Source organism: Hylobates moloch, unplaced genomic scaffold, assembly GCF_009828535.3.
Source record: "Hylobates moloch isolate HMO894 unplaced genomic scaffold, HMol_V3 SCAFFOLD_15, whole genome shotgun sequence".
Taxonomy (NCBI): Eukaryota; Metazoa; Chordata; class Mammalia; order Primates; family Hylobatidae; genus Hylobates; species Hylobates moloch.
The window spans coordinates 92,565,574-92,619,961 of record NW_026652290.1 but is presented as its reverse complement, the minus strand read 5'-3'; the positions used below and the strand labels follow the sequence as shown (position 1 = coordinate 92,619,961).

At 52.2% G+C, this 54,388-nt stretch overlaps 4 protein-coding genes across 8 annotated transcripts in view; 2 read left to right on the top strand and 2 right to left on the bottom strand.

Annotated features, from left to right (window-relative positions):
* Positions 1–1,428, top strand: part of FBXO46 (F-box protein 46) — a 22,974-nt gene extending 21,546 nt beyond the window's left edge. For all 3 annotated transcript variants that reach the window (XM_058428860.1, XM_032176716.2, XM_032176717.2), the window contains exon 2: positions 1–1,428. This exon is cut by the window's left edge and continues 1,506 nt beyond it. In XM_058428860.1, coding sequence (XP_058284843.1) covers positions 1–384 — 384 coding nt within the window. In that variant the 3' untranslated portion in view covers positions 385–1,428.
* Positions 1,429–6,656: 5,228 nt separating this feature from the next.
* Positions 6,657–21,803, bottom strand: QPCTL (glutaminyl-peptide cyclotransferase like). Of its 2 annotated transcripts, XM_032176714.2 has the most exons (7): positions 20,955–21,802; positions 20,311–20,454; positions 18,157–18,438; positions 15,242–15,394; positions 15,041–15,140; positions 12,048–12,164; positions 6,657–11,059 (listed from the first exon to the last, which is right to left on the bottom strand). In XM_032176714.2, exons 1-7 carry the CDS (start codon positions 21,159–21,161, stop codon positions 10,914–10,916), a joined length of 1,149 nt encoding a protein of 382 aa, XP_032032605.1. In that variant the 5' UTR covers positions 21,162–21,802; the 3' UTR covers positions 6,657–10,913. The 2 variants fall into 2 exon arrangements, with proteins under 2 accessions (XP_032032605.1, XP_032032606.1); XM_032176715.2 differs by lacking the exon at positions 18,157–18,438 and having other exon boundaries at positions 20,955–21,803.
* A 59-nt stretch (positions 21,804–21,862) lies between these two features.
* On the top strand, positions 21,863–26,084 carry SNRPD2 (small nuclear ribonucleoprotein D2 polypeptide). Its single transcript, XM_032176712.2, has 3 exons — positions 21,863–21,978; positions 24,974–25,153; positions 25,814–26,084. Coding segments are annotated over exons 1-3 (357 nt in total). The 5' UTR covers positions 21,863–21,976; the 3' UTR covers positions 25,989–26,084.
* Positions 26,085–31,872: 5,788 nt separating this feature from the next.
* GIPR (gastric inhibitory polypeptide receptor) lies at positions 31,873–47,319 on the bottom strand. Of its 2 annotated transcripts, XM_032176710.2 has the most exons (13): positions 47,248–47,319; positions 46,084–46,183; positions 45,471–45,578; positions 43,934–44,037; positions 42,423–42,526; positions 41,770–41,914; positions 39,199–39,358; positions 38,924–38,984; positions 38,528–38,597; positions 38,313–38,401; positions 38,081–38,219; positions 32,163–32,204; positions 31,873–32,079 (listed from the first exon to the last, which is right to left on the bottom strand). In XM_032176710.2, the coding sequence occupies exons 1-13, from the start codon at positions 47,317–47,319 to the stop codon at positions 31,873–31,875; spliced, it is 1,401 nt and encodes a 466-aa protein (XP_032032601.1). The 2 variants fall into 2 exon arrangements, with proteins under 2 accessions (XP_032032601.1, XP_032032602.1); XM_032176711.2 differs by lacking the exon at positions 45,471–45,578.
* Positions 47,320–54,388: the final 7,069 nt, after the last annotated feature.

Here is a 54,388-nt window from a genome sequence, read left to right as displayed (position 1 = left end):
CCCGAGCACGTGCTGGTCAAGATCTTCAGCTTCCTGCCCACGCGCGCGCTGGCCGCCCTCAAGTGCACCTGCCACCACTTCAAGGGCATCATCGAGGCGTTTGGCGTGCGGGCCACAGACTCGCGCTGGAGCCGAGACCCGCTCTACCGCGATGACCCGTGCAAACAGTGCCGCAAGAGATACGAGAAGGGCGATGTGTCGCTCTGCCGCTGGCACCCCAAGCCCTACCACCATGACCTGCCTTACGGACGTTCCTACTGGATGTGCTGCCGCCGAGCCGACCGCGAGACGCCCGGCTGCCGCCTGGGCCTCCACGATAACAACTGGGTGCTGCCCTGCAATGGGCCGGGCGGGGGCCGGACCGGCCGGGAGGAGGGGAGGTGAAGCCGGGGGAGGGGAGGGGAGAGCCCACCACGCTCACCCCTCCCCTCTCCCCCAGGAGCCGAGGGTCCGGACTGGGCCGCCTGCCCATTCCCCTACTCTAGGCAGCATTGATCCCTCACCAGAACTGCGCTGGGGTTCAGCAGGGGTGACCCAGGAAAGCACTCTGCTTGATCCTGTTGATTTTCTACTCTTCAGAACCAGGGCCGTGGACCCTCTGAGAAGGGTGTTTTTTTTATCAGCATCTCACTTTCTTCTCCATTCAGCCCCAACCCCCTCCCTGCCATGCTCTCCACCCCAAGGACCCACCAGCAGGGAGCAGACGGCAGCTAATTTTGGTACCACTTAAGGGTCCCCCCATTCTGGCCCCCATCCTCTCCCTCGCCCCAATTCTTTCTCGCTGGAGCTGTTATTTCCCAAGAGGCTGCATCGCCCAAGGTTGGCACCTCTCCTAACCTGCCACACCACAGCTCTCACCTCTCTAGGAATTGGGGGCTGTCAGGTCACAGGTAGGATCTGGCATTTTTTCATGACAGTCCGCCATTTCTAGATGGTTTGCCTATTAAAGAAGTGGGGGTAAAATACTGTTTTCTCCTTAACCTCAAGCTACCAGTCTCTCCTCTTCCCCGTAGAGGAAGAGGAGGGCAGAAAACAAAAAAGCTGAAGTATAAAAATCCTCCTCACGTTATTATTTAAGCTACTGCCATCAACCCCACCCCCATAAAGCTGTGAAGCCCTTTGCCTCGCTTTTGACAGCGTGGGGGGGCCCTGTGGGCAGGGACTTCGGATTTGCATTTCTGGGTTATTTTTCCTTCCACTCTGGGCTCTCGTTCAGGCATTGGGGTCTCCTCACCCCAGCCACATGTTTCTTTAAGAATCCTTTGGTCAACCAGGACCTTGATTTTTCAGGCATTTTGGTCTGGGGTATTTTTGTTTGTTCTCTCTGTTTTCTTTTTTTTCTTTCCATCATTGTGGTTCTGGAAGCTTCTAGCGTGTGGCATCTGACCAATTTTGAATTGGTCCTTTCTATAAAATCAATATTTATAAGGCTGTGTGCAGACCGGTTTGTGTGTTGTGAAGGGAGGGTTTGGGAAGAGAGGGGAGTTGTAGGCCTGTGCATGGGGGATGGAAAAAGTGGAGAGAGAAGGGATCCCTAGCCAAGTCCCTTAGCCTGAGATTATTTTTTACTCTTCTCATCTGTGTCAATTTGGATTTGAAAAATCTCAAAATAGTAGCTTAAACAAGATTTTTTTTTTTTTTCCCCTTAGAGACAGGGTCTCTCTCTGTCACCCAGGCTGGAGTGCAGTGGTATGATCACAGCTCACTGCAGCAACCTCCTGGGGTCAAGGAAACCTCCCACCTCATCCTGCCAAGCAGCTGGGTTTTCTACAGGTGTACGGCACATACCCAGCTAATTTTTTAATATTTTTGGTACAGATGGGGTCACTGAGTTGCCCAGGTTGGTCTCAAACTCATGGGCGCAAGCAATCCTCCTTCCTCAGCCTCCCAAAGTGCTGGGATTACAGGAGTGAGCCGCCGTGCCCAGCCAAGATTATATTGCTTTTACTATCACCATTTTGCCGGAACGGAGGCCCCCTTCCTCCCAGAAGCACTACACTATGCTTCTATATACATCTCACCCGTCAGACTTAGCCACAGAAGGGCTGCACGAGAGTCTAGGAAGTGCAGTCTTTTAGCTGGGTGCAATATGCCCAACAAAACACTCTTTACTAAAAATCCCTGTAATTAAAAGTTTTTAAATAGCCACTTAATTTTTTTTTTTATTTATTTGAGACAGTCTCGATCTGTTGCCCAGGCTAGGGTGCAGTGGTGTGATCTTGGCTCACTGCAACCTCTGCCTCCTGGGCTCAAATGATTCTCCTGCCTCAGCCTCCTGAGTAGCTGGGATTACAGGTACTCGCCACCACACCTGGCTAATTTTTGTATTTTAGTAGAGATGGGGTTTCACCACGTTGTCTAGGCTGCTCTCGAACTCCTGGCCTCCAGTAATCCACCCACCTCAGTTTCCCAAAGTGCTGGGATTACAGGGGTGAGCCACCATGCCCAGCCGGATATCTTAAATTTTCAGTTTAAAGAAAGGGAAAAATGGATATTGAGAGGCAGCTAAGTCTCTGACATTCTTCTCCGGAAATCAGAATTTCCAGAGGACTAGGATACATTATGGTAGTGATTCAATGCTTAGATTTTAGAATAAAAAAGACCTGGATTTGAATCTTGTGGGGAGGGTGAGTTAGATTATTCGGACCTTCCTGTTGAGAACAACTGAAAAAAAAATGTCCTTCAAAGGATCAAATAGCCAATAAAATACAGTAAGAACCCACCACGCCAAATAGTTAAGAGAATGATACGTGGGGGCCAGGCGCGGTGGCTCACTCTTGTAATCCCAGCACTTTGGGAGGCCAAGGCGGGCGGATCGAGACCATCCTGGCTAACACAGTGAAACCCCATCTCTACTAAAAATACAAAAAATCAGCTGGGCGTGGTGGCGGGCGCCTACAGTCCCAGCTACTCCCGAGGCTGAGGCAGGGGAATGGCGTGAACCCAGGGGGCGGAGATTGCAGTGAGCCGTGATCGCTTCACTGCACTCCAGGCTGGGAGACAGAGCAAGAATCCGCCTCAAAAAAAAAAAAAAAAAGAATGATATGTGGGGCTGTGAAGGCACAGTCGCTCTCAGGGCGTTTGCTGGTGTGGACACACTGGGGTTTCCTACTTGGCAGCCTTACTGGAAGAAGCAGGCAAAAGTCGAGGCCAGACAGAGCCAGCCCACGGTGAGCAACTGCAGGAACTGGGATTCCAGAGAGCTACAAGCTCGGGTAAGGATAACCTGGAAGACTGAAGAGGTATTCAAGATGCAGAAATCAAATGAAAAAACGAAAGCTCCTGAGAATTTGTGGTCACAGACTGGCCCTTGGCACAGGTTCGCAGCCAGGTTCACGTCCTCTGTGTGATACAGGGTACTTCTAGCTGACATGTCTGGCAGAAACAAACACAAGTGCACCTGTGGAAGGAACTGTCATCCAGAAGCCCCACAGATATTTTTGTTTGTTTGTTTTGGGACGCAGTTTTGCTCTTGTTGCCCAGGCTGGAGCGCAGTGGCGCGATCTCGGCACACTGCAACCTCTGCTTCCTGGGTTCAAGTGATTCTCCTGCTTCACCTGCCAAGTAGCTGGAACTACAGGTGCATGCCACCACACCCAGCTAATTTTTTTGTATTTTTAGTCGAGACAAGGTTTCACCATGTTGGCCAGTCTGGTCTCGAACTCCTGACCCACCTTGGCCTCCCAAAGTGCTGGGATTACAGGTATGAGCCACCACGCCTGGCTTTTTTTTTTTTTTTTTTGATATGGAGTCTCACTGTCGCCTAGGCTATAGTGCAGTGGCACAATCTCAGCTCACTGCAACCACTGCCTCCCCGGTTCAAGCGATTTCTACTGCCTAGGCTTCCCAAGTAGCTGGGATTACAGGTACCCACCACCACGCCCAGCAATTTTTTTTTTTTTTGGTAGAGATGGGGTTTCACCATGGTTGGCCAGGCTGGTCTTGAACTCTTGACCTCAAGTGGCCCGCCCGCCTTGGTCTCCCAAAGTGTTGAGATTACAGGCGTGAGCCATCGCACCCAGCCCACCACAAATAATTTTTCAGATAATGAGTAGTACACAAATAACCAAACACAAATGGAAATAATATGAACAAGAACCAGCAGAAACAACAAAAACACCACATAAGCTTCACATGATGAAACTGTCAATCACAGATTATAATACAAAATTTATTTTAAACTATGTTAAAAAATTTAAAAAGCTTGGAATTATCAGCAAGGAAGCCAAAACTAAAAAAAAAAAAAAGATCAAAATGGCCTAGTAGGTAGAAAAGGGAAAAACAAAACCACTGACATAACTTTTACAAATGAAAAATGCAAGGCCGGGCAGAGTGGCTCACGCCTGTAATCTCAGCACTTCGGGAGGCCGAGGCAGTGGATTGTGACATTAGAAATTTCAGACCAGCCTGGCCAATATGGTGAAACCCTGTCTCTACTAAAAATACAAAAATTAGCTGGGCGTGGTGGTGTGCGGCTATAGTCCCAGCTACTCGGGAGGCTGAGGCAGAAGAATCCCTTGAGCCCGGGAGCCGGAGGTTGCACTGAACCGAGGTCGTGCCACTGCACTCCAGCCTGAACGACAGAGCGAGACTCTGTCTCAAAAAAAGAAAAAAGCATACATCAGTGTTGTGTAGGGGGAAAAAAAAAAGAAAAATGCAATAATCAATAGTAACCCAATGGCTGTGTTAAATAGCAAAAATTGATCTAACATTTATACAAGTGGTTTTTTTAAAGGAAAAAAATGGTAACACATTTAACTGGCATTCCAGAATCAGAAGAAAGAATAAGTACAAAGACAATATTTATTTATTTATTTATTTATATTTTTTGAGACAGAGTCTGTCGCCCAGGCTGGCGTGCATCCGCTCACTGCAAGCTCCACCTCCTGGGTTCACATCATTTTGCCTGAGCCTCCCAAGTAGCTGGGAATACAGGCACCCGCCACCACGCCCAGCTAATTTTTTGTATTTTTAGTAGAGATGGGGTTTCACTGTGTTAGCCAAGATGGTCTTGATCTCCTGACCTCATGATCCGCCTGCTTCAGCCTCCCAAAGTACTGGGATTACAGGCGTGAGCCACCGCGCCTGGCCCAAAGACACTATTTAAAGACATGATAGTTGGAAAATTAAAAACTGATAAAAGACACCAATAGCATTAAAAAAAAAAAAGGTCAAGCATGGTGGCTCATACCTGTGCTCCCTGTACTTTGGGAGGTCGAGGCAAGAGGATCACTTGAGGCCAGGAGTTCAACACCAGCCTGGGCAACATAGCAAGACCTCATCTCTACAAAAAAACTAATTTAGACCAGGCACAGTGGCTCACACCTGTAATCCCAGCACTTTGGGAGTCCAAGGAGGGCGGATCACCTGAGGTCAGGAGTTCGAGACCAGCCTGGCCAACATGGTGAAACCCCATCTCTACTAAAAATACAAAAAATTAGCTGGGCGTGATGGTGCGCACCTGAATCCCAGCTACTCAGGAGGCTGAGGCAGGAGAATCACTTGAACCTGGGAGGCTGGAGGTTGCAGTGAGCTGAGATCAGGCCACTGCACTCCAGCCTGGGCCACAGAGAGAGACTCAAAAAAACAAACAGGCCAGGCGCAGTGGCTCACACGTGTAATCCCAACACTTTGGGAAGCCGAGGTGGGCGCATCACCTGAGGTCAGGAGTTTGAGACTAGCCTGGCTAACATGGCGAAACCCTATTTCTACTAAAAATACAAAAAATTAGCCAGGCGTGGTGGCATGCACCTGTAATCTCAGCTACTCGAGAGCCTAAGGCAGGAGAATCGCTTGAACCCAGGAGGCAGAGGTTGCGGTGAGCCAAGATCATGCCATTGCACTCCAGCTTGGGCAACAAGAGCGAAACTCCGTCTCAGAGAAAAAAAAAAAAAAACTAATTAAAAAAAAATGCATACCTAGTCCGGGCGCGGTGGTTCATGCTTGTAATCCCAGCACTTTGGGAGGCTGAGGCGGGCGGATCACGAGGTCGGGAGATCGAGACCATCCTGGCTACGGTGAAACCCCATCTCTACTAAAAATACAAAACATTAGCTGGGCGTGGTGGTGGGCTCCTGTAGTCCCAGCTACTCGGGAGGCTGAGGCAGGAGAATGGCGTGAACCCGGGAGGCAGAGCTTGCAGTGAGCCGAGATCACGCCATTGCACTCCAGCCTGGGTGACAGAGCAAGACTCTGTCTCAAAAAAAAAAAAAAAGCATACCTAGATACACTGAGGTGAAGGTGCCCAGCTATGTGGTCTTGAGCAATTGATTTATCTGAAGCTCAATTTCTTAAACTGAAAAAAAAAAGCATGCTAACCGTTCCTCAAAAGACTGGTAGGGCCTGTAATCCCAGCACTTTGGGAGGCTGAGGCAGGCAGATCGCTTGAGGTCAGGAGTTCAAGACCAGCCTGGACAATATGGCGCAACTTTATCTCTACTAAAAAATACAAAAATTAGCTGGGCATGGTGGCGTGCCTGTAATCTCAGCTACTTGGGAGGCTGAGGCACGAGAATTGCTTAAACCTGGGAGGTGGAGGTAGCAGTGAGCAGAGATTGAGATCCTGCCACTGCACTCCAGCCTGGGTGACAGAGCGAGACTTTGTCTAAAAAAAAAAAAAAAAAAAAGAAAAAAAGATAAAGGGTTTGCTGGCTGTGGGACCTTGCCAGGCACCAGCAGCCTCTTCTGTACAACAGGGCTAACAGTTCTTACCCCAGATTCAAGCCAAAAATCTGCATAAAGCAGATTAAAGTTAAAATTCTCTGGATACTTTTTCTTAACAAATTTCATCTGGCACAAGTGTATTTTATTTTTGGTAGTGGTGGGGGTGGATTTGGGGTGTTTTTATTTTTATTTTTTTGAGACAGGGTCTCATTCTGTCACCCAGGCCAGAGTGCAGTTGACACAATCATAGCTGACTGTAACCTCAAACTCCTGGGCTCAGGAGATCCTCCTACCTCAGCCTCCCAAGTAGCTGGGACCACAGGCACCATACTAGCTAATTTTAATTTTTTTTTGTAGAGACAGGGTCTTTGTTGCCCAGGCTGGTCAGGAACTTCTGGGCTCAAACAGTCCTCCTGCCTCAACCTTCCAAAGGACTGGGATTACAGGGCTGAGTGACCACACCCAGCCACAGGTACTTTTTGGTAGGTAGGACATGGGGGTTGCGAGCACAGCTGTGAGTGAAAATCTGGCACACCATACACAACTGGTTTGTAATTCTCAGTCTCAGCCACCTCACCTGCAAAATGAGAACTGAAATTGTACCTATTTCAGGATTTGTAGTCAGGGAGACTGCATAGTTTGATATATGTAAAAAAAAGTTCTCATGGGCTGGGCACAGTGGCTCACGCCTGTAATTCAGCACTTTGGGAGGCCAAGGCGGGTGGACACCTGAGGTCAGGAGTCCAAGACCAGCCTGGCCAACATGGCAAAACTCGTCTCTACTAAATATGCAAAAATTGGCCAGGCGCGGTGGCTCAATGCCTGTAATCTCAGCACTTTGGGAGGCCGAGGCGGGTGGATCACCTGAGGTTAGGAGTTCAAGACCAGCCTGGCCAACATGGTCCCATCTCTACTAAAAAATACAAAAATTAGCAGGGCATGGTGGCAGGCGCCTGTATTCCCAGCTACTTGGGAGATTGAGGCAGGAGAATCGCTTGAACCCAGGAGGCGGAGTTTGCAGTGAGCTGAGATCTCGCCATTGCACTCCAGCCTGGGCGACAGAGTAAGACTCTCTCCCCGCAACCAAAAAATTACAAAAATTAGCTGGGTGTGGTGGCACGTGCCTGTAATCAGCTACTCCAGAGGCTGATGGAGAATCGCTTGAACCCAGGAGGTGGAGGTTGCAGTGAGCCGAGATTGTGCCACTGCAACTCCAGCCTGCGTGACAAGAGCGAAACTCCACCTAAAAAAAAAAAAAGTTATCATGATGCCTGCACATAGTAGATGCTTAATAAATGTTAGCGAATGTGGAAGAACCTAAATTGAGGACCTATGTTTATCCTCTCATTTGATACCCCGAGTTTCAGCCCTGGAGTTGATTTGGAGGGCAGACGCTCACCTACACTCTGTACTAATCCTCCACCTTGGCTTGGCATCCGTGCTCACTGCTAAGTCTCCATCAAAGTCATAATAAACCCACAGGGTCATAAACCCACAGGCACAGAGCGCAGCGTAGGACTGCTTCCAGGTGCCATTTGTCTCAGGTTTTTCTTTTGAGTCCGTTTGCTGAGCAGCTATGTATGCACCAAAGTGTATCCTTAAGGACAGCATGGGCCAGGCACCGTGGCTCACGCCTGTAATCCCAGCATTTTGGGAGACCGAGGCAGGCGGATCACGAGGTCAGGAGATCGAGACCATCCTGGCTAACACGGTGAAACCCCGTCTCTACTAAAAATACAAAAATTAGCCAGACGTGGTGGCACGCACCTGTAGTCCTAGCTATTTGGGAGACTGAGGCAGGAGAATCGCTTGTACTCGGGAGGCGGAGGTTGCAGTGAGCCAACATTGCACCACTGCACTCCAGCCTGGGTGACAGAGCGAGATTCCACCTCAAAAAGAAAAACCTCCTGGGCTCAAGTGATCCTCCCACTTCAACCTCTCAAAATGCTGAGATTGCAGGCATGAGCCACCGCACCCAGTCTGCATTTTTTAATGAGCACCCCAGCTGAGTCTGAAAATCAGGTAGGGTTGGGAAATACTTGCTCACTGGAGTTTGCAGTTACACCGCCATCTCACACTGCTGTACCAACAGCTGAAGAGGAGTGTGCCCTAACTAGTCTGCAGTAAATCTAGATCTGTCTTACCCATTCCTCTCATAGATGCTCTCAGACTTTCAAAACCCCATGTTTTCCAAAGTACCTTCTGAGGTATCCTAGTTTTTTGTTGTTGTTGTATTTTGTTTGTTTGTTTGTTGAGACAGCCCCGCTCTATCGCCCAGGCTGGAGTGCAGTGGCGTGATTTTGGCTCACTGTAGCCTCTGCCACCGGGATCCAGCGATTCTCCTGTTTCAGCCTCCCAAGTAGCTGGGATTACAGGCTCATGCCACCACACCTGGCTAATTTTTGTATTTTTAGTAGAGATGGGGTTTCATCATGTTGTCCTGGCTGGTCTCGAACTCCTGAGCTCAGCTGAACTGCTGGCCTCGGCCTCCCAAAGTGCTGGGATTTCAGGTGTAAGCCACCATGCTGGGCCGAAGTATCCTAGTTCTATGAAGTGCTTCCCAATAAAAAGGGTTCCATAGTGAAATACTTTGGGAGCCTCTGGGTTCTGTCTTAAAAATTCACATGGTGCAGTGAGGAAACTCATTTTATGTTGTCTCACCCTGCTTCTTGGATTTCAGATCCCCTTTGTCATGCAATGTCTATTTACATGAGTTCTACAGAATGGCATTTGTTGTTGTTGTTGTTTTGAGACAGGGTGTCACTGTGTTGCCCGGGCTGGTCTTGAACTCTTGGGTTCATGGGATTCTCTCACCTCAGCCTCCTGAGTAGCTGAGACTACAGGTGTGCACCACCACACCTGGCTTATGCAGGCAGTATTTTGCAGAAACACTGGTTACGCTTTTTTTGTTTTTCTTTTTTCTGGAGAATGGGGTCACGCTCTGTTGCCCAGGCTGGTCTCAAACTCTTGAGCTCAAGCTATCCCTCTGCCTCTGCCTCTGCCTCCCAAAGAGCTGGGATTACAGGTGTGAACCACCATGCCCAGCCAGAAACAATGGCTTATTACCCACTGGGTCTGGAAGAATCTGGACTTCCAAAATATCAGCTTCTGTCTCCTTTGTGCCTGGTTATGAGCACATCCTCTGTGTGCCCCATATGGGAGTTAGGTTAGGACTGGTGCAGTAGCAAGGCTGCCATTCTGGAGAATGAACTGACACAAAACAAGCCACAGAGAATTCATCTAGTTGGGTGGCATCACTGGGCCAGACCAGTAATAGTCTTTTAGTCTTTTACTCTTTTTAAAAAATATTTATTTATTTATTTATTTATTTATTTATTTATTTATTGAGATAGAGTCTCGCTTCTGTTGCCCAGGCTGGAGGGCAGTGGTGTGATCTCGGCTCACTGCAACCTCCGCCTCCCGGGTGCAAGTGGTTCTCCTGCCTCAGCCTCCCAAGCAGCTGAGATTACAGGCGCCCACCACCATGCCCAGCTAATTATTTTATTTTTAGTAGAGACAGGGTTTCGCCATGTTGGCCAGGCTGGTCTCAAACTCCTGACCTCTGGTGATCCTCCCCCCTCAACATCTCAAAGTGTTGGGATTACAAGTGTGAGCCACCACACCCGGCAGTCTTTTACCCTTTCAGTTCGCTGACTCGAAGAACAGCATTTTGCCGGGAGCAGAGGCTTATGCCTGTAATCCCAGCACTTTGGGAGGCCGAGGCGGGTGGATCACGAGGTCAGGAGATCGAGACCATCCTGGCTAACACAGTGAAACCCCGTCTCTACTAAAAATACAAAAAATTAGCCGGCGTGGTGGCGGGCGCCTGTAGTCCCAGCTACTCGGGAGGCTGAGGCAGGAGAATGGCGTGAACTCAGGAGGCAGAGCTTGCAGTGAGCCAAGATCACGCCACTGCACTCCAGCCTGGACAATACAGTGAGACTCCGTCTCAAAAAAAAAGAACAGCATTTGGCCCCTGCAAACCTTTGGACCAAGTGTGTTTACCTCTGGGGAGGGACCAAGTTCTTATTCCTCTGGCTGTCACCCCACAGTGGTCTCTTCCCTGTCCTTGAAGAGTGGCAGCTTGAGACAATCAAAAGAAAGAAGGTCTTCCAGTTGTAGCACAATTAGGAGACAAAGGTGTGAAAAGGACAAGCCAGCACACCCTAGGCAGATCCCGCCTGAGCTTCACTGGCCCCCGCTGGGACCTTCTCCCTCACAGTCCTCTCCACAGGCATTGGCTGAGTGCGCTAGAGCCCCAGGTATTCAGCCAGGAACACAGCGAGAATGCGGCTCAAGTTGTGTACCGTGGGTGGGTGGAGATTGGCCTCGGTGTCTGCAGGGGTGTGCCAGACAGCAGGGAAGGGCGTGGAGATGAGATGGAGCACGGGGACCCCTGAAGTGACAGAGGAGACTTTTGTCAGGTCCGCTGCAGCCCACCACGACCCAGGAGCCCAAGCCCAACCTCTAGGTAACCTTGCCTTGCCACCACACACTAGTGAAAGACACTATGTGCTGGCACTTTTTTTTTTTTTTTTTTTTTGAGACAGAGTCTCACTCTGTCGCCCAGGCTGGAGTGCAGTGGCGCGATCTTGGCTCATTGCAGCCTCTGCCTCTGGGATTCCAGCGATTCTACTGTCTCAGCCTCCCGGGTAGCTGGGATTATAGGCAGGCACCACGACACCTGTCTAATTTTTGTATTTTTAGTAGAGAAGGGGTTTCATCATGTTGGCCAGGCTGGTCTCAAACTCCTGACCTCAGGTGATCTGCCCACCTCAGCCTCCCAAAGTGCTAGGATTACAGGCGTGAGCCACCACGCCCAGCCCTGGCACTTTTTTTTTTTTTTTTTGAGATATCATCTCCCTCTGTTGTCCAGGCTAGAGTGCAGTGGCTCAGTCAAGGCTCACTGCAGCCTTGACTTCCCAGGCCCAGATGACCCTCCCGCTTTAGCCTCTCGAGTAGCTGGGACTATGGGTGCGAACCACCATGCCCGGCTAATTTTTTGTATTTTTAGTAAAGACAAGATTTATGCCATGTTGCCCAGGCTGGTTTCAAACTCCTGGGCTCAAGGATCCCCCCGCTCAGCCTCCCAAAGTGCTGGGATTACAGGTGTGAACCACCGTGCCCAGCTGCAAACATTTCTGGAATGCTTTCTATGTGCTGGGTGCTGGTCCAAGTAAGGTCTTTACCAGTGTTAGCACGTTCAATCCCCTCAACAATACTCTAAGATAGGGAGTATTATCCCTATTTTACAGATGAATAAATCAAAGCGCTAAGAGGTAGGCCACTTAGCCCCATTCCCCAGCCCTGGGAAGGGGCCTTGGCCAGTTCCAATGTGTGGCTTCCTTGGACACCCACCCTCCATCCCTCCTTGCAGCAGGTACCTCTGCGGAGGAAGGGGATGTGGTCGTCTTCCACAGAGCCAAAGGGTTCCCCGGGTTGGAAGTACATCACTTCCTGGGGATGAGACTGCAGCAGGTTCAAACGGTGCAGACGCTTCTCTGGAGGTGGGGGCAATTAGAGAGGAAGCGTTAGTCCTTAGTAGTCAAAGGTCCCCAGTCCACAAATCAGAGGAGAGCAGAGCACCCAGAGACAAAGCCCTGGTCATCCCAACAAGAATGAATGCCAGTTACTCCTTCCTGTGGGCTCACTATGTTCCTGGTCTCATTCAATCCCTCCGAGTCTAAGACACAGACATTCTTTTTTTTGAGACAAGATCTTGTGGCCTGGTGCGGTGGCTCACGCCTGTAATCCCAGCACTTAGGGAGGCCAAGGCCGGTGGATGACCTGAGGTCAGGAGTTCGAAACCAGCTTGGCCAACATGGTGAAACCCTGTCTCTACTAAAAATACAAAAATTAGCTGGGTGTGGTGGTAGGCGCCTGTAATCCCAGCTACTTGGGAGGCTGAGGCACAAGAATTGCATGAACCTGGGAGGAGGTGTAGGTTGCAGTGAGCTGAGATTGCACTACTGCACTCCAGCCTGGGTGACAGAGAAAGATTCTGTCTCAAAAAAAAAAAAAAAGAACTTGCTCTCTCACCCACACTGGAGTGCAGTGGGGGCAATCCCAGCTCAGTGCAGCCTTAATCTTGCTGGCCTAAGTGATCTTTCAGTCTCAGCCTCCCAAATAGCTAGGACTTCAGGCACATGCCCCCATGCCTGGGTAATTGTGTGTATGTGTGTATAGAAATGGGACCTTCCTATGTTGCCCGGGCTGGCCTCAAACTTCTAGGTTCATGTGATCTTCCTGCCTTGGCCTCTCAAATTGCTGAGACTGCAGGCATGAGCCACTATGTCTGGGCCCTCCGGCCTTTATTTTTTATTTTTTTAAGACAGAGTCTTGCTCTGTTGCCAGGCTGGAGTGCAGTAGCACAATCTTGGCTCACTGCAACCTCCGCCTCCCGGGTTCAAGCAATTCTCCTGCCTCAGCCTCCTGAGTAGCTGGGAGTATAGGCACCTGCCATCACACCCAGGTAATTTTTGTATTATTAGTAGAGATGGGGTTTCACCATATTGGCCAGGCTGGTCTCGAACTCCTGACCTTGTGATTCGCCCACCTCGGCCTCCCAAAGTGCTGGGATTACAGGCATGAGCCACCAGGCCCGGCCCCAAGTGGCCATTTTACAGATAGGAAACTGAGGCCCAGAGAAATTAAGCCACTTGTCCAAGTTCACTCACCTGGTAAGACTGGAAACCACGGCTGTCTCACCTTAGAGTCCCTGTCTGGTAATCACTATTACTAATCTCTAGTTCCTTAGAAAGACCAGGGAGATAGAGGAAAGGCTGGATGAGCCCTTATTTTATTTATTTATTTATTTATTTATTTATTTATTTATTTATTTTGTGACAGAGCAAGACCCAGGCTGGAATGCAGTGGCACAATTTCAGCTCACTGCAACCTGTGCCTCCTGGGTACAAGCGATTCTTCTGCCTGAGCCTCCGGAGTAGCTGGGACTACAGGCACACGCTACCACACCCGGCTAATTTTTGTATTTTTAGTAGAGATAGGGTTTTACCATATTCGCCAGGCTGGTCTCGAACTCCTGACCCTGTGATCCACCTGCCTCAGCCTCCCAAAGTATTGGGATTAGAGGCGTGAGCCATTGCGCCTAGCCGAGGCTTTATTTTTAAAAACAATTTTTAATTTTTTTAATTTTAATTTTTATTATTACTTTTTTTTTGAGACAGAGTCTCACTCTGTCCCCAGGCTGGAGTGCAGTGGTGAGATCAAAGTTTACTGCAGCCTCGACCTCCCAGACTCAAGTGATCCTACCACTTCAGCCTCCCAAGTCACGGGGACTACAGGCAGGTGCCACCATGCCTGGCTAATTTTTTTTTTTTTTTTTTTTTTGAGATGGAGTCTCGCTCTGTTGGCCAGGCTGAAGTGCAGTGGCGTGATCTCGGCTCACTGCAACCTCTGCCTCCCAGGTTCAAGCGATTCTCCTGCCTCAGCCTCCCGAATAGCTAGGATTACAGGCACATGTCACCATGCCCAGCTAACTTTCTGTATTTTTAGTAGAGATGGGGTTTCGCCCTGTTGGCCAGGCTGGTCTCAAACTCCTAACCTCAGGTGATCCACCTGCTTTGGCCTCCCAAAGTGCTGGGATTACAGGCGTGAGCCATTGCACCTGGCCTAATTTTTGTTTTTATTTTGTAGAGACGGGGTTTTGCCATGTTGCCCAGGCTGGTCTGAAACTCCTGAGCTCAAGTGATCCACCTGCCTCAGCCTCTCAAAGTGCTGGGATTACAGGTGTGAGCCACCAAGCCCAGCTTTTTTTTTTTTTTTTTTTTGAGACAGGATCTCATTCTGTTGCCCAGGCTGGAGTGCAGTGGCGCAATCTTGGCTCACTACAGCCTTGACCTCCCAGGCTCTAAGGATACTCCCCAGTAGCTGGGATGACTGGTGCATGCCACTGCACCCAGCTACTTTTTTTTTAAGAGATGGGGTCGCCAGGCACGGTGGCTCACGCCTGTAATTCCAGCACTTTGGGAGGCTGAAGTGGACAGATCGTGAGGTCGGGAGTTCGAGACCAGCTTGGCCAACATAGTGAAACTCTGTCTCTACTAAAATACAAAAATTAGCTGGGTGTGGTGGCGGGCGCCTGTAGTCCCAGCTACTCAGGAGGCTGAGGCAGAAGAATGGCTTGAACCTGGGAGGTGAAGGTTGCACTGAGCCAAGATCGCGCCATTGCACTCCAGCCTGGGTGACAGAGTGAGACTCCATCTCAAAAAAAAAAAAAAAAAAAAGATAGGGTCTCCCTATGTGGCCCAGACTAGTGGATGAGCCTTTAGAGGGTAGGTGCCTGTCCTACCCCAGCCCGCCGCCCTGTACCCCATACCCCAGGTGGGCTGGGGCCCACCTCTGCATTCACCCTTACCAATGCTCCTCAGCCGATGGAACCAGCGGACCGTGCGAGGGAAGTGGCTGTAGAAGGTGGGATTGGGGGCTCCCAGGAGATCAAGAAGCATAAAGAGCTCCTAAGGAGAAAGGCTAGGACTGGAGGGGCCCGTGCAGGATGACGCCAGCCCCGCTTCACCTTCTCCCTCCCTCGCCAGAAGCCAGGGGACCCTGGTCTTACAATAGCCTGGATCCTGGTGGGGCCAGGACTGTGAGGTATAGACTCCAGGAGCTGGGCCAGGTGCCGGGAACCGTAAAGGGAGTCCTTGGGTCCCCACTCCTTCAGCGCCTCTTCACCGTCCAAGAAGAGCAGTTGCAGGGTCACTGGGGCTGCCTGTGGGAGTAGCGGGGGCGGTGGCCAGAGCCAGCTCAGGACTAGCCCTCAGCCTCAACACACCCACCCTTGCCCGCTTGCATGGCTTAACAGAACACATGAGGTGTCCTCACTCATAGAACATGGTAGCCAAGAGCACAGATTCCGAGTCAGTTGTCTGGGATCAAATCCGTACTTGGCTGCTTCATAACAAAGCAGGCATGGGGAAGTTACTAACTTCTGGAAGGATCAGTTTCTTCATCTATAATTTAGAATAAGTCTTGCTCTGTCACCCAGGCTGGAGTGGAATGACGCAATCTTGACTCACTGCAACCTCTACCCTCTACCTCCCAGGTTCAAAAGATTCTCCTGCCTCAGCCTCCCATATAGCTGTGACCACAGGTGCCCGCTATCACGCCTGGCTAATTTTTGTATTTTTAGTAGAGACAAGGTTTCACCATGTTGGCCAGGCAGGTCTCGAACTCCTGACCTCAAATGATCCACCTGCCTCAGCCTCTCAAAGTGCTGGGATTACAGATGTGAGCCACCGCGTCCGGCAATAACAGTTCTTTTCAAAGGGTAAGGTTTGAATCCGGGTCTTAGAACAGTGCCTGGCATATAACTAAATAAGGGTTATCTCTGATTATTATTCCTCAAGCTCAGTTTGGTGAAACAGATAGATCCACAAATGAATAATTATACAAACAGTAAAATGCAGTTGAGACAAATGTTTCTAAGAACTATAGAGTCCTGAGAGGGCATAGGAAGGAGGCTGGGGGATGACCCTGCCTGGAGAGGGCATTGGGTCTTTTGGGAAGGGATGTTTACCTTGAGAGTGGGTAGGAACTGGCCTGGCAAAATGGAGCAGGAGGAAGAGTATTCCCAGCCAAGGGAGCAACACAGGGCAAGGCCGTGGCCAGGGAAGGGGTCCCAGAGGTTTGAGAGGAGTCCGGAAGGTTTAGCAAGGGCCAAGGAGTGTGGGCTTTGTTATAGGGACACTGGGGAGGCACAGAGGGGGGTTGAGCAGGGCAGGAGCATGATGAAATCTGTGTTTTTCTTTTCTTTTCTTTTTTTTTTTTTTTGAGACAGAGTCTCGCTGTATCGCCCAGGCTGGAGTGCAGTGGCGCGATCTCAGCTCACTGCAAGCTCTGCCTCCCGAGTTCACGCCATTCTCCTGCCTCAGCCTCCTGAGTAGCTGGGACTACAGGCGCCCGCCACCTCGCCCGGCTAACTTTTTGTATTTTTAGTAGAGATGGGGTTTCACCATGTTAGCCAGGAAGGTCTCAATCTCCTGACCTCGTGATCCACCTGCCTCGGCCTCCCAAAGTGCTGAGATTACAGGTGTGAGCCACCGCATCCGGCCTGTGTTTTTCTTTTCTGTTTGTTTGTTTTGAGACAGAGTCTCACTCTTGTCGTCCAGGCTGGAGTGCAGTGGTGCGATCTCGGCTCACTGCAACCTCTGCCTCTCGGTTTCAAGTGATCCTCCTGTCTCAACCTCCCAAGTAGCTGGGATTACAGGTGTGCATCACCATACCCAGCTAATTTTTGTATTTTTAGTAGAGATGGGGTTTCCCCGTTGGCCAAGCTGGGCTCGAACTTCTGACCTCAAGTGATCTGCCTGCCTCGGCCTCCCAAAGTGCTGGGATTACAGGTGCGAGTTACCACACCCAGCCGGGAAGGCCTCTTTGAAGAGGTGACATTGGAGTGGACACCTGAGTGAAGAGTGGGAGCCAGCCCGGAAGATATCTATGAAAAGCATATTCTTTTTTTTTTTTTTTAAGAGACAAGGTCTCGTGCCACCCAGTGGCAAGATCATGGCTCACTGCAATCTCAAACTCCTAGACTCAAGCCGTCCTCCCCTCTCAGCCTTCCAAGTAGCATGCCACTATGCCCAGATAATTTTTTTTTTTTGAGATGGGGTCTCGCTCTGTTGCCCAGGCTGGAGTGCAGTGGTGCAACTTTGGCTCACTGCAACCTCCGCCTCCCGGGTTCAAGCAATTCTCTGCTTCAGCCTCCCGAGTAGCTGGGGTTACAGGTGTGCACCACCAAGCCTGGCTAATTTTTGTATTTTTGGTAGAGATAGGGTTTCACCATGTTGGCCAGGCTGGTCTTGAACTCCTGACCTTTTGATCCACCCACCTCAACCTCCCAAAGTGCTGGGATTCCAAGCGTGAGCCACCGAGCCTGGCCAGAAAAGCACAATCTATCCAAAGCAAACAGCAAGTGCAGATGCCCTGAGGCGGCAGCAAGCTCTGTGGGTTTGAGGAACCCAGAGGAGGTGGGGGTGGCTACAGCAGAGTGAGCAAGAGGTGAGGGGTGGGAGATGAGGCTGGAGAGGTAACAGGGCACAGCTTCCGGGCCAATATAAGGACTCTGGATTATGCCTGGAATAAGGCTGGAGCCCTGGGAGGGTTTGGGGGAGAGGAAAGAGAATCTGACATCTAGAAGGTAAAAAGATCCCTGTGATGGCCAGGCACGGTGGCTCACGCCTGTAATCCCAGCACTTTAGGAGGCCGAGGTGGGCAGATCACCTGAGGTTGGGAGAAGAATTGCTTGAACCCAGTAGGCAGAGGTTGTGGTGAGCCAAGATCTTGCCATGTGCACTCCAGCCTGGGGAACAACAGCGAAAGTCCGTCTCAAAAAAAAAAAAAAAAGGATCCCTGTGGCTCTGTGCATGGAGTAGAGTGGGAAGACGAGAGGGATGACAAATGTCCAGGCAAGGGAGGGTGGGGGCTTGGGAAGGTGGAGGTGGCCCACTACCCTTCCCAGCTCCTGCTCCTCACCTGTTCTTTGGCTCTGCTCAGCTCCAGGTCAAGTGCCTGGGCCAGCTCCAGCAGCAGGGCACAGGGCACAGCCGAATCCGTGGCCCCGACAAAGGGGGTCGATCCGGGTGGGAAGAGCTTCGAGTCATAATGGCAGGCAAGGGTGAGGTGACGGGCAGCCCTCGGGTCCAGTGTGGCCACCACATTGCCAAAGTCCACTGGCCCCAGGGGCGTTGAGGCTGTGAAGGGATCCAGCTCCACGTGCCAACCTGCTGTCAGGGACCGCAGCGTGGCCTCCAGGAACTAGCGGCAAGAGAGAGGTGGGAGGGTGGACGGGGACTGGGGAGGAGGCGGGGAGAAGGGCCACGTGACCTGAGCCATGCAGAGCAGATGGGTTGACTCTAAAGTCCCACTCTGATTTAATGGATTTCTTTCTTTCTTTTTTTTTTTTTTGAGGTGGAGTCTTGGTCTGTCACCCAGGCTGGAGTGCAGTGGCTTGATCTTGGCTCACTGCAACCTCCGCCTCCTGGCTTCAAGTGATTCTCCTGACTCAGCCTCCCGAGTAGCTGGGGTTACAGGCGCCCTCCACAACGCCTGGCTATTTTTTGTATTTTTAGTAGAGATGGGGTTTCACAATGTTGGCCAGCCTAGTATCAAACTCCTGACCTCAAGTGATCTGCCTGCCTCAGCCTCCCAAAGTGTTGGGATTACAGATGTGAGCCACGTGCCCAGTCCCCCACTCTGATTAAAATCATTCCTTTGACAGTCCTGGTGAGTACCTACTGGGTGCCAGATGTTGGGGAGACCCCACCTCTTGGAGCCAACAAGACTCATCACAGCTTACCCTTAAATAGCTCTCACTGTGTGCTAAGCTCTCTTCTAGGAACCATATAGGGGAGGGACTGCAATACATGACCTCATTTTGCAGATGAGGAAATGGGCTCAGAGAGGTTAAGAAACTAGTCCAGGCCAGGCACGGTGGCTCACGCCTGTAATCCCAGCACTTTGGGAGGCTGAGGTGGGTGGATCATAAGGTCAGGAGTTTGAGACCAGCCTGGCCAATATGGTAAAACCCCGTCTCACTAAAAATACAAAAAATTAGCCAGGCATGGTGGTGCACACCTGTAATCCCAGCTACTCAGGAGGCTGAGGCAGGAGATTTGCTTGAACCTGGGAGGTGGAGGTTAAAGTGAGTGGAGATCGCGCTACTGCACTCCAACCCAGGTGACAGTGTGAGACTCCATCTCAAAAAAAAAAAAAAGGAAAAGAAAAAAGAAAACAGTCTAAGGTCACAGTCTAAGTGGATGAGGTAGCATTGGGACTTAGGCAGTATTTAAATGACTTATTTTTTTTGAGATGGAGTCTCGCTCTGTCACCCATGCTGGGGTGCAGTGGCGTAATCTCAGCTCACTGCAGCCTCCGCCTCCCGGGTTCAAGTGATTCTCCTGCCTCAGCCTCCCAAGTAGCTGGGACTACAGGTACCCACCACCACGCCTGGCTAATTTTGTATTTTTAGTAGAGACGAGGTTTCACCATGTTGGCCAGGCTGGTCTCAAACTCCTGACCTCAAGTAATCTGCCTGTCTCGGCCTCCCAAAGCACTGGGATTACAGGTGTGCGCCTCTGCGCCTGGCCTTTAAATGACTCTTCATGCTTTCTGGAACACAACAGATATATTACAGCACCAGCTCGGAGCCAACCTGTTTGGGTTCAACTCTAGGTCTATGATTTTCTAAACATTGGGTCTCACTATGTTGACTAGGCTAGTCTCGAACTTCTCAGGTGATTCTCCCACCTTGGCTTCCCAAAGTGCTGGGATTACAGGCATGAGCCACTGCACCCGGCTAAGGTCTACTATTTATTATCTGTAGGATTTGTGCAATGTGTATAACCTCTCTGAGACTCAGTTTCCCCATCTGCATAATGAAGATCATGTTGGTACCCACCTTATAGGGCTGTCTGTTGCCTATGCCTAGCACACAGTAAGCTTTTGGTGGGGGCATTAAGGGGGACAGTACAGCCTGGTGGTTTGTTACCAGCATGGAGTCTAGAGTCTGATTAACTCCAGTCAGAGCCCCAGTTCCTCCTCTTAGCTCCTTTGGGATCTTGAACAGGATTCTTATTTCCTATTCCCTGGAGGGCTAGGGGGTCAGGGACTGGAGGTGGGTCCCTTTACCTTTCTGACTTGGAGATTTCCCGGGCTGCCCGGGGTTCGCACAACCAGCAGGGGGCGCAGATAAGTGCTCCAGAGACGCTGTGGGTCCAGTTGTCCCACCACCCTCCGCAGCCGGGCTTCGGGGAGGCTTCCGATCAACGGGACCTTGGAAAGGAGGTGCGATTGGAAAGGGAAGAATGAGAGCAATCCCCCATTTCAACCCTACCCCGGGCGCCGTCACCCGCGAGGAGCCCCGGGTCCTCTTCCTAATCTGCGGCCTCCAGCATCGGAGACTTCTAGGATAAATCCAAGGCTCAGGAAAAGTCCTTCCAAGACCATCCGGTCCAGCCTACCTCAAACTTGATGGGGAACTCGAGGCCCAGTGAGAGAGAAGGGAGATGGAGGAAGGGACTCTTCCAAATAGTTGACTAAAGGCATAGAACCCTGAACCCCCCCGTCTTACTATTTCAGACCTTTCCTCTTAAAAGGAAGCTACTGTTGCAGAACCAGCCCGAAGCCTTATTGCTGTGGTAAGGGTATACGCTCAGATGACGAAGACGGTGGCATGGGCGGTTAGGGCCGTACGCTAAAGCCACGTCAACCCTGGGTAACAGGGGGGAGGGAATGAGGGTCCCCGCGGTGCCTGGGTCCCCGCCTAGCCTCACCCGCAGCTCCCGGCCCAGCGGCAGCTCCTCAGTCCTGCGGTGCCAGCCGCTCCAAATGGTGTAGAACGCCGAGCCCACGGCCAGCGCCAGCAACAAAGGCAAGAGCCGAACCCGCGGCAGCAGGCGGCGCTTCGGCGGCAAGAGTGGCTCCATAAGGCCACGTTCCCCGAGCCGCAGGCGGGGCCGCCCGCGGCCCCCGGAACGCATGGCCCCTTTGCCCTGAAACCTGTACCAGACCACGGATTGAGTTTAGGCCCAGCCAAGTTCCACCCCATGGAATCGGTGGGCCAATAAGGAACAGCTGCGGCTGCACCAGCCCACCCCACAGCAAGCAGCGAAACCAATAAGAACTACGGTCCTGAGGACACGCCTCCCAGCCTCCCTTAGGTATTTGGGTTGGTTCCCCTGAGAATGGCACGACCCAAATGGGAGCGCAAGAGAGGTAGGCTCCGCCTTAGCGGAGGAGGGAAAGCCAATGAGCAGAGTTTGATCGTGGAAAATATTAGATCTCCCGGGCGCAGGTCCATGCCCCTTCCGGATGTGGGCAGGGGATTGGTGGCGCAGGGTCGGAAAGATCAGTAGATACGTCAGTAACGCGTCCCAGAGGGAAGAGGGGCGGTGCCTGTCTCCGAAGCGAGGAGCGGATTGGCTTCACGGAGGCCGCGCCCCCGAAGTCACGGCCGGCGGGCATTTGGAAATAGCTTGTTATTTCCCTCCTTCGACCTGTACCATTCTTCAAGAAACGGTTTGAATCAGATCGCCTTTCCTTTTGTCTTCGTTGTCATAAACATCTGCCCGCGTGTGGTTCTGACAGGCCTCGAACCCCTACCCGAGGCTTTTATTCCATGATTGTGCACCGTTGGTGGGGAATGCTATGGCAACAGGCCACGCCTCCATGTACTGGTTGGCTTTGCGCAGGCGCCAACGGAAGTGGGTCGCAGGAAGAGGAAGTCCCGCCTCTCTCTCCTCAGGCAGCAGCAACGCGGAGGAAACGGGAGTGAACGGAGAGCGTAGTGACCGTCATGTGAGGCCGGGCTAGGATTAGGCGGCGGGAATGAGGTTGAGGGTGGAAATTTGACCGATTGAGGGTGGGAAGGGTTGAGCAGAGCGGGGGGCGCCAGGGGCAGATGTTTTAGGGATGCAGCGTCCTGCTTTTCTCCTGATGAGTTTGAGAACGGGCGTGGGGCCTTTGACGCATCGTGACTTCGGGAGAGGGGACAGCTTTATCAGATAACGCGCTGGGCTGGGCGCGGGGGCTCATGCCTGTGATCCCAGCACTTTAGTAGGCCAAGGTGGAGCATCGCTGGAACACAGGAGTTCGAGACTAGCCTAGGCAACATAGCGAGACTCCCGTCTCTACCAAAAAAAAATTAATTATGAAAAACATGTTTTAAACGATAACAGAGGGGGGGGTCCTAGATAATTAGTCCTATTGAAATGAGTGTTAAGGGGCAACGATTTTACGAATACTGGGGGAGGCCGGGCGCAGTGGCTCAGGTTTGTAAATCCCAGCACTTTGGGAGGCCGAGGCGGGCGGATCACCTGAGGTCAGGAGTTTGAGACCAGCCTGGCTATTGTGGTGAAACCCCGTCTCTACCAAAAATACAAAAATTAGCCGGCCATAATGGCGGGCGCCTGTAATTCCAGCTACTTGGGAGGCTGAGGCCGGAGAATCGCTTGAACTCAGGGGGCGGGAGGTTGCGGTGAGCCGAGATTGCGCTACTGCACTTCCAGCCTGAGCGACAGAGTAAGACTCCATCTCAAAACGAAACAAAAGAAATAAAACGAATACTAGGGGAGGGAAGTTAGGACTTTTAGAAATAATGATTTGAAATAAGGGACTTATCTTGATCATTTGAGCTGGAGACGGGTGCGTTTTCGACTTGATTCACAACTTACACGAATAACGAACGAGTCATTGACATGATTTTGCGCATTTATTAGTGCAGCAAATATTACATTGAATGCTTATGTATCAGACACTGCTTAAGCCACATAGGATACATCAGTGAATGAAACCTCTAGTCCCCAAGGGAAAAGAAAAATCTTTTTCTTTTTCTTTTTTTGAGGCGGAGCCTTGCTCTGTTGCTCAGGCTGGAGTGCAATGGTGCGATCTCAGCTCACTGCAACCTCCGCCGCCTGAGTTGAAGCGATTCTCCTGCCTCAGCCTCCCGAGTAGCTAGGATTACAGGCACCCACCACCATGCCCAGCTAACTTTCGTATTTTTAGTAGAGACTAGGTTTCACCATGTTGGCCAAGCTGGTCTCAAACTCCTGACCTCAAATGATCCACCCGCCTCAACCTTCCAAAGTGCTGGGATTATAGGTGTGAGCCACCGTGTCTGGCCGGGGTTTTACTTTCTACACTGAGATGAGGGGAGGATGGGAGAGTTTTCTTTTGTTTTGTTTGTTTGAGATGGAGTCTCACTCTGTCACCCAGATTGGAGTGTAGTAGCACGATCTCTGTCTCCTGGGTTCAAGCGATCTTCCTGCCTCAGCCTCCCAAGTAGCTAGGATTACAAGCATGCACCACCATGCCCAGCTAATTTTTTTTTTGAGATGGAGTCTCACTCTAGCCCAAGCTGTAGTGCAGTGGCGCGATCTTGGCTCACTGCAACCTTCGCTGCTGGGGCTCAAGCAATTCTGCTGCCTCAGCCTCCCAAGTAGCTGGGACTAGAGGGATGCACCACCACACCTGGTTAATTTGTTTGCATTTTTAGAAGAGACGGGGTTTCACCATCTTGCCCTGGGTGGTCTTGAACTCCTGAGCTCAGGCCATCCACCTTGCCTCGGCCTCCCAAAGTGCTGGGATTACAGGCATGAGCCATCGCACCAGGCCTAATTTTTGTATTTTCTAATTTGTATTTATTTATTTTTTGAGATAGAGTCTCGCTGTGTCGCCCAGGCTGGAGTGCAGTGGCGCGATCTCACTTCACTGCAACCTCCGACTCCTGAGTTTAAACGATTCTTCTACCTTAACCTGCCAAGTAGCTGAGATTACAGGCGTGCACCACCATGCCTGGCTAATTTTCTGTTGGTCGTTTTTTTATTGTTGTTTTGTTTTGTATTTTTAGTAGAGATAGGGTTTCACCATGTTGGCCAGGCTGGTCTCGAACTCCTCACGTCAAGTGATCCACACACCTTGACCTCCTAAAGTGCTAGGATTACAGGCATGAGCCACTGTACCCAGCCCCTGGGAAGGTTTTGAAGAGTGACATGTTATGATTTAGGTTTTAGCACAACCCCCCAGACCATTCTGTGGAGAACAGACTGTTAGGGAACGTGGGTGGAGGCAGAGAGACCAGAAAGATTCCAGGACAGAGATGACAGAGGCTTAGGCCATGGTAAGAAATGGCCATTTCCTACAGATTTCATGTAGGATGTGAGGGAAAAAGAGGAATCAAGCTGACAAAGAGTTTTTGCGCAGAGGACTAGAAGAATGGAGTTACCATCAAAACAGATGGGGAATGCTGTAGATAGGGTAGGCTTGGGTGGTTGGGTGATCTGGATCCCGACCTGAGACATACAGAGTTGAAAATGTCTGGCTGGGCGCGGTGGCTCACGCCTGTAATCGCTGCACTTTGGGAGGTCGAGGCGGGTGGATCCCAAGGTCAAGAAATCAAGACCATCCTGGCCAACATGGTGAAACCCCCTATCTACTAAAAATACGAAAATTAGCTGGGCGTGGAGGTGGTGCATGCCTGTAGTCCCAGCTACTCCGGAGGCTGAGGCAGGAGAATCACTTGAACCCAGGAGGCAGAGGTTGCAGTGAGCCGAGATCACGCCACTGCACTCCAGCCTGGCAACAGAGCAAGACTCTGTCTCAAAAAAAAGAAAAAGAAAAGAAAATGTCTGTTAGACATCCAGCTGATGATACTCAGAAGGCTGAACAGGAGGACAGATGTGGTGGGACAAGGTTGGGGAGACACTGAGGCCAAGGCCCTGACCACCCATCCTCACAGCTCCAGCCTCTCAGCTCCAGGCTCTCTCACTTATTGGTTCCATGTTTGTCCATGCAGGAGCCTCCTCAACAAGCCCAAGAGTGAGATGACCCCAGAGGAGCTGCAGAAGCGAGAGGAGGAGGAATTTAACACTGGTCCCCTCTCTGTGCTCACACAGTCAGTCAAGAACAACACCCAAGTGCTCATCAACTGCCGCAACAATAAGAAACTCCTGGGCCGCGTGAAGGCCTTCGATAGGTGAGTGCTGGGTCTTGGGAGGTGTTCTCTGCAGGCCTGGAGAGGCTGCCCCAGCTCCAGTCTGAAGAGCTCAAAGACAGCTTTCTCAGAAGCCTGGGGTGTATGGCCAGGCGCGGTGGCTCACGCCTGTAATCCCAGAACTTTGAGAAGCCAAGGCAGGTGGATCACCTGAGGTCAGGAGTTCAAGACCAGCCTGGCTAACATGGCAAAACCCCATCTCTACTAAAAATATAAAAGCCAGGCGTGGTGGCGCATGCCTGTATTCACAGCTACTCAGGAGGCCGAGGCACAAGAATAGCCCAAACCCAGGAGGTGGAGGTTGTGGTGAGCTGAAATCGCACCACTGCGTTCCAGCCTGGGCAACAGAGCGAGACTCTGTCTCAAAAAAGAAAATGATAATTTTTAACGGCCCTGTGAGGAAGGTAACGTGATTATCTTCCCTCTTAGAGAGGAGCAAACTGGCACAGAGAGGTGTAGTCCTTTGCCTCAGCCTCAACCTAAGGACTGGCAGAGTTGGCCTTGGCAGCTTGGTCATCCCGGCCTAGCACCTGCACCCTTCCCCAAGCCATGCTGCTGGAGGGGGCAAGCAGCAGGCAGTAGGGGGCACTGTCAGAGGCACGCCCCTCACGCCCAGTTCCTCCCCTCCCTGTTCCCCACCAGGCACTGCAACATGGTGCTGGAGAACGTGAAGGAGATGTGGACTGAGGTACCCAAGAGCGGCAAGGGCAAGAAGAAGTCCAAGCCAGTCAACAAAGACCGCTACATCTCCAAGATGTTCCTGCGCGGGGACTCGGTCATCGTGGTCCTGCGGAACCCGCTCATCGCCGGCAAGTAGGGGCCGCCTATCCGTTGACAGAACTCACTCCCCTGTCCTATGAAGACCGCTGCCATTGGTGTTGAGAATAATAAAGCTCTGTGTTTTTTTCTAGTGGTATCTGTTCCCAGAGCCTAGCGAGTGGGGTGGATTCAGGAGGGCTTGGGGGAGGCAGCTGGTATCGGACTGAATGGTGGGACCAGGACCCCTGAGCAAGTGGAAAGGCCCTGGCTCTGCCCCATCGAGGCCTCACTTTCCCCATCTGCAAAGCAAACAGGTTGGATGGAAATGAGCGCCCAGTTGTGGCACTGGAGAGCATTTTAGCTCTCCTGCTTTAATCTTCCTGAGCTGCTCCTTGTCACTCTTGCTCTCTTCTCTACCTCTTATAATGAATTGGCCTTGCTTGACCAAAATATCTTTTGGGGCCAGGCGTGGTGGCTCATGCCTGTAATCCCAGTACTTTGGGAGGTGGAGGCGGGCAGATCACCTGAGGTCAGGAATTCGAGACCAGCCTGGCCAACAGGGTGAAATGGTGTCTCTACTAAAAATACAAAAATTGGCCGGGCGTGGTGTCTTACGCCTGTAATCCCAGCACTTTGGGAGGCCAAGGCGGGTGGATCACCTGAGGTCAGGAGTTTGAGATCAGCCTGGCCAACATGGCGAAACCCCGTCTCTACTAAAAATACAAAAATTAGCAGGGCATGGTGGCGGGCACCTGTAATCCCAGCTACTCAGGAGGCTGGGGCAGGAGAATTGCTTGAACCCTGGAGATGGAGGTTGCAGTGAGCTGAGATGGCCCCACTGTACTGTAGCCTGGGTGACAGAGTGAGACTCCATCTCAAAAATTATATATGTATATCTTTCGGCTTTTCTTTACATTTGTTCCTTCAGCAAACACCCCCAAATGCCCCCTCTGTGTCCAGCCCTGTGTTGCAATGCAGGGGCACCAGGTACCCAAGAGCCTCTGATCTGCCCTCAAAGACAAGAGGATTAGACAGGTGATTAAAGCAGGCAGTACCACCAGCACAGTGGCTGAGGTGAGAGCATTGCTTAAGCCCAGAAGTTTGTGACTAGCCTGGGAGAATGGTTGTGAGGTTTATAGACAGTGTGATACTATCTATAAACTAAATAGATAAGAAACAGAAAAAAGGGCCAGGTGCGGTGGCTCACACCACTTTGGGAGGCCAAGCTGGGTGGATCACCTGAGCTCAGGAGTTTGAGACCAGCCTGGCCAACATGGTGAAACCCAGTCTCTACTAAAAATACAGAATTAGCCAGGCATGGTGGTGCATGCCTGTGGTCCCAGCACTTGGGAGGCTGAAGCAGGAGAATAGCTTGAACCAAGAGACGGATGTTGCACTGAGCTGAGATTGCGCCACTACCTCTGAAAAAAAAGAAAAGAAAAGAAAAGAAAGCAGTCAGTAGCTAAATATTACTGCTAGGGATCCTGGCTAACACGTGCTGAGCTGTTTAGGTGCCAGGCCAGGCTTAGCGCTTTTCAAACATCCTCCCAACAGCTCTGGCATGGGCCTGTTAATTCATTATCCCCCTTTTCTAGAAGAAGGAACTGAGACACAGAGGGGCAATGTCACTTTCTGGGGACAACCAGCCAGGAAGTGGTGGTGCTGTGATTTAAACTCACCTCCAGAGCCTGTGGCTTCACCCCTGAGCTCTGGTGCCCCTCAAATTCAACTGCATTACCCTTGAGAGGAATTCTCTGACAAATATGGGGAGATAGATGGAGGTGGGAAAGGGAGGCGGTATATATTGGGGGGATTAAGGAAATTCCCTGTGTTGTTCTGACACACACATCGTGTGCTTCCCGTATCTTTTGTTTTTTTTTTTTTTTTTTTGAGACAGGGTCTCATTCTGTCTGTCAAGCTGGAGTGCAGCAGCACCATCATGGCTCACTGTAGCCTTGACCCCCCAGGCTCAAGTGGTCCTCCTGCCGGCTTTTTGTAGAGATGGGATTTCACTATGTTACCCGGGCTGATCTTGAACTCCTGGGCTCAAGTGATCCTCCTGCCTTGGCCTCCCAAAGTGCTAGAATTACAGGTGTGAGCCACTGTGCTGGGCCCTCCCCCCATATCTTTGTCTCTGCCTATGTCTCTGTCCTCTGGATACAGGCAAACACCTGAAAGGTGCAAGAGTTTGCAGGCCTGAGGTCAGTGCACACTCAGTGAGATATGTGCCCCGCTCTGAGCTGTGAAAGGCTCAGCCTGGGGCCAGGCGCGGTGCCTCACGCCCTGTAATCCCAACACTTTGGGAGGCCAAGACAGGCGGATCACAAGATCAAGAGATCGAGACCATCCTGGCCAACATGGTGAAACCCCGTCTCTACTAAAAATACAAAAATTAGCTGGGTGTGGTGGTGCACGCCTGTAGTCCCAGCTACTCGGAAGGCTGAGGCAGGAGAATCGCTTGAACCTGGGAGGTGAAGGTTGCAGTGAGCTGAGATCGCACCACTGCACTCCAGCCTGGGAACAGAGTGAGACTCCATCTCAAAAAAAAAAAAAGAAAAAGAAAAGAAAGTCACAGCCTGAGATACACTGTGAGCATTGTGGCAGGGCTGGGACCCTGCAGCAGAGAGAGGCCTGATACACAGCAGGCAATGGGTTATGGGGTTATAAAGGCGTGCATTTACTACATCTAATTGGAAACAACCGTCTGTGGGGTGGATACTAGAGCTGGGGTTTTTTTTGTTTTTTTTTTTGTTTTTTTTTTTTGAGACAGAGTCTCACCCTGTTGTCCACAGGCTGGATTGCAGTAGCACCATCTCCGCTCACTGCAACCTCCACCTCCCGGGTTCAAACAATTCTTCCTCAGCCTCCCAAGTAGCTGGGATTACAGACACCCGCCACCACGCCCAGCTAATTTTTGTATTTTTAGTAGAGACAGGATTTCACCATGTTGGCCAGGCTAGTCTCAAACTCCTGACCTTGTGATCCAGCCGCCTCGGCCTCCCAAAGTGCTGGGATTACAGGCGTGAGCCACCTCGCCCAGCCTAATTGATCCCATTTTATAGATGAGATCGTTGAAGCCAAGAGAGGGTAAGCAACTTGCTCAGGGCCATCCAGTCAGGAAACAATGGTACTATTTCCAAACCCAGGGAGCCAGGTCCTCCAGAAAAAGTCTTAACTCCTGGGTAGCAAGATGGAGCTGCAGCGTCCTAATCTGTAAAGTTGGGACAAGGAGCATGCGACAGGAGGTCACCCGGGGTTTGGTTCTGATACAGGAAGCAACACAGCCCTGGAGTCACAGTCTGGGTTCCATTCTTGCCTGCCTTCTCGGGTGTTGACCTGTACTTACCGGGAAATGGAAATCAGTTTCCCCACCTTGCGAGTTGGCACCCAAGATTCCAGTCCTGGCCACTCTGCTCAGCTTGTCTGAATTTCCTTCCTCACCTCCTGCCCCACATTCTTTCCATTGCGTCCACCTCCAGAGGGTGAAATAAAAGTAGAAGTGGCAAGAATAGCCCTGGGCAAACTGGCCCAGCATTGCCCACACACCAGCACCAGGCATGGTCCTAAGCGTCACTCATGGGCATGCCAGGCGACCATAGGATGCAGGTACCATCCGTTCATATACGTCACAGATCACATGTAACATGGCCACTTGGGGACTGTCTTAGGAGGGACAGTGGCAGCAGGTGTCCTGTTTTCTTGTAGCAACACATGGATAAATTTGAGTAAAGCCACCACAGGCCCCCACTCCACCAGGCAGCCTGCCTCGGTCATTTCCCTTTTTGACACTGCCAAGAAGATGCTTCTCCCCAAGAAAGAAAAAAAGCAACTGTTTCTTATACTTTATTTACAAGGCCCTGCCCTAAGGCCCCCACCCCACGAGAACCCACAAGGCAGGGTGTAGGGGAATTGGGCAGCAGGGCCGCAAGCTTGTAAAGGCTGAGTTCAGCTTTGGGGCACATCGGTCCAGGGAGCCACAGACCCCAGGGAAAATGCTCGACAACACCCATATAGTAACTAAGTGTGCATATGTGTAGGGGGAGGATTTAGGGATGAGGGTCCTGTGGGTGTATATACAGGTGGTCCAGCTACAATGAGACTGTCAGCATGCCCCCTCATTCTCCCAGGTCCCAGGGGCCGCCCATCTAAGGACAGTGGGGATATGCATCCTCACTCCGCAGCCAGCAGTGGCCCTGGCTGCTCTGGATATAAGGTTTCAGCTGCGAGGCCTGCCTTCCCTCACCTGTGCTCCGGTCCACACCAAATCACCCTCTCGGGACCCAGTGCCTCTCACATTACTCTCTCCAGCTCGCCCCTCTCCTGAGAGCTCCAGACCCTTACACTCAGTGTCCTGTCCTACAAACACTGCCAGCCTAACCTTTCCAAAGAGCACACATGGTTCTCCCCCTGCCCGAACCCAATCTCCCTATCTTTCATCTCTCCACCATCCAAAACCAAGGAGTCCTCTCTGCTGCTGTGTCCTCATGTGATCCTTCATGAAATCCTCTCACCTCCACCTTTGAAACAGCTTCAAATCCGACTGCTTCATACCCCTCAGTGGCCTCCATCCTGCTCCAGCCACTGTCACTTCCCACCTGCAGTCCCCTCCTTTCTGGGCTCCAGCTTCCACCCCTGCCCCTGATAATTTGTCCTTCTACAGGGCAGACAAGAAGGATCTGTTTAAAACATTAGCCCGCCGGGCACGGTGGCTCACGCCTGTAATCCCAGCACTTTGGGAGGCCGAGGCGGGCGGATCACAAGTTCAGGAGATCGAGACCATCCTGGCTAACTCGGTGAAACCCCGTATCTACTAAAAATACAAAAAATTAGCCGGGCGTAGTGGCGGGTGCCTGTAGTCCCAGCTACTAGGGAGGCTGAGGCAGGAGAATGGCGTGAACCCGGGAGGCGGAGCTTGAAGTGAGCAGATACTGCGCCACTGCACTCCAGCCTGGGGGACAGGGCAAGACTCCGTCTCAAAAAAAAAAACAAAAACAAAACAAAACAAAACATTAGCCCATTTGGGCCGGGCATGGTGGCTCACGCCTGTAATCCCAGCACTTTGGGAGGCTGAGGTGGGTGGATCACTTGAGGTCAGGAGTTCCAGACCAGCCTGGCCAACATGGGGAAACCCCATCTCTGCTGAAAATACAAAAATTAGCCAGGTGTGGTGGCGGTGCCTGTAATCCCAGCACCGGGGAGGCTTGAACTCGGTAGCTGGAGGCTGCAGTGAGCTGAAATTGCACCACTGCACTCCAGCCTGGGCAAACGGAGTTGAGACTCCGTTTAAAAAAAAAAAAAAAAAAAAAGGCCAGGTGCGGTGGCTCACGCCTGTAATCCCAGCACTTTGGGAGACCCATGGTGGGAGGATTGCTTGAGTCCAGGAGTTCAAGACCAACCTGGGTAACAGTGACATCCTGTCTCATTTTTTAAAAAATAAAATATTACCTCCAAGAGACACTCCTAAGAATCTGCAATGCACCTGAAATGAAATCCCAACTTGGGTGCCCCTGCCCACTTCTCTCTCTCTCCCCACCTGTTGGCTCTGACTTAATTCTACTCCAGCCAAGGCTGAGCGCCTGCCTGCCCAAGGGCCTTTGCCTATGCTATCGCTTCCGCCTAGAATCCTGTTCTCCAGCTCTCCCCAGAGTGATCTCTTCCACCTCTTTCTGGGATGGCTTAAGTGTCACCTCCTTGGAGACGCCTCCCAGACCACCCTAGGCCCCCTTCTCGCTTCCCTTCATCATAACCATTCCATAGCGTGTGTGGAACTTGATGTTTTGTGTTCACGGTCTGTTTTCCCCACTCAGTTGTCATCTCCAGAACGGCAGGGACCTTTTTTCTGTTTCCTTCACCATTTCCCCAGCGTCCTCCATACTGGGCCTGGCACGCAGTTGGCGCTCAATAAATCCATGCTAACTGAACAGACACGGGGATCCCGTCCCCTAGCAGTAACTTTCCAACTCCCGGCTGGCCTCATTCCCAGGCCCTGGGAGGGTTCCCGAGGACAACCCGCGGCCGGTGGAGACCTCGCCGGGGCCGGAGCCGGAGGGCAGGGCCCGGAAGGCGCGCTCCGGGAGCTGGCGTTGCTCCTCGCCCAGGCTGCGGCGCAGGCGGCAGTGGTGCCAGCCACGGCGGATCTCCGACTGCACCTGCGACACGAAGGCGCTCAGAGGCGGCGCCGTACCACGCGCTGCCGCCAGAGGGCGGGGGCGGCGGCCGGTGCTCTTCCTACCTCCTTGTTGATGAAGCAGTAGAGGACGCTGACCAGGAAGCCCTGCCCAGAGGAGGCGCGGAGGTTACATCGCTGGTGAGGGCAGGACTGTAACCGCCTCCGCGCCTCCCTCCCCGTTTTTGTTTTTTAAGAGTCGGAATATTGCTCTTATTGCCCAGGCGGGAGTGCAGTGGCACGATCTTGGCAAACGGCAACCTCTACCTCCCGGGTTCAAGTGATTATCCTGCTTCAGCCTCCTGAATAGCTGGGATTACAGGCGCCCTCCACCACACCCAGCTAATTTTTGTATTTTTAGTAGAGACGGGGTTTCATCCTGTTGTCCAGGCTGGTCTCGAACTCCTGACCTCTGGTGATCCACCCATCTCAGCCTCTCAAAGTGCTGGGATTACAGGCATGAGCCACCGCGCCTGGCCTTTGTAACTGTTCTCTTAATAAGCTCGAGCCCTTGCCAGGCCCTGAAGCACCTCAGCTACCGCCACCGTGGTCTTAAACTATCAGGGTCATCTTTTCACTGGTTCCTGGCTTCCCCCACACCAACCCCACTGTTTGCCCCAGAAGGTTAGCTGAGCACTGCTGGCTGGGGGTTAAGAACTGCGGACCCTGGAGGTGGACTCCCTGGACTCAAAAACCACCTTTCCACTTTCTTTCCCATTTGGGCAAGCTGCTTAATTGCACTGTGCCTGAGTTTCTTCATCTGGAAAATGAAGCAGTAATATAGTAGTAGTTGTGAGAATTTAGGGTGATTGTGTTACTGTTTTTTTTTCTGGAGACAGGGAGACAGAGTCTTGCTCTGTCGCCCAGGCTGGAGTGCAGTGATGCGATCTCAGCTCACTGCAAACTCGGCCTCCCAGGTTCAAGCGATTCTCCTGAATCAGCCTCCCAAGTACCTGGGATTACAGGCATGCGCCACCACGCCCAGCTAATTTTTTGTGTTTTTAATAGAGACAGAATTTTTGCCATGTTGCCCAGGCTGTCTCGAACTCCTGAGCTCAGGCAATATGCCCGCCTCAGCCTCCCAAAGTGCTAGGATTACAGGCGTGAGCCAACGCACCCAGCCTGTTTTTGGTTTTTGAGACAGGGTCTGGCTCTGTCGCCCAGGCTGGAGTGGAGTGATCATGGCTCACTTCAACCTCAACTCCTGAGCTAGAGGGATCCTCCCACTTCAGCCTCCAGAGTGGCTAAGACTACAGGCATGCACTACCACACCAAGTTAATTTTTTTTTTTTTTTTTTTTTTTTGAGACAAGGTCTTGTTCTGTTGCCCAGGCTGGAGTGCAGTGGCACAATCTCAGCTCAGTGCAACCTCCGCCTCCCGGGTTCAAGCGATGTTCCTGCCTCAGCCTCCTGAATAGCTGGGATTACAGGCATGTGCCACGTAGCCTGGCTAATTTTTGTGTTTTAAGTAGAGACAGGGTTTCTCCATGTTGGTCACACTGGACTTGAACTCCTGAACTTAGGAGATCCGCCTGCCTTGGCCTCCAAAGAGCTGAGATTACAGACATGAGGCACCGCGTCCAGCAGCTAATTTTTTATTTTTGGTAGAGATGGGGATCTCGGCCAGGTGCAGTAGCTGACACCTGTAATCCCAGCACTCTGGGAGGCCGAAGCGGGCAGATCATCTGAGGTCAGGAGTTCCAGACCAGTCTGGCCAACATGGTGAAACCCCATCTCTACTAAAAATACAAAACTTAGCTGGGCGTGGTGGTGGACACATGTAATCCCAGCTACTCAGGAGGCTGAGGCAGGAGAATTGCTTGAACCCGGGAGGCAGAAGTTGCAGTGAGCCAAGATTGCGCCACTGTACTCTAGCCTGGGCAACAGAGCAAGACTCTGTCAAAAAAAAAAAAAAAAAAGAGGGATGGGGGTCTCACTACCTTGCCCAGGCTGGTTTTCAATTCCTGGGCTCAATCAATTCTCCTTTCTCAGCCTCCCAAAGTGAGGCATGGTGCCCAGCCAAATTAGTTGCTTATGTTTGCATAAATGTATACATAGTCAACATCCAAATTTAAATTTAAATTAATATAAAATGCATTTCTCTTTTAAAATTAATAAGACGTTGATAAATTAATAGAAATCAACTATGTATACATACTATTATTAAGACATTGCTTATTTTAGTTTTACTTTCCATGATGCTGTTAAAATCTCACTCAGACCAAATCCTTCTGCTGAGAGCCCTCCCATGGCCCCTGCTTCAAGCAGAGGAAAAGCCGAAGTCCTCACCTGGACCCCCGAGGCCCCTCACCTCTCCGTCCTCATCTCCTCACAGCCTCCCTACTGGCTCCCATTCTTCAGGCACCCTGGTCTTCCTCCCTCTCGCCAGCTACTCTCCTGCCTCAGGGATCTTGTACTTGATATTTCCCTTCCTGAAACATTTTCCCTAAATACCTGCCTGGCTTGTCCCCTCACCTTCTTCAGTGTCTCCTCAGAAATGCTTTCCCTTGTCCCCACCTAAAACAGCAACCTGGCCAGGCACGGTGGCTCACACCTGTAATCCCAGCACTTTGGGAAGCCAAAGTGGGAGGATCACTTGAGCCCAGGAGCCCAAGACCAGCCAGAGGAACATAACAAGACCCAATCTGTACAAAAAATACAAAAATTTGGCCAGGCGTGGTGGCTCACACCTGTAATCCCAGCATTCTGGGAGACCGAGGTGGGAAGATCAGCTGAGGCCAGGAGTTCGAGCCCAGCCTGGGCAACATGGTAAAACCCCGATTCTACTAAAAATACAAAGGTTAACTGAGTGTGGTGGTGCACACCTGTAATCCCAGCTACTCAGGAGGCTGAAATGCGTGAACCCTGGAGGCAGAGGTTGCAGTGATCCGAGATCATGCCACTGCACTCCAAGCCTGGGTGATAGAGTGAGACTCTATATCAAAAAAAAAATGAAAACAGTTGGGTACAGTGGCTCATGCCTGTAATCCCAGCACTTTGGGAGGTCAAGGCAGGCTGATCACCTGAGGTCAGGAGTTTGAGACCAGCCTGACCAACATGGAGAAACCCCATCTCTACTAAAAATACGAAATTGGGCCGGGCGCGGTGGCTCACGCCTGTAATCCCAGCACTTTGGGAGGCGGAGGCGGGTGGATCACGAGGTCAGGTCAGGAGATAGAGACCATCCCGGCTAACACGGTGAAACCCTGTCTCTACTAAAAATACAAAAAGAAATTAGCTGAGCGTCGTGGCGGGCACCTATAGTCCCAGCTACTTGGGAGGCTGAGGCAGGAGAATGGCGTGAACCCGGGAGGCAGAGCTTGCAGTGAGCCGAGATTGTGCCACTGCACTCCAGCCTGGGCAACAGCAGGAGACTCCATCTCAAAATAAATAAAATACGGGCCGGGCGCGGTGGCTCACGCCTGTAATCCCAGCACTTTGGGAGGCCGAGGCGGGCGGATCATGAGGTCAGGAGATCGAGACCATCCTGGCTAACACGGTGAAACCCCATCTCTACTAAAAATACAAAAATTAGCCGGGCGTGGTGGTGGGCGCCTGTAGTCCCAACTACTCAGGAGGCTGAGGCAGGAGAATGGCGTGAACCCGGGAGGCAGAGCTTGCAGTGAGCCGAGGCCTGGGGTGACAGCGAGACTCCGTCTCAAAAAAAAAAAAAAAAAATAAATAAAATACAAAATTAGCTGGGCGAGGTGGCTCACACCTGTAATTCCAGCACTTTGGGAGGCCGAGGCAGGTGGATCACAAGGTCAGGAGTTCAAGATCAGCCTGGCCAAGATGGTGAAATCCTGTCTCTACTAAAAATACAAAAATGAGCCAAGAGTCGTGGCAGTGCCTGTAATCCCAGCTACTCAGGAGGCTGAGGCAAAGAATTGGTTGAAGCCAGGAGGCAGAGGTTGCAGTGAGCCAAGATCATGCCACTGCATTCCAGCCTGGGCAACAGAGCAAAACTCTGTCTCCAAAAAAAAAAATTTAGCTGGGCATGGTGGCACACCCCTGTAATCCCAGCTACTTGGGAGGCTGAGGCAAGAGAATCGCTCGAATCTGGGAAGTGGAGGTTGCAGTGAGCCGAGATGGCACTATTGCACTGCAGCCTGGGAAACAAGAGTGAAACTCTGTCTCAAAAAAAAAAAAAAATTAGTCAGATGTGATGGCTTGCTTCTGTGCTCCCAGCTACTTAGGAGGCTGAAGCAGGAGGATTGGTTTGGACCAGGAGTCCAAGGCTGCAGTGAGCTAGGATCACAACCCTGCACTCCAGCCTGGACAACAGAGGGAGACCTCATCTCTAAAAAAATAAAAATAAATAAAACAGTAACCCCATCCCTCAGTGGACACTCCTCATCTCTTTTCTTGCTTTATTCTCCCTCTAGGCACATCTCACCATCTGACATTCTATATGCTTTCCTTTTTTTTTTTTTTTTTTTTTTTGAGACATGATCGCCCTCTGTGGCCAGGCTGGAGTGCAGTGGCGTGATCTTGGCTCACTGCAACCTCCACCTCCCGGGTTCAAGCGATTCTCCCACCTCAGCCTCCTGAGTAGCTGGGATTACAGGCAGCCGCCACCACATACAGCTAATTTTTCTATTTTTTTAGTAGAGACAGGGTTTCATCATATTGGTCAGGCTGGTCTTGAACTCTTGACCTCAGGTGATCCGCCTGCCTTGGCCTCCCAAAATGCTGGGATTACAGGTGTGAGCCACTGCGCCCAGCTGTATGCCTTACTTCTATAGTGTGTTTACTGTGTCTTTCCCACTGGAGGGTAGGGACCATCTGGTTCTTGGCTGTATCCCTGTGATAAGCCTGGAGGAGTGTTTAGCATATATACATGCTCAGTAATTTTTTGATGAATTTTTTTTTTTTTTTTTTTTGAGACGGAATTTCGCTCTGTCGCCCAGGCTGGAGTGCAGTGGCGCAATCTCGGCTCACTGCAAGCTCCGCCTCCCGGGTTCACGCCATTCTCCTGCCTCAGCCTCTTCGAGTAGCTGGGACTACAGGCGCCCGCCACCACGCCCGTCTAATTTTTTGTATTTTTAGTAGAGACGGGGTTTCACCGTGGTCTCGATCTCCTGACCTCGTGATCTGCCCGCCTCGGCCTCCCAAAGTGCTGGGATTACAAGCGTGAGCCACCGCGCCCGGCCTATTTTTTGCTGAATTTAATGAATTAACAGCCTTGTCCACTGAGACTGGTATTTTCCCCACTTTAGAGATGAGAAAACAGGCCGAATGAGGTGAAGCAGGTTGGGGACTCAGGTAAACCAAGCAAGTGTAGGGTGGGCCTTCAATTTTGGAATGAATCTTTCCTTAGATTCTGCACGTCGGTACCTCACTTACCTCTCCCTACCCTCAACCCTGAGGTGAAGGCCACACAGCTGGCAAACATCTAGAAAGTGACAGAACCTGAATTTGGCCCCAGCTGTGTCCAGCCTCCAAGCCCTCACTCTTCACTAGCAGGCAGCACTGACAGGACCAATCTCCTGTCCCGGCCTCTGCTGCTCCCCGCAGCCCAGGACAGTCCTAGCTCAGTATTTTGTATTGAATGAATGAACGGGCTGGGCACCATAGCTCACGCCTGTAATCCCAGCACTTTGGGAGGATTACCTGAGGTTAGGAGTTGGAGACCAGCCTGGCCAACATGATGAAACCCCGTCTCTACTAAAAATACAAAAATTAGCCAGGTGTGGTGGCACATTCCTGTAATCCCAGCTACTCTGGAGGCTGAGGCAGGAGAATCGCTTGAACCCGGGAGTCAGAGGCTGCAGTGAACCGAGATCGCGCCACTGTACTCCAGCCTGGGCGACAGAGCGAGAATCCGTCTCAAAAAAAAAAAAGAAAACAAAACAAAAGAATGAATGAAGGAACTAAATCCCGTCTTCACACCCCATTCAGTGGCTGCACCAGAGAACGACTTCGTGCCCCTCTGGGAGGAGGCCCTGGGTGGAAGGATGGAGCCCCTGCACCCTGCCTGAGCACCTGGAAGGAGCTGAGGAAGATCTCAAAGCCGAGCTTGGCGAAGCGCAGGGCGCCCCGGGCCTGTTCCTCTGTCACGGGAGCAAACACCACCTCGTGGACACCCAGCAGGGGCACCAGCGTCAGCGTGGAGCGAGCTAGCCTGGGGAGAGAGGGCGGCAGCAGTGATCCCGCAGCCCTGGTTCCCCATCTCGCACCCGGCCCCTTCCCCTCGGTCCCCAACGCATGCTCTCACCTCAGCCGGTAATCCCGGCAGCGCATTTGCCGTGTCCTCAGCTTGGACAGGAGAATGCCAAGAATGCGGATAAAAATGAGGAAATTAATCTGTGGGGAGAGATAAGGGCTAAGCCAGCCGCGATCCCATTCCGGAGGGGCAGGAGGAGGTGGCACCCCACTTCCCAGAATGGGAAATCCCTGAGGACGGCCTGGTGGAGGCGGGACCGATCCTACCAAGATGGTCATGAGGATGGGGGTCCGTATAATCCACCAAATGGCCTTGACTTCGTTGCGTTCCCAGCACCTGGGGAAGGCGGAGTAGAGCTAAGAGATAGAAAAACTCTAGACTCACCGATCACCAAGCTCATTTGCTCGCTAGGCCCCGCCCACCGCACTTGAGACCACACACATTCTCTAAGGTCCCGCCCATTACGATCCAGGCCCCACCCCCTCCCCTCGCCGGTTGCCCTCGAACACAACCTTTCCTAACTCCCCATTCCTTTGGATCCCGCCCGTGTATCCCCAACACCGAAGAGCCTTCCGACCCTGCCCACGTTTCCATCACAACCCGCCCACGTCCCTCAAAGCCCCGCCCACCTCCCACGCCCCGCCCCAGACCCTGCAACTCACTGCGTGTTCTCGTACAGGTACCTGACGATCACCCAGGGAATGACGAAAAGCGCGGGGGCCCCTGTGCAGACCCCGACCCCGCCCCCCCACCCCGCCGCAGCTGTCAGCGCGCTCACGGGCCCCGCCAGGCCCAAGACCCGCGGAATTCCTCTGTCGGGGTGGGGGAGGCAGAAGCCTAGAGATGGGAGGAGACCCGCAGAGGCCAACCAGCAGGGCAGGTGAGGTAGCCGAGGAGAGGCGCGCTGGGTTGGGCGGGGAACGGGATCGGAGCTCACCCCAGCCGAGGAGCAGGTAGTAGCGGAAGTGGCCCTCCTCGGAGCCTCCCACGAGCACCAGGAGACTGTGCAGGTAGACGCCCTCCACCAGCAGCCACGTGTAGTTGGCACCCACGCAGTACTGGGTCACGATCTGGGCCGTGCGGCAGGCAGCGAGGGCCTAGGGAGGGGCCAGACCGGTAGAGGGGTAGTCAGCGCTGCCCGAGTGTCTCCCAGCCTCCCCCAACCTTGATCGCCCTTCCATCCCATCTCTTGCCATCAAAGGTTCTTCCACTCTGTGTCCCCAGTGAATGGTATCTGTGATTGGTTTCTCTCACCCTATTCCCTTTCCCTGTATGGACTCTCCCACTCTGAACCCCTTAACAATTGGTATCTGGTTGAGCGCGGTGGCTCACGCCTGTAATCCCAGCACTTTAGGAGGCCAAGGTGGGCGGATCACCTGAAGTCAGGAGTTGGCGACCAGCCTGGCCAACATGGTGATACCCCATCTCTACTAAAAATACAAAAATTAGCCAGGCGTGGTGGCGGGCGCCTGTAATCCCAGCTACTTGGGAAGCTGAGGCAGGAGAATCGCTTGAACCCAGGAGGCGGAGGTTGCGGTGAGCCGAGATTGCACCACTGCACTCCAACCTGGGCGACAGAGGGAGATTTCGTCTCAAAAAAAAAAAAAAGTATCAGCTTCTTTTTTGAGACTCCGTCTCAAAAAAACAAAACAAACAAAAAACAAAACAAAAAATAATTGGCACCTTCCATCATTGCCGTCAGTTCCCCCTAGATCCCCAAAATGTGACCTCTGTCACTGGTCACCCCAGCTCCTTCTAAGAACTGAACTCTCCTGCCAGTACCCACATTATGGACTCTCCTGCCCTATGGCTTCCTCTTTTTTGTTTTTTTTTTTTTTTTTAGACGGAGCCTTGCTCTATCACCCAGGCTGGAGTGCAATGGCACAATCTCTGCTCACTGCAATCTGTGCCTCCTGGGTTCAAGTGATTCTCCTGCCTCAGCCTCCCGAGTAGCTGGGACTACAGGCATGTACCCCACGTCCAGCTAATTTTTGTATTTTTATTTTACTTTATTTTATTTTATTTTATTTTTTTTGAGATGGAGTCTCGCTCTGTCACCCAGGCTGGAGTGCAGTGGTGCGATCTTGGCTCACTGCAAGCTCTGCCTCCCGGGTTCACGCTATTCTCCTGCCTCAGCCTCTCCGAGTAGCTGGGACTACAGGCGCCCGCCACCACGCCCGGCTAATTTTTTTTGTATTTTTAGTAGAGACGGGGTTTCACCGTGGTCTCGATCTCCTGACCTCGTGATCCGCCCGCCTCGGCCTCCCAAAGTGCTGGGATTACAAGCATGAGCCACCGCGCCCGGCCAATTTTTGTATTTTTAGTAGAGACGGGGTTTCACTATGTTGGTCAGGCTGGTCTTGAACTCCTGACCTTGTGACCTGCCTGTCTCGTCCTCCCAAAGTGCTTGGATTACAGGCATGAGCCACCGTGCCCGGCCCCTCTTTTTTTTTTTTTTTTTTGAGACAGGGTCTCAATCTTTCGCCAGATTGCACTGGCGCTATCACAGCATCACAGCTCACTGCAGCCTCGACCTCCTGGACTCAAGTGATCCTACCATCTCAGCCTCCCAAGTAGCTGGGAGTACAGGCGAGGGCCGTCATGCCCGGCTAATTTTTGTATGTTTTTGTAGAGATGGGGTTTTGCTACGTTACCCAGGCTGGTCTTGAACTCCTGGGCAAAAAGCAATCTGCCCACCTCCGCCTCCCAAAGGGCTGGGATTACAGGCATGAGCCATTGCTGGGCCACGCTATGGCTTTTTTTTTTGCGGTAGAGTCTTGCTCTGTCACCCAGGCTAGAGTGCAGTGGTGCAATCTCAGCTCACTGCAACCTCCTGCTCCTGGGTTCAAGCGATTCTTTTGCCTCAGCCTCCCAAGTAGCTGAGACTGCAGGCACGCGCCACCACGCCCAGCTAATTTTTGTATTTTTAGTAGAGACGGGGTTTCACCATATTGGCCAGGCTGATCTTGAACTCCTGACCTCGTGATCTGCCCGTCTTGGCCTCCCAAAGTGCTGGGATTACAGATGTGAGCCACTGTGCCTGGGCGCGTGCGGCTTCTTAACAATTGGTATGGTCCAACTTTCAACCAGATAGTTCTTACCACGTCTGCTCCCAGACTCTAGTCTCTCCCACCCTCTCTTCTAGTAACAAAGTGGCACCAACCCCGCCCCCACTTACTTTCTCGTATCCTGCCATGTCTCACCTCCAGCAGGTGGATTCTCTCATTGGTGAAAAAGTTCAATGATGGGTGAGATAATGAGGGAGAGGAATGGAAAATTCCAATATGGGAGTGATAAGCTGGGAGAGTTCAATGATGGCAGAGGCTGAGTTGGGAGGTTCCCTCTCCAAATGTGTCTTGATCCCCCACCCCAAGACACATTTGGAGAGGGACACTCCCAACTCAGATAAACTGTGGAGAGTGTAGGAGGTAGGAAATGGACTGAGAACTTCCTGGTCCCACCAGAGAAGCAAGATTCCCATTTGGAGGAATGGAAGGAGGATGCCCACCTGGTTCCACAGCACAGGGGCCTGGTCCCCAAGGTAGGGGCCAGGTCGAGGTAGTAGACGGTCTCGGCTGAGAATGGCCGCCGCTCGCAGCATGAAAGACGTGAACAGGTTGATGTGGATATAGTTTCTAGTGCAATGTAGTCGCCTAGGGGAATTTGGAAGGCAGTTTGGGGGCCTCTGGAGAGCTGTCCTCAGCCACACACAGCTCTATTTTTTTTTTTTTAAACAGGGTCTCACTCTGTCACCCAGGCTAGAATGCAGTGGCACAATCAGGGCTCACTGCAGCCTCAACCTCCTGAGCTCAAGCAATCCTCCTGTCTCAGCGCCCCCCTATAGTTGGTACCACAGGTGCACCACCAGCATGCCTAGCTCATTTTTTATTTGTCGTAGAGACAAGGTTTCACTATGTTGCCCAGCCTGATCTCAAACTCCTGGGCTCAAGCGATCCTCCTGCCTTGGCATCCCAAAGAGCTGGGAATACAGGCATCAGCCACCGCGCCCGGCCACACAGAGCTCCTTTAACCACCCCCACTGCTCCCCATAGAACCACCAGTGGATGGTTGGACCTGGTGGAAACAGACCACCCCATCTTACTGGACAAACTGAGGCCGAGCTCACATCTCTGCCACCACCACTTAGGCTTAAGGTCCCACCTGAACAAACTCAAGATGAGCAGGGCTAGCAGCAGTGTGGCGAGAGACAGGGAGTAGCCGACAGTGTACATGACCTGCAACCGCTCCAAGATGAGCCTTTGGTCCTGGTCGGGGCAAGAAGAGGAAGGGAACAAGGCTTGGCTCGAAGCCTCAGACCCAGAGAGAGACTGGAAGGACTTCTGCTCTTTGTTTCTGCCCTATTTTATCTTGGGGAACTGCTTACCCTTATTTGAGAAGGGCCGACTCCACCCTTCAGCTCCAGGGCACGAGGCATGTGACCAGCCAACCAGATTTTTTTTTTTTTTTTTTTTTGAGACATAGTCTTGCTTTGTTGCCCAGGCTGGAGTACTCTGGCAGGATCATGGTTCCCTGGAGCCTCGCCCCCCAGGGCTCAAGCAATCCTCCTGCCCCAGCCTCCACAGTAGCTGGGACTACAAGTGTGCGCCACCATGCCCAGCTAATTTTTTTTTTTTTTTTTGAGACGGAGTCTTGCTCTGTCGCCCAGGCTGGGGTGCAGTGGCGCGATCTCGGCTCACTGCAAGCTCCGCCTCCCGGGTTCACGCCATTCTCCTGCCTCAGCCTCTCCAAGTAGCTGGGACTACAGGCGCCCGCCACCACGCCCGGCTAATTTTTTGTATTTTTAGTAGAGACGGGGTTTCACCGTGGTCTCGATCTCCTGACCTCATGATCCGCCCGCCTCGGCCTCCCAAAGTGCTGGGATTACAAGCGTGAGCCACCACGCCCGGCCTGCCCAGCTAATTTTTGTATTTTTAGTAGAGATGGGGTTTCACCATGTTGGCCAGAATGGTCTCAATCTCTTGACCTCGTGATCTGCCCGCCTCGGCCTCCCAAAGTGCTGGGATTACAGGCATGAGCCACTGCTCCCGGCCAAATTTTTATATTTTTTGTAGAGATGGAGTTTCACTATGTTACCCAGGCTGGCCTCAAAATCCTGCATTCAAGCAATCATCTTCTCAAAGTATTGGAATTATAGGCATTAGCCATTGAGCTCGGCCCAACCACAGCATTCTTTTTTTTTTTTTTTTTTTTGAGATGGAGTCTCGCTCTGTCACTCAGGCTGCAGTGCAGTGGCACGATCTTGGCTCACTGCAACCTCTGCCTCCTGGGTTCAAGCAATTCTTACGTCTCAGCCCCCTGAGTAGCTGGGACTACAGGTGCACACCACCATGCCAGGCTAATTTTTGTATTTTTAGTAGAGATGGGGTTTTGACATGTTGGCCAGGCTGGTCTCAAACTCCTGACCTCAAGTGATCCACCCTCCTTGGCCTCCCAAAGTGCTGGGATTACAGGCGTGAGCCACAGCACCCGGCCATCTTATTCTTTTCCATCACAGAAGGCAATACAGCTTTCTCTCTTTGAAGCCAGTCTGAGTTGAGTTTCTCTCACAACCCAGAGGTCTGAACAGTCCAAGGGGTTTTAGGCCCTGCCTGAATCTACCGCCTTTCCATCTCTCCCTGGACTCCCGACCTGAAGCCCTCACCTCTTCTTACCAGAAAGGCCTCATTCTTCTCTGGGTTCTCACATTGTGTATGGTCTCTCCAAAGTCCCCATTGGCCATCACTGCCACAGTGGCGGAGGACGAAACCTGCAGCCACTGTGGGGAAAGAAGGGAGAGAATTAAGGCACACAGAGAAAGAGATAAATACAGAAAGACAAACTGTGAGACAATAACAGAGAGGGAGAGAGCCGAAGCGGTGGTGATGATGATGATGATGATGATGATAAACCCTTATATGGCATGTTATTTGTATTAATTTAATATTCATACAAGCACATGGAATTGGTAATATCCTTAACCTAGTTCTACATATGGGAAAATTGAGATACAAAATGTTAAGGCCGGGCGCGGTGGCTCACACCTGTAATCCCAGCACTTTGGGAGGCCAAGACAGGTGGATCACTAGGTCAAGAGATCGAGACCATCCTGGCCAACATGGTGAAACCCTGTCTCTACTAAAAATACAAAAATTAGCTGGGTGTGGTGGCGTGCGCCTGTAGTCCCATCTACTCAGGAGGCTGAGGCAGGAGAATCTCTTGAACCCGGGAGGTGAGGTTACAGTGAGCCGAGATCACGCCATTGCATTCCAGCCTTGCAACAAAGTGAGACTCTGTCTCAACAACAACAAAAACAACAAAAATTAAATAGGCCTGTAATCCCAGTGCTTTGGGAGGCTGAGGTGAGAGGATCCCTTGAGGCCAGGAGTTTAAGACCAGCCTGGGTAACATGGCAAGACTCTGTCACTGCCAATTTTTTTAAAAAAGTTAGCTGGGTGTATTAGCGTGCGCCTGTAGTCCCTGCTATTTGGGAGGCTGAGGCGGGAGGATCGCTTGAACCCGGGAGTTCCGAGGCTGCAGTGAACTATGATGCTGCCACCACATGGGTGACAGAGCCAGACTCTGTCTCAAAAAGAAAAAAAAATAGGTTAAATAAATAAACTGTCTGAGGCGACGTTGCTAGTTAGGTTAAGATGCCCAGAGACTGACAGACTCAGGAAAAGGAGACAAAATAAGAATCCTGTGGTGGCCAGGCACGGTGGCTCATGCCTGTAATCCCAGAACTTTGGGAAGCCAAGGCCGGCGGGTCACTTGAGGTTAGGAGTTCGAGACCAGCCTGGCCAACATGGTGAAACCCTGTCTCTACTAACAATACAAAAAAAAAAAAAAAGCCGGGTGTGGTGGCGCGCGCCTGCTTCTCGGGAGGCTGAGGCTGGAGAATCGATTGAACCCGGGAGGCGGAAGTTGCAGTGAGCCGAGTTCATCCCACTTCACTCCAGCCTGGGCGATAGAGCGAGACTCCGTCTCCAAATAAATAAATAGAAAGAGATACGGAGACAGAGAAGCTGCGTTATGTGAGATAGGCAGGGTTGGACAGACAGGAGAAACCCAGCCTGCTGGAAAGGAGTAGGGGACAAAGAGGAGCAGGAGAGGGGTGCAGGTGAGCTGTGGGACTCGGATGTAGGCGTCTGGGGGCAAAGGTTAGCAGCTGTTTGTTTCTGGGGAGGGCTCCGGGCCCAGGGAGCACCTCACCGTGGTGGTGCCAGGGCAGGTACCAGGGGCAGGACGCACGGGCAGTGGCGTTGGGTGCAGCATAGTCCCAGCAGACGTACATATCGAAGGACCCGTTACAGGCGAGGCCTGGGGGTGGGCACGGGGGCCAGGTGCTCAGTCGACCTACTGCGCAGTGGGCCAGCGCTTCTCCGCCAGCCACATCAAGCCCGGCTCTAGCCCCGCCCACTTGGAGGGCGTTCCGTCCCGGCTGGGCCACAAGCTCCTCCCACCAGCCTCAAAGCTCCGCCCCTCCTCCCGGCCCCACTCTGGGCTCCTCCCACCAAACAAGTCCCCGCCCCAGATCGTCCCACCCGGAGGGGCCCTTCCCAATCTCCATCCCAAATCCCGCCTCCTTCAAGGTTTATTTCTGTGCAGGCCCCGCCCAAGGCTCCTCCCATTTCAAGCTTCTTCCCAGGCCTCCCCCAGGAACCGTGGTCCTGCCCCAGTTCCCACCACGCTCAGGTCAGTCCCCGGGCCTCTCCAGCCCACAGCGCCCCAAGATTTCTTCCCCGCCCGTCAGCCCAAGGCCCACCCCAAGCCCACCCCTCTCAGCCTCAGGTCCTCCCCGCGTCCCCAGCCCTCCTGGTCACACCTGAAGGCCGTTCCGCGGCTGCCAAGGTCTCCTGGCACTCCCTGCGGTACCGTTCCCAGCGCTGGTACAGCTCCCCCGCCGTCTGCCCCTCAGAGCCTGTCTAGGAAAAGAAAGAAGGGAGGACTCCCCGCAAGACCGACCCCCGCTCCCAGGCTGCTAGGTCCATGTGGCCCAGAAGCGCCCCAGAGAGACTCCGAGGGTCTGTTGCGTGTTGCTTAGGGGTCTTGGGTGGCTTGGAAACCAGTTCCAAGTCTTGGGGTGGGGTGCCTGGAAGCCACCCACTGGAGCTGCCATGAGAGACTGAAAACCTTCAAGAAAATTGGGGAGGGGGTGGCTGGAAATTATCAGGAAGATTTTTTGGGGGAAGAAAAAGGAGTGGAAACAATAATCAAAACTCGAATCTGGGCCCGGGCGCGGTGGCTCACGCCTGTAATCCCAGCACTTCGGGAGGCCGAAGCGGGTGGATCACTTGAGGCCAGGAGTTCGAGACCAGCCTGGCCAACCTGGTGAAATCCCCGTCTCTACTAAAAATCCAAAAATTAGCCGGGCGTGGTGGAGTGCGCCTGTAGTCCCAGCTACTCGAGAGGCTGAGGCGGGAGAATCTCTTGAACCCGGGAGACGGAGGTTGTAGTGAGCCGAGATCATGCCACTGCATCCCAGCCTGGGTGACAGAGTGAGACTCTGTCTCAAAAAAAGAAAACAAACAAACAAACAAAACACCACCCAACAACTCGAATCTGGGCAAGCGGGGCAGTCTTGAAACTCTCTTTGCGCTGAGGCAAGCCTTTTTGTTTTGTTTTGTTTTTCCTGAGACAGAGTCTCACTCTGTCACCCAAGTTAGAGTGCGGTGGCGCGATCTCGGCTCACCGCAACCTCTGCCTCCCGGGCTCAAGCGATTCTCCTGCCTCAGCCTTCTGAGTAGCTGGGATTACAGGCAGCCGCCACCATGCCCGGCTAATTTTTGTATTTTTTTAGTAGAGAGGGAGTTTCACCATGTTGGCCAGGTTGGTCTCGAACTCCTGACCTCAGGTGATTCACACGCCTCGGCCTCCCAAAGTTCTGGGATTACAGGCGTGAGCGACAGCGCCCTGACGAGGGAAGCCCTAAAACCGTCCCCATACCTCCCTCCAAGCCTGGAGCTCCTCTGGCTCCTCGCGTCCTCACCTCCGCCCTCCGGAGCAGCAGCCCCCACAGTGAGAGCCGCAGCAGCAGCTGCAGGATCGGAGAGGTAGTCATCGTGAGGGCGGCGAAGGGTCTGGTTCGTGCAGGGGCGATCAGGCCTGGAGGGTCCCAGGGCAAGGTCAGCACGTCTGCCCTCCTACTCCAACCCCAGCGTCACCCCGCCTCAGGGATTCACACACAGGGGCAGACGGCGGGGGAGCCGTACACACGCGGGACTCCGAGGCAGCGCACCTGCTCCCGCAATTCCCAGGCGTGATGATCTGCGGGGAGGGAGAGGCACGCGGAGTGGGTGGAACTCCCGTGGTGGGAGGGGCCCTTTAAGCGATTCCCCGGCAGCCCCTGACTGTTGCTGGGGCAGCAAAGGTGGAAGGGGGGTGTTTGCTGAGCGGGCGGTTGCCCTAGAGCTACGCTGGGCGGAAGTGTCAGTGCCACCGCGAGTCTGGACCTACAGACTCCTGGGAACCCGGGGACCGCCTTGGAGAGGAGGGAGTAGAAACCGTCAGCCTAGACCCCTTTTCTATGGGGAACTGAAAACCTTGAAGGTTTTCAGTACCCCCTAGTGGGGTACTTGAAACGCCCGAGTTCCCACAGCCTGGTGGAGAACTTGAAACGCCCATCCGAGCTCCCACTCTCCAAGCCCAAAGGGTTTTCTAGCACAGATAGGAACCCGACCTTACAAAACTTTCCCCACTGGGGGTGGATAAAGCCCAGAGTAAGTGGAACAACCCTTTCCCAGCATCCAAACACTTAGGGACTAGAGAAGCGACAGATCCGGGGTTAGATGTGTAGATGCCTGGAAATCGGTCTATCTAACGCCCAACACCCACTCACCCGCGCCCCGGCGGCTCCACGTAGAGAAAGAGGGAAGCAGAGAGGATCTCAGGCCGAGCCTCAGAAGGACAGACAACGGCGTCACAGACACCAGAGACAGAAATGTAAAGACTGAGAGGCGCAGAGACGGAGGGACAGAATGAGACCCCCAGCCAGAGACCAGAGAAAAACAAACAGAGAAAGAGACACAAACGTGGGCTAGGAGACAAAGAGGAGGCAGAGACGTGGAGGGACACAGAGCAGGGGAGAGAGAAGTTATCTAGCAGCTAACCAGAGGTGGAAACAAGCAGACAGAGACATCAAGAGACAGAGATGAGCAGAGGCGGTGGTGGGCACAGAGACAGAGAGACAAAGGTAGGGCAGAGAAGCAGAGAGGGAGAGTGCCAGAGACTTGAGGGGTCAAGGGGGGCAGGGAGAATGGGCTGGGATTGGGGAGCCCTCACCTGTGACCAGTCCTGCTCCTGGTCACTTGCTCCTGCAGCCCCTGCCACCGCTGCCTCCACTGCCTCGACTTGGCTCTGGGAGAGGTGACAGGCGCTGGCAGCCCGGGGTGGTGGGAGGGGGCGGGGCCAAGGCGGGACAGGGAACGGAAGCGGGGAGCTCTGGGGCAGAGAGCTGAGCAGCGGGCAGTCATCAATGTCATGAGGGAGGGCAGTTACTGAATTGTCCTTATCGTCCTGAGGACCCCTGCACCAAGTGTGTACAATCTGTCATGCTGTCCCACCCACAGGTACCCCCGCCCACCGCCACTCATTCCCAGAGCCTCAGTCACTCAGTCAAACATGCAGTGTCACACACAATCCCATAGGCTGAGCCATGGAAAGGCACAGTCACAGAACCTCACAAGCTGTTACGTAGTCACACATTCAATCACACCCATACAGTCCCACGGTCACACCCAGACAGCCACAGTCTCTCACTCACAGGTTGACAGTCATCCACAGTGACACACAGTCACATACCCAGGGCCGTGGACTCCTGCACACACACAGTAACACTCATAGTGTCCCACAGTTCCAACAACACTGTCAATCACACACACATTCACGCAATCACCGGGTTTCATCACAGACACTGTTGCCCTGCTAGCCTGTGTGGCCCAGGAGGACAGAGCCAGGACATCTGGGTCACCACTGGGTCCCCAGAATCTTTCAGAGCAGGGGTTCAAGGAAGGATTGTCATAAAATAAATATATGCAGTATGCAGTTGTGTGGTTACTCACAGACATACAATTTTTTTTTTTTTTTTGAGACAGTCTTCCTCTGTTGCCAAGGCTGGAGTACAGTAGCAACCTCCGCTCACTGCAACCTCCGCCTCCCGGGTTCAAGCAATTCTCCCACCTCAGCCTCCCAAGTAGCTGGGATTACAGGCACACACCACCACACCCGACTAATTTTTGTATTTTTAGTAGAGACGGTGTTTCACCATGTTGCCCAGGCTGTTCTCAAACTCCTGACCTCAGGTGATCCACATGTCTTGGCCTTCCAAAGTGGTGGGATTACAGGCGACAGCCACCACACCCGGCCCATACAATCCTTTTTAAATTTTATTTATTTATTTATGAGAGCAGAGTGCACTGGAACAATTATAGCTCACTGCAGCCTCCACTTCCTGGGCTGAAGGGATCCTCTCACCTCAGCCTCTTGACTAGCTGGGACTACAGGCATGAGCCACCATGCGCCACCATTTTATTTAAAAATAATTTCAACTTTTTTTTTTTTTTTTTTGAGACAGGGTCTCACTCTGTTCCCCCAGAATGGAGTGCAGTGGCGCCATCTTGGCTCACTTCAATCTCTGCCTCCAGGGTTCAGGAGATTCTCTTGCCTCAGCCTCCCGAGTAGCTGGGACTGCAGGTGTGCGCCACCACACCCGGCTAAAATTTTCGTATTTTTAGTAGAGATGGGGTTTCACCATGTTGGCCATGCTGGTATCCAACTCTTGGCCTCAAGCAAGCCTCCCGCCTCAGCCTCCCAAAGTGCTGGGACTACAGGGATGTGCCATCACACCCAGCCTCAACTTTTATTTTATTTATTTATTTATTTTAATTCATTTTATTTATTTATTTTTTTCTAGACAGGGTCTCACTCTGTCACCCAGGCTGGAGTTCAGTGGCGCCAACTTGGCAACCTCTGCCTCTTGGGTTCAAGCGATTCTCATGCCTCAACCTCCAGAGTAGCTGGGACTACAGGTGTATGCCACCACGCCTGGCTAATTTTTGTATTTTTAGTAGAGATGAGGTTTCACCATGTTGGCCATGTTGTTCTCCAACTCCTGGCCTCAAGTAATCCTCCCGCCTCAGCCTCCCAAAGTGCTGGGATTACAAGTGTAAGCCACCGTGCCTGGCCTTAACTTTTATTTTAGATTCAGGGGGCACATGTGCAGGTTTGTCACAGGGGTGTATTGCACGACGCTGAGGTTTGGGATATAAATGATCCCATCACCCAGGTAGTGAGCATGGCACCCAACAGGTAGTTTTTTAGCCCTTGTCTCCCTCCCTGCCCCCTCTAGGAGTCCCCAGTGTCTGTTGTTCGCATGTTTGTGTCCATGTGTACCCAGTGCTTAGCTCCCACTTGTAAGTAAGAGCATCTGGTGTTTGGATTTCTGTTCCTGTGTTAATTCACTTAGGATAATGGCCTCCAGCTGCATCTATGTTGCTGCAAAGGACTTTTCCTTCCCTTCCCTTCCCTTCCCTTCCCTTCCCTTCCCTTCCCTTCCCTTCCCTTCCCTTCCCTTCCCTTCCCCTCTCCCCCCTTCCCTTCCCTTCCCTTCCCTTCCCCTCTCCCCTCTCCCCTCTCCCCTCTCCCTTCCCTTCCTCCCTTCCTCCCTTCCTCCCTTTCTCTCTTTCTTTCTTGGGATGGAGTCTCACTCTGTCGCCCAGGCTGGAGTGCAGTGGCACAATCTCAGCTCACTGGAACCTCTGCTTCCCAGGTTCAAGCAGTTCTCCTCTCTTAGCCTCCCAAATAGCTGGGATTACAGGCGCCCGCAAGCATGCCCGGCTAATAATTTTTTTTTTTTTGGCTGAGTCTCCCTCTGTAGCTCAGGCTGGAGTACAGTGGCGTGATCTCAGCTCACTGCAATCTCCACCTCCCGGGTCCTGGTTCAAGCAATTATCCTGCCTCTGTCTCCGGGTAGCTGGGATTACAGGCACGCGCCACCATGCCCAGCTGATTTTTGTATTTTTGGCAGAGACAAGTTTTCACCATGTTGGCCAGGCTGGTCTTGAACGCCTGATCTCGTGATCCTCCCGCCTCAGTCTCCCAAAGTGCTGGGATGACAGGCGTGAGCCACCGCAGCTGGCTATTTTTTTTTTTTTTTTTTTAGTAGAGATGGGGTTTCACTATGTTGGCCAGGCTGGTCTCAAATTCCCAACTTCAGGTGATCTGCCTGCCTCGGCCTCCCAAAGTGCTGGAATCACAGGCATGAGCCACTGTGCCCCACCCTTTTTTTTTTTTTTTTTTTTTTTTGAGACAGAGTCTTGCTCTGTCACCCAGGGTGGAGTGCAGTGGCGTCATCTCAGCTCACTGCAAGCCTCCCCTCCCGGGTTCACGCCATTCTCCTGCTTCAGCCTCCCGAGTAGCTGGGACTACAGGTGCTTGCCACCATGCCCAGGTAATTTTTTGTATTTTTAGTAGAGACGGGGTTTCACCGTATTAGCCAGGATGGTCTCGATCTCCTGATCTCGTGATCCACCCGCCTTGGCCTCCCAAAGTGCTGGAATTACAGGTGTGAGCCACTGAGCCCGGCCTTTTTGTTTTTTTTAATGTCTATATCATACAATCTTTTTATGACACAAGCTGAAAGTCACACACAATGTCATGCAACCACACCCATTAACACCGTCACACACTCACACACTTCACAGTCACCCACAGAGTCCTCAGTCACATTCCAACAACACACATTCCCCAACTGTCATGAGGCAAACACTCTCACACGGTCGCCCTCACCCCCACAGTCACACTGAGTGACATGGTCTTACAGACTCACAACTCTCCCTTAGTCTCACCCACATTCACAAGTCACATACAGTCATATACGTGTCACACACACAACCTCACTATCCCATAGCTGTGCACATGTCACAGTGACTTGTCACACCCTGCAATCCCACCTCCCACAGTCACGCACAGTCACACAGGTGCACACAGGGTCACACACACCATCATGTCACAATTGCACACTAACCCATAGCCTCACATGATCTCATCATCACAGTCGCCAGTGAATCACACACATTCTCTGCTGTCTCTACTTCCAGTCTGTTCCTTTGCCCTAAATATGGGGAACATCTGTACGTGACTGGGGGTGGGGGACAGGCTCAGAGCCCAGTCTCAGCTCCCAGCTCTCATCTCCTGTTAATACAAAATACCAAGTCCTGCACGTTAATCATACAATGAACATTTGTGAGCATGCACTCCCCTGGGACTCTAAGTGGGACAGAGGCGAGTCTGCCCATTTCGTAGAGGAGAAATTGAGGCCCAGAGGCCCCAGGGGGGACAGGGATCAAGGGGTGGCATGAGGTCTGCATCAGAGGCTGGAAGGAGACAAGCCTCGGGGGGAGGCGGGGGTCCTTGCTTCCTGGACTTAGGCTGCCTCCCCCCTCTCTGCCCCACATTCCTGGCGCCCTCTGGGTCCTGGGAAATGTTCCTTTCCTGGAGTGGAGAGGGAAGGGGGTCTGAGATTGCCCGGCACCTTGGGAGAAGTTAGGGTTGGAAGGGAGTCTCTCCTTGGCCCCACTGAGGGCCTGGGGTCACTCCACAGAGGAAGGCAGTGAAAGGTGGGGAGGCTGTAGAGGGAGGAAAGGAGAGGCTGGCAGGGAGGGGGAAGCAGTGGAGAGGAAATGAGCTGCTGGTGTGAGACAGGAAAAGGAGCTAAGAGCCTAGTGTGGTGGCTCACGCCTGTAAACCCAGCACTTTGGGAGGCTGACATGATAGGATCACTTAAGCCCAGGAGTTGGAGACCAGCCTGGGCAACATAGTGAGACCTCGTCTCTAAAAAAAAAAAAAAAAAAAAAAAAAAAAAATTTATTTTTTCCTTTTCCAATTAAAAAAAATTTACCTTAAGTTCTGGGATGCAAGTGCTGAATGTGCAGGTTTGTTACATAGATATGCATATGCCATGGTGGTTTGCTGCACCCATCAACACGTCATCTAGATTTAAAAACAAAATTTCTTGGTTTTTTTTTTGAGACAGAGTTTCACTCTGTCACCCAGGCTAAGGCAGAGATTGCAGTGAGCCAGGTTCAAGCGATTCTCCTGCCTCAGCCTCCCGAGCAGCTGGGATTACAGGCACCTGCCACCATGCCTGGCTATTTTTTTTTTTCAGTTTTCACCAATTGGTCAGGCTGTTCGATCCTGACCTCGTGATCCCCTGCCTCAGCCTCCAAGTGTTGTTATGAGCCTTGCACCACCATGCCCAGGTAATTTTTTGTATTCTTAGTAGAAACAGGGTTTCACTATGTTAGCCATGGCTGGTTTCAAACTCCTGACCGCAAGTGATCTGCCCATCTTGGCCTTCCAAAGTGCTGGGATTACAGGCGTGAGCTACCGCGCCCGGCCTCTCAACATTTTTTTTTAAATTAGCCAGGCATGGTGGTGGTGCGCCTGTGGTCCCAGCTATTTGGATGGCTGAGGCAGGAGGATTGCTTGAACTCAGGAAATTGAGGCTGCAGTGAGCAGTGATGATCGCGTCACTGCACTCCAGCCTGGGTGACAGAGTGAGAGCCTGTCTCAAAAAAAAAGAAGAGAAAAGAAAAAAGAAAACAAGGACCAAGAAAGATCTAGAGTGGGAGGCAGATAAAGACAAGAAGAGAGGCCAGATGCGGTGGTTCACGCCTGTAATCCCAACACTTTGGGAGGCCGAGGCGGGCGGATCACCTGAGATCAGGAGTTTGAGATCAGCCTGGGCAACATAGTGAAACCCTGTCTCTACTAAAATACAAAAATTAGCTGGGTGTGGTGGTGCGCACCTGTAATCCCAGCTATTGGGGAGACTGAGGCAGGATAATTGCTTGAACCTAGGAGGCAGAGGTTGCAGTGAGCCAAGATTGCACCACTAAACTCCAGCCTGAGCGACAGAGCAAGACTCTGTCTCAAAAAAAAAAAAAAAAACAAGAAGAGAAAGACCGAGAGAGAGAGAAATAGACTAGAAGAAACAGAGAGAGAGAGAGAGAGAGAGACAGAGACAGAGACAGAGAGAAACACACACACAGAGACAAACAGACAACACAGACACAGATAAGAGGGGGTGGGGGAGAGAAGCCAAGAAAGAGAAAACAGGGACCAAGAGCCGG

Bases quoted from the DNA above. Each gene is read 5' to 3' on its own strand.
- QPCTL (XM_032176714.2), bottom strand. From the start codon at position 21,161: ATGCGTTCCGGGGGCCGCGGGCGGCCCCGCCTGCGGCTCGGGGAACGT. The intron at 20,455-20,954 runs GTGAGGCTAGGC...CTCCTTTCCAAG, and splicing joins CGCTGGGCCGGGAGCTGCGG to GTCCCGTTGATCGGAAGCCT. The intron at 11,060-12,047 runs GTACCTGCTGCA...CTGTCACTTCAG, and splicing joins CATCCCCTTCCTCCGCAGAG to GGGTCCCCGTGCTCCATCTC.
- SNRPD2 (XM_032176712.2), top strand. The intron at 25,154-25,813 runs GTGAGTGCTGGG...GTTCCCCACCAG, and splicing joins CGCGTGAAGGCCTTCGATAG to GCACTGCAACATGGTGCTGG.
- GIPR (XM_032176710.2), bottom strand. From the start codon at position 47,319: ATGACTACCTCTCCGATCCTGCAGCTGCTGCTGCGGCTCTCACTGTGG. The intron at 46,184-47,247 runs GTGAGGACGCGA...TTCTTTTCCTAG, and splicing joins TGCTGCTCCGGAGGGCGGAG to ACAGGCTCTGAGGGGCAGAC. The intron at 44,038-45,470 runs GTGAGGTGCTCC...CTTTCCCCACAG, and splicing joins CCTGCCCTGGCACCACCACG to TGGCTGCAGGTTTCGTCCTC.